Consider the following 70189-nt stretch of genomic DNA (forward strand, 5'->3'; position numbering starts at 1 on the left):
TCTCTCTCTCTCTCTCTCTCTCTCTCTCTCTCTCTCTCTCTCTCTCTCTCTCGACTGCTGAATCTATTCCACTATTACATTAATTAAAAGCTCCATAACTACACCAATTTTGCTTTCGTTTATAAATCTAACGATAGTCCTACGTTTTCAGTGTTGAACTTAACCTTGATCGACTTGCCGGGCCTGACGAAGGTGCCCATTGGCGACCAGCCAGCGGACATCGAGCAACAGATCAAGGCCATGATCTTCCAGTTCATCCGACGCGAGTCCTGCCTCATCCTAGCTGTGACGCCCGCTAACACCGACTTGGCGAACAGTGATGCCTTGAAACTTGCCAAAGAAGTTGACCCACAAGGTTGGTTTGTAGACACTTCTGTAAGTGCGTATGTGCTCGTTGAAAAACTTCTTACTTCATCGATCACAGTCCTTGGAGAGCATTTATTCATGGTTGTCAAATAAATAACTCACAATCCTAATTTAGTTTTTCAATTTTAGTTTCTAAATTACTACTTAGAATTTGGCAGCAAGGAATAAGTTTTTTAAATCGTAGTTTAATTAAGAACTGAATTAGAAAATGGTTTTAATAAGATATTGTCACGTTTCTGCTCATTATTGTAATTTGAACATTCTATTTTCGGTAAATTATGATTATGTCGTTATTCTAGCGGTATTGAAAATCGATAAAATATGTGAAAAATATGTATGTAATTAGCCACTTCCACGCGAGGAAGATAAAATACAATTCGCGATTTGTGACCTTGTTCATCGATTGAGCAGTAGTGGGCGTTATAAATTGACCTAGGCAATTATCTAATACCCAACGATGTAATTTAAACTTAAAACATACAATTTCAAAGAAATTCATATACATTTAAATTCTATTTGATTCAGAATGAATACCGCCACACGATCGTCACGTACGTCAGCCTATTACAGTCCAGTGTGCTGGACTTGCGCCTGTCCAAAAAAGGAGGAATCTCCACGCATACAAAAGAATGTCACTCCAATTAGGAGGGCATAATTCTGTAATAACAATAATCAAATTGTAATCAATAATAAACATCTATTTGAATTGGATAAAAATTAAGACCAGTATCCTACCTCCAGGTCTACGCACAATCGGCGTGATAACGAAGCTCGACTTGATGGACGAGGGTACTGACGCCCGCGATGTGCTGGAGAACAAGCTGCTGCCGTTGCGACGAGGGTACATCGGCGTTGTTAACCGCTCGCAGAAGGATATCGACGGTCGCAAGGACATCGCCGCTGCGCTCGCTGCTGAAAGGAAATTCTTTCTAAGGTACTGTAACAACAACTATTGTACTATCTTCCGATTGTGGCCGTTAAACCTATATTCTCCATTCGTTACCGGTGATTCGTGCAGTCTGCGATTCACCGGGCTAATCGACTACTCTTAATTTTCTTTCCCGAAGTGGCAGTTGTTAGGGATTGTTTAAAATGTTCCATTAAACAGTCGTTGCATGTTTTGTTTTGAATAAGATATTGTAAGTTTGGCATTTGTTAGCTGCGCGCCTTCTAATGGATCGAAGCAAAAATAAAAATGGCAGCGTTCTTTAGAAGTAGTAGAACTCCTTCTAAAAGAGTTCTTCCAGGGAAGTATAGCCAGCCACCTTACCTATTTCTGCTGACAAGCAATAATGTGAGCATTACTACTTTCCTGACTTGAAGGGCAAGGGAGCTGCTAGAATTACAGGGAAGGAGTAGCGCCCCTCTTTATGATGTAAAGCTCTGAGTGGCACTGCGATTGTTATGGACAGGCGTGGTGTTTATTCGTCCGGTAACTTGGAACAAAAAAAAAAGAAAAAATTGGGGGCCAAGATTCTCTCTAAATCGATTAGTCAAAAGTGTTAGCTACTTCTATTGATATTGTTTGGTTTTTCCCACAGTCACCCATCGTACAGACACATCGCTGACCGGCTGGGCACACCATATCTCCAGCGTGTGCTCAACCAACAACTGACCAATCACATTCGCGATACGTTGCCAGGCCTGCGCGACAAGCTGCAGAAGCAACTGCTTACCCTGGAGAAGGATGTCGACCAGTACAAACACTTTAGGCCTGACGATCCTTCCATCAAAACCAAGGCTATGTTGCAGTGAGTATTGATGTCACTATCGGCCACGATGAAAAATATAACGTGATGTATGTTGTAATTATTAATATGAATATAATAACTAACCAGCTCGACTGTCCGTACGTGAATTCTTTGATTCACATATGTAAAAAAAAATTGTAGTAGTGTAGTGTTTTTGTCCTCTCTGTCATTTTTATGTATGTACATGTACTAACATTAGTATTTAAGTGTAACTGTTACTAACACTAAATGGGTCCTTGTTACCTTAATAAACAAAATTTTTATTTCTTTATAATAATTAAAATATACCTGTGACCATGCTATACCGTAGCGTCGCTCTGCCAACTGAGCTACAGGTCGAGTCAACAGGTCGACGAAATTCGTCTATGTGTCTGTTTAGATAAATGTATCAACGTGGTAAAACATCATGAAATTTACATTAACTAAAATGACGGACAACTCGCATATTTAAGTCGAATTGTTGCTCGACATGTTTCGAACCAATTCGTGGTCCTTAATTATGAGATTTCGCGGCGGTGATACGACGGAAACTCGTTTGCTTCATTTTTATTAAACTCGTACGTCACGAGTAGTCAAGTTTTCAAGTTTGGTGTGTAAACAGGAAAACGACGAATGAGAAGACATTGGAACATGAAGCAAACGAATGACTTTTGCACGACGTGCTTAGTGTCTGCCTTATCGCTTCCGTTGTCACATTGTTTGCCTAAAAAAAATTAAGTCACTAAAATATAACATTTCAGAAATACAATTTGTATGACATAATTAGGGTATATTTGCAAGTTTCTATTTAGTACAGTATTTGTGTCTACATTTATTTACGTAAATAGCGGTAGGAAGTACAATTTAAAGTTATTTGAAATGCGGGCATCTATTACGACCTTATACCAAATTTCAAAACAGAAGGCGTAAAGAATAAGAAGAATATAGAGCTAATGGAATTTTGTTGTTACTAACATCATTCATTTAGTTTATGGCAATTTGTGATCTCGGTAGGATGATCCAGCAACTTCAGACGGACTTCGAACGTACAATCGAAGGCTCGGGCTCTGCACAGATCAACACCAACGAGTTGTCTGGAGGTGCCAAGATCAATCGGTTGTTCCATGAGCGATTTCCCTTCGAGATTGTTAAGATGGAATTCGACGAAAAGGAGCTGCGGAGGGAGATTGCCTTTGCTATTCGGAATATCCATGGTATTAGGGTAAGTGGACATCAGTATTAAGCATATATTGATTCTTAGAAACATTATTTAAATGTCTAAAAGGTAGATTTTTGTCGGAAATTGATTGTTGAATCTAATTTTTCTTATATAGGTGGGTCTATTCACTCCCGACATGGCGTTTGAGGCTATAGTAAAGAAACAAATCTCGCGACTGAAGGAGCCTTGCCTCAAGTGCGTCGATCTCGTCGTTCAGGAACTCTCCAACGTCGTGCGCTTCTGTACTGAACGAGTAAGTTTTAATTACAATAAGATACATATATGATCTGGCACTGGAACTGGATTTCGCCTGTACTTTAATGTTGTGTGATAGGATCCTTAGAGCATTGTAATAGCGTGCTATGTCAATGTTTACATAGCGTGCTATGTAATTCCACCAATACTTTGATATAGCACAAATCTATTTATTGAAAACTTGGATTATTAAGAATTACAACGGGCGGCCTTTCGCAATAGATAGGTAACCAACAATTGAAAAATAGTACTTTACGGTTACTGTATCAGCCCTGTTGTTCTGGTGGACATGGATGTCTTCCAAGAAAATTATGTGTTTTGATCTCTGAACACCTCAGGTTGAAGTAAGTTGACGTAAACGACAAGTCCCGTCACAAGTAAATAAATAAAAAGTGTACGATATAGACTTGAATGCTTATTTGTGGCCGATCCCTTGTGCAGCGAGTTGTCAACTGCAATTATGGCCATTTACGCGTACAATAGGTAGGGTGCTAAATTAACAAAAATGCTAGCCGGTGCAAAAACCGTACGTTTGTATGCAAACAAAAGAAACCTCATGTACACAACCATTTTTTTAAATATATTACGTGGTCACAGTGCTTCTAGTCGTAGAATAGCAAATTCATATTTTAAGTGTACAAAAACAAGTAAAATTGTAAAAAATATAAAATGTATTTGCTACCATGTGCATAATACACGCATACATACAATTACTAATTTGTTGTAATGTACCACTAGATGTCGCGCTACCCGCGCCTGCGTGAGGAGACGGAGCGCATCATCATGTCACACGTACGCTCGCGTGAACAGCAATGCAAGGAACAGCTCGTTCTGCTTATCGACTGTGAGCTCGCCTACATGAATACCAACCACGAGGATTTCATTGGATTTGCCAAGTAAGATACTTGGCAATACTACCGTGTTAAGCTTTCTGCTCATCAGGCGGCGCCTCTTGAAAATTATATTTTATTGAAAATCACGCAACGACGACTCGCACAAATCAATATGCATAAAATGTGGTGGAAAATTGCCATGTACAAATGTTAAAAAAAAAAAAGGATATGGATGCTGATGGGGATGCTGTTAAAACGTCCAGAGTTATAAAGAAACAAAAAGCACCTTCAACGTCAATACTGACGAAGAGATTCTTCGGAGATATCATCTTTCCAAGCAATCAATAAAACAAAGAAGTTTTCGTTTTCGAGTATTTTTAAGTAACATTTTTGATGTTATTTATCATTCTTTTTATATTTCAGTGCTCAGAACCAGTCGGAAAACGCAGTGAAATCAGGGCATCGAGCCGGGCTTGGAAACCAGGTCATCAGGAAAGGATACATGTGCATACACAATTTGGGCATTATGAAAGGTAATATATACACGTTCATTTTTAATTAGTAAAGAAAATTCAGTTGATAGTTCTTTGGGATGTATCAATATGATTAAACCAATGGGATTGTTTATTGTGAATTTAGTGCTACATTTCAAATTATATAAAATTATATGGTCAGTTTGTATATCTTACTGCATTCTCAAAGAATTCTTTCTTTTATTGATTTCATTCTTAAAAGGTTGATTTTATTTGTAGGTGGTTCTCGTGACTACTGGTTTGTGCTAACCTCTGAAAGCATCTCGTGGTACAAGGACGAGGAAGAACGTGAAAAGAAGTACATGCTGCCGCTGGATGGGCTCAAGCTGCGGGATCTTGAGCAAGGCTTCATGTCGCGCCGCCACATGTTCGCTCTCTTTAACCCTGATGGCAGGAATGTTTACAAGGTTCGTTCAACTCTAGATACAGGAGTGTACCATAGAATCATTGAAAATTTGCCATATAGAGACCGTCTGTTGTCTGTCCCTCACTATAATCAACTCGCGACGATGTGCCGAATAGAGGAAGATCTGAATTACATCACTTTTTTACATTTAAAAAATGTCGGAGCTGTGGTTTTACTTTACATCAAATGCTGGGATGATGGATACGTTTGAACACTGTAGAACTCCGTAAGTTGTCCTTCCACACGTCCTACTAAACGTAATTATTTGTTGAAGGTTCAAAATTATCAAGATATTTATTTTGTTTTATGATTGTCTGATAAATATCCCATGTATTTCCAATAATTATCAATGTTGAGTCACACTTTTGTCTCTTTAAATGACAAACAATTAGAAAATTAAATAAACACGAAGAAAAATCTTTAGGAAAACTATTTGGTTTGCGATTGTTTGTCACGTTTGGATTTGGATATATCTCAGATGCAAACACTTGACACGACAGTGCTAGCGGTAGCATTTTGTTTATCCAATTAATTTTATGAGTATCAAGATGATCAAGGAATATTTATCAACATAATTATAGCAATAATGATCACTTCGAATCCTGTATTTTTTACTAACAAATGTTATGAATGATAATTTTTTTAAATAAATGGTTATTATTATTAAACATACGTGAATTTTACATATCTAAAACAAAATAATCTTTCTGTTTATAGGACTACAAACAGCTAGAGTTATCGTGTGAGACACAAGACGACGTGGACTCGTGGAAGGCGTCGTTCCTTCGCGCCGGAGTCTACCCTGAAAAGACTTCTGAGGCAGCCAACGGAGATGAGGTACGTCATACGAACAGTACACAAATCGCACTCTGCTTGCTCTTACTTCCTAATTCTTATACCCCCTTTTTAATTCTATATATTTCTTTCTACATGTATCTTTACCGGCTTACAAGCGGTCCATGGCTTTACTAAAATATGTAATTGCGTTTATGAACATGCGTATCTGCATTTAAGTAATATAGTCATGTACTATATCAGTTTTATTTTATATAACATGTTATTTGTTATGCGATACAGAGTGAAGGATCTGAGGTTTGTCCTACGGCTTTACGAATCATTTACAACATGTAGTATTCATTTGTGTAATGTTGATTTAAACCAAGAGTGTTTCAAGAATGAATGACCTGGTTTTTACCCGTTTTTATTTTTGTGTAATTGTTTTGTGTTAAATATCTTTTTTATTAAACAAAAAATATAATTGGAAAGTATATTTACACAATATTATCTAAATTTATATTTTAGCATGAGGCATGTAGAGCTAATATGTAATAGTGAAGTGTGTGTAGAAGATTAAATTTTGATTGTTATTTCTTCTGTATGGTGGAAAAGGTTCTTCGACACAATTATGTTAGTTTCACTATGTAATTCATTATTATGAATTTTGTTCTCATTTGTAAACATTTCACATTCACGATATGATATAACTATCATTTATTGATAAGCTATACTTTGCTAAAGAGGTTTATGATCGTCAGATTCGTAGATATGAAATGAAATGTTTAGGTCTGCCATGCAAGCAAGGTACCATTTATTTTTCTATATTCCTAATCTAGTTTGTTTTAGCATGTTTATGTTTTTATTTTTTAGTTATTTCCGCCTACCCCAGGCTTGGGTCAGAAGAAAGTAAGTAGATTATATCTTCATAGCTTTGTTTGAAAGATTTTGGATTTTAGTACAGAGGTGAACTGCGGCATTTTTAGTGTTCGTCCGTCATTGATTTTTAGTTGCATGTCATTGTTTTCACGAGCTACGAATTCATTGTGAGCATTGGTGTACAAAGGAGTTTTCAGCTTAGGGCCCGATACATTTGGTTTTGGTTGTATCACTCGATTTTCCATTAATAGCACGATTCTGTATGTTGTTGAAGTTGTTGGTGTCTACTTTTGGTGAGTATCATAGTTTTTAACAGTGCAACACATCTTTTTATCAATAGACTTTTATGAATTCCTTATCTAATAACGTTCATACTAATATTTTCTCTAATAATTTAACTGCATTTAACTTATCCACTCATTTACGCTCCAGATTAGCTTGCAATTAGACGAAGGCATGAGTTCTTTCAGCAAGGAGTCTTTTATGCTAATGTAGAGCATGCTTCATTGAACCCTGTGAATAATGTAGGGCGCAACTTGCAATCCTGTACAAAAAGCGACATGAACATAAACTGCTTGTTTTATCAACATCGCAAGACAAACGAACAATACTTTAGATGACACCAAACTTTAGATGCCTTTAATTTTTATTTTAATTAAAAAGTTGTTTTTTTTTACAGAACTCCGAAAGTGCCGGCACAAGCAGCATGGATCCTCAGCTGGAAAGGCAGGTGGAAACCATCCGCAACCTTGTCGATTCATACATGCGCATCGTGACCAAGACGACACGGGATTTGGTACCTAAGACTATTATGATGCTGATCATCAACAACGCCAAAGATTTCATTAACGGGGAACTCCTTGCACATCTCTATGCTTCTGGTGATCAGGTACGCTTCCTGTGTAAATATCTAGGTTAATTTGTAAAATTCAAATGATATTTGATTACAGCGCGACGCGACGGTCTTCACGTACCAAATTAATAACATGAAAGATTTTTTTTATATTTCTTCTTTACTACTGACTTCTAATAATAATAGTTATTAAAAGTCAGTAGTAAAGAAGAAATATAAAAAAAAAATGTAAAAAAAATATAAAAAGAAAGATATTTTCTCAATACAAAGAAATATACACTTATTCTATAATAGACTAACAATTTCAAATGTTGTATCCCTTGTGAGAGACTGAAGACCATACTAGGCAATTAAACGTATATTACAGCTCACCAGGCCCTCTCCCTTTGAGAGAAGTCTTAAGTAAAGTCTGAATAGTTAGCGATTATAGAAAAAAATTCTTTGTAGTGTGAAATGGTGAACGTTGCGCCTCAGTTGTCAAGATTCTTGTATGTTAAGTTTTTTTTTGTAATTGTGCAATAAATCACTGACCGGTTGCTACATAACGTTCATTCAATTACAGTCTCAAATGATGGAGGAATCCCCCGAGGAAGCGCAGAAGCGTGAGGAGATGTTGCGTATGTACCACGCGTGCAAAGAGGCGCTGCATATAATCGGCGACGTGTCGATGGCGACCGTGAGCACGCCGGTGCCGCCGCCCGTCAAGAACGACTGGCTGGAGAGCCGCCTCGATTCCAACCCGCGCCTCAGCCCGCCCTCACCCGGGGGCCCGCGCCGCGCTGTGCCTGCGCAGCAAGGTAGGTGATCACATCGACTCAACTCAATTATCTCCACTAAGTAGTCAACACATCCGAACGAACTTTACTTTTAAATCAACAATCTGTATTTTTCAAGAACTAAACTTCGTTGTCATTTAATTTTTAATTTTTAGCCATTACTGCCCCACTGCAGGGCAAAGGCCTCCCCGCCCTTTTTCCACTTTTCGCGATTTAACGCCGCTACAGGCCAAGACCTCATACGCGTCCAATTCATCACGCCATCTCGTTCTGGGTTCTATCACGGCTTCGTCTTGCGTTTGGTGGGATCCACTCCGTAGTGGTCTTTGCCCACAGCTCGTTTGACATGCGGCAGACGTGTCCAGCCCAGTTCCATTTTAAGCTCGTGGCTTCGTTGTCATTTAGAAAGCATTTTTTTATTTAGTAGACATCTACACGCTGATGATGGTGACGAACTTACAAAACAATCATGATTGTGACGACATTGGTAGTCTAACGATTTACATTGTGGGCGCAGAATGCGGATTTCTGCTTAGAAATTAGTCCTACCGGGATGGAAGTCCCGGTGGGACTAATTTCGGAAATGAACTTTCTAAATTGTTTCTGATCTGGGTGTCCTGGGAAGTGCTCCAGAGCGAATTCCGTTGCTCTGGTACAGAATTATCTAGTTTGAGTCCAGGAAACGGTGTGGTAGCCTGGCACATATATTATTACAGGCTCTATGGGCCAAAGAGGCGCTCCGCCGCCGCCTGCTGGAACTGGCCGGCCGGCACCGCCGCTGCCGTCACGACCTGGTGGCGCTGCGCCACCCCCACCCGCGGGCCGTCCTACCCCTGGCGGAGGACTCCCTGCGCCGCTCATACCCACGTAAGTACCATTTAGCTATAATAGGCAAAACACTTTTACTTTGAAAGGTAAAACTAGTTGACTGAAGCTGAATTCTTATGTGATCCAGATCTGTATCAAAATGACTATGATACGCTGTACATTTGTAGTCACTAGCAAAAAGAACATTCTGTTAAATTTCTCAAGGTTAAAAAACTGAAGTTCAATGCCTCGGAAACAGTTTTGTTTATACACGGATCTGAGTACTTTGAATAAATATTTCAAAGTGCTATCAGAGAAGTCGAGTTGGTTTTATGTGTGTGTCCAAGATGGCCGAACTTGCGACTTAACTCCGTTGTGCTAAAGCTTCGCTTGACAGTTAAGCATTTGTGTGGGTGATGTAACAGCCATAATTTGCATACGATATCGAATTAACTATTTATTACATATGCCTCTTATATATTTAATATATATATATGTATAGAGTATTTGCTACTATTCATTTACAGGTTAACAATATTTGTATAAAGGTTTTGGCATAATACTCCTGTACCTGCTTGTGCTGATAAATGTTACTGGGGATTTGTTGAAGTCTACTTTTTTCTATTACTGTTCATTTTGTATTGTAATCCAATAGTTCAATGGTATAGACGTGCAGATATCGTCTGTGTTTTGTAGAAAGGGCGAAAGTGGCATTTTTTTTTAATTCAGGGGAGTTTGTTTTAGTTTTTCACGGCTATTAAAAAATATTTACGTTCTGTTTGAACTTCAATTTATAAAATTACAAACTTAAATTAAAACCAAAACTAAATTTTAAAACAGGACGTAAATATTTTAAAACAGTCGTTAAAACCTAAAACATGCTTCCCTAAAAACTTATCGAAATGACGCTTTCGTCCTTTCTACAAAACACCGATGATATGTGAGTTCTTTAGTACTAATATATCCAAATACCATATACAAGAGGACTTTTCGGTTTGTATATGTAGAGTGTTCGTTTTGGTTTTACTTAATTTTGGCTTGTGGTCCTAGTAATGAACAACAATGGCAAAAAAAAAATTTTTTTTGTTATAATAGTTCTATCATTTATTGCGTTATGTAATAACTTTACATTATCCTATATAAGCTCCGTAAGGGCACTGCAACCTACGTTACTAAGTGCATTATCTATTTTCGTTATAAATTATCATTATCATGCTCGTAAGGTAGTTCTAACTTTGTGAAAGTAGGCTAAAAGATATTTGTGTGCTCCAAGAGCGAAAGCATTTTTCCTTCTCATGACTAGAAAAATATTTAGAAACTACCACTGACGTGAGACATTGTTTATAATATATAGATTTTAAGACTTTCGTGATTATTCACTAAATGATTATCACTAGTATCGGGTTTCTTACCACGGTATGACTTTTTTTTGACGTACAGAGACTACCAGTTTTTCTGCCCTATGTACAAGGGGTGACAGATAAAATAGCCAGGTCGCTAAGGAAGTTTTCCATAAAAACTATTTTCACCCCCTTAACCAAAATGGGAAAAATGTTACGTTCACCAAAAGACCACCTTCCTTTACAAACACCGGGTGTCTATAAAGTGAACTGCAGTTGTGGGAGCTCGTATATCGGTCAGACTAAACGAACAATTGTCGATCGTATGAAGGAACACATCCGAGCAGTAAAAAACAATGATGCACAGAAGTCGGCTATAGCACAACATCTCACACAGACTGACACTAACCACTGGATCGAGTTGCATAGCCCCCAGGTACTCTCGACAGAACGTCACTACATACCACGGTTGGTACGAGAAGCCATCGAGATCACGAAGTACAAAACATTTAACCGTGATGATGGTTTTAAACTGTCCAGTGCATGGAATCCGGTCCTTAGTGCGTGCAGTAATAAAAACAAAAACACCTCGAGTTCAGTTTCGCGTGTGGATACAGTGAGTGTGGTTTGTGTGAAAAAAGTGAGTGACAATGGTAACGCCACAACAAATCGCGATGAAGGTAGTCGTCGACAGCGCAAGAGGGTAGACAGATATGTCTGCTCATAAAGCTGTCATCTGCCGCCGTCCAGTCAACCCGTGACCATGGAGCGTGCAACCGTTCCGAAATATCGGGAAAATAAAAAGAAGTCATACCGTGGTAAGAAACCCGATACTAGTGATAATCATTTATTGTTTATAATTCTGAAAAATTGTAAGCAATAAGACAATTAAAAAATACCTTAAATCGTTTGTCTTTATGTTCTTTATACAGTGACGATAAACAATATTACAATAACGCTAAAGTATTCCTTAGTAAATTTTTATTTAATATCCATTATTATTTCACTTCTCAGTAGAAATGAAAAGCAGTGTTATACTGTATTGTAAAATGCATTTATCACTCGAACTATAACTGCCTTCGCGGTGCTCGTGGGGTTAAATAAGCGGCGCTAATTACTATTAAGTGTTATGTGGTTCGTTTTACGCTCCTGTTGCAATCTGTTATTAAATTCACAAAAATAATTTTTAGAATTTCATAGTTTTTTTTCCAAGTTTTCCCTGAATATAAATTTTTTTTTGTTGAAGGTCAATACTATCATCATGCATATTTTAACCCAGCCGAAATTAGGTGAAATGAAAACAGAACAGCCTGTAGAATGTGTAACGTCCTTTTATCTTATACTTGTTGAAGCAAGATTATTTGGATGGTTTATGTAGACTGCGTTCTACAGAGAAAAGATCTGGCATAAAAAATGACAAAAAACGTGATATTTTAATCTGCTTCACATTGTCACAAGCAAAAGGATAACAATTTATGAAATGTAAAAAAATCAAATGCATAATTTTTTTATTTGTAATTTCAAACTATTTACTACTTTATTAGTAGGAATGCTTTATAACTTCCACTTACAAAAATAATGTATTATGAAATTGGCACAAGCAGGGCTGATAGCTGAGTGTGTGGTTATTTTCGCAGGCGGCGCTAAGCGTGCGGCTCGGCGCGCTAACTAACTAACCTAAGTTACGTACGAACTAAGGTACTAACGACCTGTTAACTTAGTACAGTTGACCTCCACAATTGCTATTTAACACTCAGTATTTCACCGTGGGTCCTTGCCTCCTAACCGTCCTATCATTTCGTAGTGAATAAAATGTTCATCACTTTATAACTTGTTCATAGCGAACTAATAATTAGAATTTTGTAGATGTGTAGGCAGTAGTTTTTATTGACCAGGCGAATCCTTAAGACGCTTAGGTGTAACGGTAGAATTTAACTTTAAACTCTGTTCAAGTTTTTCACTAAATTATTTGGCCTGTTTAACGTAACAAATGATGGAGGGCGAATCTCGATTGTAGTAAGTTAACAAAAGTAGACAAGTTTATAAATAATTATACATATGTTATATACAATATTATTAGTTATGTAAATTATCAATACTTATGATACGTCTTAAAAAAAAATTGTTGCTTCCAAAAATTAAATTTAATAGTAAAATTTATTATGTACTCGTAGAATACAAAACAAATATTTTGCTTAAATATTCTCCTGCGGGTAGCTTTCTTTGTACGAAATGTTATAGCTAATACGTAGGCTATATTATCATTAAGTTTTAATTACATTTCAAATCTTTACACTTGATTTAGATGACGTACTTTTGTAAAAACGTATACCTATAGAAGGTTGTGGACTCGTCGAATTCTTATGCTCCACTTTACAGTTGCCTGCAGTGAGAAGTGACGTTTATATAAAACAATAAATAATCCAGATAGGTGTCTATGCAAATTCTAGTTATACATTTCTATCTTATCGGTGCGAAGTAGCCAGCAGTATGAAGGCGATGAGCTCTTTATTTTTTTAACATAACAGCTATATTTTGTGACGTTGTGTTTTAACAAAGGGATCAAAAATAATCGATCATAGTTACAGGAGAGCACTGCATGTTTAGTTTACACTAATTTGTGTGTGGTCTTCAACTGTTTACAACGTGTTTGTTGTAGGCAATATATAATATGTCGTAGCTAAGGTCACGAACAGAGTGTAATTCGATTTAGCGCTCTCATAATTAATAAAGACGAATAAAAGAAATATTGTTTGATAGTTACAATAAGCGTTTCAAATTTCTTCTATCTTTGCGCCTTGAACTGGTTGACCCTGCCATAGCCTTATCTACGACATTGATTATATCACTCTTCTTTTCTCATTGAATATTTAGGGCTGCACAGATAATAGATATTTCACAATATTGTTGTGTTAAGTTCTTTATTTTAGTGGCATATAATATTGTATTCACAGTTCCACTGTAAGAATATAGTCGTGATTTCTTCGTTGTTGTTAATTATAAATTATGGCAGTTACATTGCTCTACAATGTCTTACAGAGAAACTGTGAGAGCTTTTGGAGTTGTTTCATTTTTTAAATAGTTTTACTGGCATTCCCTTGTGCTAGATAAAACTGGAATGATTATTATGTTAAATAGTACTTGCTATTACAAAAAAATGTATTCTGGATGAATTCTCACAAAATTACGAAATTTTTCCTCACATAGGTTTTTACCTATGTCTCGTTTGTAACGTAATTTGTAAACAAAAATATTAGGCGTCCTGGCGGCGGAAGCGCGGCGGGCGCGGCAGTGGGTGCCGTGAACCAGCTGCCACCACACATGCGGCAGCAGATCAACCAGGCTGTCGGCCAGGCCGTCACCAACGCCGCCATCAACGAGCTCAGCTCTGCATTCGCCAGATTCAAGTAAACATACTATTTGTCGACTCACGCGATATTTGTTAACACTACTTACGGCGATTTTGTGCTTAAGTGTATGGATGGTTTTATACTATTCGACGATAAAGGTCAATAACTTTTTATACATTCCACTAACGTAACGAGTACATTAATAAATGTATGTCCCATCTTAAAAATATCCAGAGAATATCATAGGATCAGAAAGCAATTGAACCATCCCTACACGCCTATTTTAATATGATATTTCTAAACGGGATGTCTCTAGCGTATTCGTTACGCTTTTTTTATGAGGGTTTATAAAGTTCGGTACCTATTTTTAAATCCTGTAGTTGATGACAGTTGTGTATTGGCCAGTTATACATTTTTTAAATGTTGGTCATTTGGGATTCTCTAAAATATTTGATATTATTATACATCATTCCTTCTTTGATCTTTTGCGTTGTTTTTCGGATATGCTGTTTCAATGGAACTAGTTCTATACCTGAATATAATAATGTTAAAGATATATTTGAATCTCAAAAATATAGATGCTAGTTTATCTTTGTTACTGTGTCGAAATGTAGGTGTGAAACTAACAGTTTCGTGTTTGCAAGCTTTGTAACACAAAAGCAATACTCGGACTGTGTATCTTGGTGTACCTAGGCTAACATTGTTTTGCTGTCATTCGATTTGAAGCTTTAGGCAGTATAAATTTAAAGTCGGTTCTTTTTAAACAGTTGATCGAATGACGGTGATTACCTTTATACGACCGGACATATCGCAATATCTTGACTTATTGGATTTGTCCGTTGAGTAATCTATAGTGTGAGTGTGCCTAATAAAAATACGTACTTAGTGATTTGTTGGAGCACAGCTTGTGATAATCAATGTTACCGTAGTGTAATATATCAATTGTCAACGTTTAATTGTTTTTGATTGTTGCTTAAAGCCGTTATATTTCAGCAATAGGCGGCTCGCTCAAAAAGCGAATAAAATACAGGAGCCAATGGTTTGAAGATCACACACACACATGTCATATAAAGCAGGTGCGACTATGGTCAAATATTTCTCTATTCTATTTAAAGCTATAAAGGAGGTAAAGTTATTTTTGGTATTTGTTAGAAAATGAAATATTTCGTATGGAATTCAGTATTAAATTTCAACTAAAATTATAGTTCAGAGTGCTTTAATTATAATGAAATATTAACCCAACTGTATGGGTTATGTATTTATTACTGTAACTACTATGGGAATATGTAAAATTACGGTTATGTTATGTAAATGTTGAATTGAGTGGCTTAAGATAGGTGTACATTGAATTATGTAGTTCTGTTTCGGCGGTTGGCACACCAGGCTCCGGGCCGTAGCGGCGGAGACCAAACAAGCATATCACGTTGTTTTAATGCTAGTTATACGTACACGTAATTGTAAAGCGATAAAGTTGTTCTGTTGATGTTTCTGCACTTGGACACTATGTCGCGTAGACCTAGATGCGTAGCCAGCAGTGTTTGCAACATGTTTTCACGTCAGTGTCTAGGTGTTCCGTAGCTTAGAAACTGGAAAGCGCTCGGGCTTGGCCCACATTCATCTCTGTAGGACGCAGCGGATCTTAATGTTAATGCATTTACTCACACATACCTTAATGTACCCCAGCTTACTTGGTATTGTATATTTACAAATAATCCAGTGTAATCTGTTTTAGCCGAATAATCATGTGACAGACGATTAAATATTTAACATGGTAGGAAATAAAAGTTGTATGTAAAATATTATTGTACTTATATTAATAATGGCTAAGACCAAAGCAGTTGTCTCTTATATTGTTGCTGTTAGCAATACCTTTGGTCAATTATTAGATCGATCGTTTCATAGACGGTGATACATAATGGATTCGTTATTAAAAATTTGAAATTTATGAACATTTGCATCTTTGGAATCATAATTATGTAGTGGCATGATCGCCGTACATACATTCATTCATTATGTGCTGACAGATGTGTGACTTAGAACAGTTTTTGTTCGATATTAATGAATTATTTAGTATTTTTTAAGAAGTGAGGTTTCATACTGATGCCCAAACGATCTATATGCGTGTGGCGTGAAACTGACAGCCAAGCATCAGTGAACCGAGTTCCTACAACAATTGTAACGCAGTAGCTGTCTCATTACTCTATCCATATTAGCGGAGTATAAAACGGACGTAATCAAATATTCATCTAACGTTTTTCTCTCTCTTCTCTTGTTAATAGCGTTAGTACCATCGAAAAAAAAAAAGGTATAGACAGTGGTTGTTGGATTTGATATAGTTTATGAATATTGTTAATCTTATGCTGTATAAATAGAGTAATTAAATGCTATATGTGTATTGAGGACGTTTAATTTATTCCAGTAGAATTTGCGAATAAACCATTGGCTTTGTATCCTACTAACTGTTTGGATATACATATACTACAGGAGTTTTAGGTAAGCTGAATTTAAATTATAGTAGAAAATATATTTCAATAAGAAACGTAGCCTTTTTTATCTTGTTTTACTTAACATGTAACCTTGTATATTATTATATAGTATATTATTTTATGTAACCTTGGAATTAACAGTTCTTATTGAAATAATGGTCAGTGCCTGCGTACAAGACGGGTTGGATCGTATTGGTTGCTGCATGAACATAGCAAAATATAGCTGAATAAATTTGTGGACTGAGAAACGCAGAAGTTATATTTCTAGTTAGAATTTTAAGTAGCCAGCAGCATGCCTTATTTTAGCTTGCGAACTCTTAACGAAGAGTGTACAATCAATTGTTGTATTTCTGATAAACATGCAAATGAAGGGGTCCAGGAGAAAGTCTGTTAAGTCTCATATAAATTTGTAAAAATACTATTTCTTTTACAATGTTTTAAAGTACAAAAATATATAATATTTAAAAATCATTGTTACCTAACAGAGTATTCTTCTTTACCCTTTATATGTAATTTTAAGGTAGGCGATACGTATTTAGATCTTCAGAGGGGCTGTAGTGACGTATAGTAATTGGTAGTATAATAATTGTATTCTATACTCACTAGCTTTAGCTTTGTCATGTTAAGTTACTCTTTCTCCACTCTCTGTCTACTATTCTACTTGTCCACTTAACAGTCGTGATTGACTTTTCTGTTAAGTTGTCAATATTTTGTAAATAATTCACTACATGTTTGCGTTCACTGTAAATAGCGGCGTTATTATTGCTTAAGTTAAGAATCTAACAGTGATCTTTGTCTGTCCAGCCGACCCTCCAACGTCCCTCCGAAGTTACCCGAGCGACCACAGAACGGACGGCCATTTTGAACGCCTCTTCGCCGCCATTTTGTGATAAACTGCACTGTAAATATTTTCGTTTATCTGTACCTAACTAGCTTATTTTCGCCGCATATGCGTTTGGTCCTATATAAATAATTATTCTTGATCAAAATTTTAAATTAGGGTATATTTATGGTTCGTAATTTTTCAGTGACATGCCATGAATGTGATGTAGGTAGAATGGATAATGTTTACGAAAACAATATAAATAAATTGTTGATATTTTTTTAACTTAATAAAATTACAATGTTAAAATTGTAAGGTACGTATATATCAATATACAAATGATGTAATGTGTTTAAAAACCTTGTAAAGCTGCTATCTTATAATTTTGCATTCCCACGCTGCGATTTATGTAGACGTTTAATAAAAGTATGTTGTGAAACGACAATGTTACTAATTCTTATGACAATATCTGATGAAATTAATTTGTTGTATCTGTTATTTAATGGATAAAAAAATATAAAAATGTAGGTCCAGATGGTGTCACTATTTCGATGTCTAGCAATGTTTAATATGTACTTCAGTGAATATTTACGAAGTACGGTATTAGGAGTAGCAATTTTTGAATGAGTTAGTCATTTTCGACTGGTACATTAATAGTTTGTTGGAATGGTGTGTTTGGGATAGACTGATTCAGAAAGAGTCTTTTTCAGATAAAAGATTCTAAATGATCCATTGTGTTACTGTGGCATTTAGTATTATTGTCTGGCGTCCGAACAAGGAGCGAACAACTGATTGCAACGAGATTATAGGTGTTAATTTAGAATGTACTTTGAATACATCGACTAGAATTAGTTATTCACAAATGTGTTTAGTTTATGAGTACAGGGGTTACTGCCAATATACAAATAAGTGTTATATTTATATGATCAGTTTGTTCTTATCAAATATTCTTAATTACTATTCACTGGCTTTACATTTATGTATCAAGTACTTATGATAATTTTATTAAATAGACTTTTATTCAATGAATTTTTAAATTTTCTTTTTCGGAAAATTAGTGAACAATTATTTATTCTGACTTATCATACATTCCCTTTGCCTATCTTGTTCGCACGTCAGAAATTATGTGTATATAGATGTAAAAACCATGTAATATGGACCTGTTTATACTTTGCGTATTGTTGTATGCAATTGTAATAAATGTGTATATATATAATATTTGTGTTTCGCTTTACCTACTCCATTTACGCAATAAATAAATTTTGTCGTACCGGCAAAAATTTTATGAACATTATTACTATGAGTAACTACGTGAAAGGGTTGTTAATAGTAGTAAATGGCGTAAGTTTAGTAATAAAACTCATCTCTACAGTACTTACGCGACTTTAGCAAGTAAATAAATTACTGCTTTTATATCTAAAGTGCCCTTTACGAAACAAGATAAAGGAGGGAGATGTAGAATTATGATCTAATGTATGATTCAATGTTATGAAATAGAAGTAATTATTCTAAAATACTCTCTCAGCATAACTACACACACAATTTAAATACTTATATATTATGCGGATGCAGAATAATTATACCATAACAAATAGTTTCCCAAAGTGGTTCCCTACCGCCGTTTGGTAGGGGCCCTCGGAAGCAATTGAGGGCGTTGATACTGTCCAAGGGTTGATACAAGTATTTGAAAAAAAAAGTGAATTATCTATATACACTACACTACATACATTTTTTTATGTGATTTTTTTGTGTTAATATAAAAAAATACGTGTTTTCAATTATTTTTGTGGTGTTGGGCGTAGAAATTTTTTTATCTTGCCTAAGTGGGCGGTGAGCCAAAAAGCTTGGGAACCTATGCTACATCATATGAAGAATAAATTGGTCTTTGTTTGAAAAAGCCCTGGTAGTATAATGATTTGATCTACTGCCTCTCAAGCAGAGGCCGCGGGTTCGAATCCGGGCTTGTACCTCTTGAGTTCCTCCGAATTTATGTAAATTTGAAATTTACCATGAGCTTTTCGGTAAAGGAAAACTCCGTGATGAAACCTACACGTCCCACACCTCTCGGAAAATGTATGAAGTCACCAATCCGCATAGGGCAAGCGTCGCGGACTATGGCCTAAACCTTCGCCTGAGAGGAGACCCTTGTCCAGCAATGGGACGTATAAATGAGTCGACGATGATGATTATGTTTGAAATGATTTCATAAATTAAGGTGTTACTTTGCCAAAATCCATATTAATAAAAATGAAAGTAAATTAATTTGCTACTCCGCGAACCCAGTGTTTGTTAAATCGTGCAAAATAGTTGCGCTTGAGTTGAATTTTTTTTCATGCAGTTAATTTTCCCACCCAAGTGCATCTACAGTCACAAACACCATTACCAAAAATATACTCGACAAGTGTTTCGCCTCTACGAGCGCTTATTAAATACAAGCGTATTTTGCACGATTTAATCTTCACTAGGTTCTGAGAGCAGCCAATTAATTTACTTCCATTTTAATTGAAATAATTTACTATGGTCTCGCGTTTCGTGATGGACATTGCCCCGTGATAGTCGGTACTATAAAAAGACTTATTAATTAAGAACAGTCAAAGTGGTCACTAAGCAATAAAAAACCATTGTAAATAAACAGTAAAAAAGTGAACACAATCACCATCTGAGTGGACAATTAAATTTTCGTGAGTGGAGTTAATTTCTATCGCCACGCCGGACTGGTGGTCGCTAATAGTCATATCGCATGACGGCCATCGTGTTTAACTACGTGAAAACGTTTCCGAAAACAAGCAGCTTTTTCATAACTAATTAGGTTCTTTGAATGAATGTCTAGGTGCCTAATTTTAAGGTAAGTTACGATGTGGTATTTACGTGCTAATTCGTGATTTGCCTAATTGCTTGCTTGCTTCACAATTTGAAACTAAAAAGAAATTGTAGCTTAATTTTTCCCGTTTCCGAGATATAAATTTAAGTCTACCTAAACTAAATATACATGTATACCTTATAATAATACGGGTAAAGTTTGAAATTGCCATTTTGTTTGGCATTTGTGTTCACTTGCAAACAGCACTATGTGACATTTTTAATTACTTTTAGTTAATGGTGTGAAATGGATAAGTATTTTAAATAATTTCAAATTATTCAATAATACAGTGCCAAAACTTTGTATATTCTGAACAAATCAATGTCAAATCTTTCTTAATTTTACATTTTCAAAAGTTACCATTTTGTACCTACCGTTACTTTTTTACCGATACCGTTTACTTGCAAACGCCACTCTATTGAGCATAAACTCGTGATGCGCCACAAAATGCGCCATTTTGTTGGATATTTATTATTTTCAGGATGGAAAAAAATGAAGGAATTATTTTGTCATCCGAGAGATCATTTATTAAAAACTTGCTCGTCAAACATTTCGGCGCAGATTGGTTTACATACGAAATTTGTGATTTTTATACTCGTATTATCGGACAAGTACCTACAATCAAATGTGACCGAGGAAGAAATTACAGATAATGAAGATACAATTGATGTTTGACGCAGTGGATATAAGAGTCTAAAGGAAAATTAAAATTAGATTTAATTTGAAGTTGTATTTTAGTATTATTATAACAAAACTAGTCATGTTATCATTGTGTTGTTGCAAAATAGCTACATTAATTCTGAACAATTACAAAACTAGTTATTTTAAGGTTAGTGTTGCAAAACTCTCTGTATTAAATTTTTTAAATAAAAAGCGCATGTCGACTCATCCGAAGAACAGAATCCGATGTGATTATGTAGCGAAAAGAGGATAAGTATGTTACGAGAATAATTTCGTTATTCACACTAAGGCTTATGTAAAGGTGTTTTGAGAATTTATATATCTTATTTCGTTTCGGAAATATAAAATCGAAGAACGGTCGATTTGACATTCACAGCGAAGAAGAACGAACGAAATGTACTATGGTCCTGAGAACAAGTACTCTTGCACATTGATCTTTGTTCTACGGATGAGTCGATATATCGCAGTTTGCTAGTGGATTACTCAATTCAAACATAAATATATTTATTTAATGAAAATAATATCTCGAACAATACACTTCTGCCATCTTGCCGGAAGCTCATTATTTTATTCCTTTGCGGTATATAAATAGAATAGTGTGGAACGAGAATCGACAAAGTCTTGGCACTCATTTTCGACTTCTTCACGACAAGTGAATGTTTTCTTTGTACGTATATAATTGTAGAAAAAATGCTTATCGGGAGGGGTCAGGATAGTGAGCCGAGTATGGGGGTAGTTGAAGAGTTTCATTGTGCAACTACTGTAAATCCAGCTATCATCGTCTCCATCTGTTGATAATAAATTTCTTTTTTGAACCTATTTTCGATTATCATAAAGAATTTTTTTTTTATCACAAGTAGTGGATATGGGCCACGACTCCTTCATCTTTTGACTTCAACAAGTGTTGTTAGCTGTAATTTGGAAAATTCATGAGGTCATTACTTTTTAACCGATTTCAAAAAACAAGGAGGTTCTCAATTCGACTGTGTTATTTTTATTATTTTTATGTATGTTACACGATAACTCATAACGACTCATCCGTAGAACAAAGATCTATGTGCAAGACTATTTAGTATAGAGTTGTTCTCAGGACATAGTACATTTCGTTCGTTCTTCTTCGCTATGGATGTCAGATCGACCGTTGTTTGATTCTATATTTCCGCAATGAAATAAGATATGTACGTGTGGCGCACTATAAGTTTCCGGAATGAAAAAGAAAAAAATACTATAAATAGTCAGAAATGAATTTATTGTTTCTCAAAATAATAGGGGTTAAAGTATGAAATTGCCGATTTGTACTGAAAATCTAAATTGTTTATTTTTTAAATTTTTAACAAATTTATTTAATCAAAATAGTTGCCATTATTATCTATACATTGCTGCCATCTAATGGGAAGGTTATTAATGCCTTTGCGATAGAACTCCGACGATCTAGACTGCACAAACTGTGTGAAAGCATTTTGTACTGCCTCCTGGGAAGAAAACTTCTTGTCACGTAGATAATTGTCCAAATCACGAAAAAAATGGTAGTCCGTTGGAGCAAGGTCTGGTGAATACGGAGGATGACGAATGGTTTCTAACTGCAGTTCCTGAAGGGTCAAAATGGTTTCTCGTGCTGTGTGAGGTCTCGCGTTGTCGTGGAGCAATAATGGTGAAGATCGATTCATGAGTCGGGGCTGTTTTACTGCTAGTTTTGTCAACATGGTTCGGAGTTCGGCACAATAGACATCTGCCGTTATTGCTTGACCAGATCGGAGAAAACTATAGTGAATAACACCATGCTGAGACCACCAAACAGTTACCATTACCTTTTTATTGGTAAGTTTTGCTTTAGGACACTGTTGTGGCATTTGACCTGGGGTCAGCCATTGCATTTTTCTTTTCCGGTTATCATAAAGAATCCACTTTTCATCACATGTTACAATTCGATCCAATATTCCTTGATTTCTGTACCGGTTCAACAAGGCAACACAAGTTTCAACACGCGTTTCTTTCTGCAGATCAGTCAAATCATGAGGCACCCATTTTTCGTATTTTTTTATTTTATTGATTTGACGCAAGTGAGTCAATATTGTGGGTAAGGTAACGTTAAACCATGCCGCTAATTCCTGGGTAGTTTGACTAGGATCGGCTTCCACTATCTCTCTTAATTCATCGTTATTCACCTGTGTGGGCGGTCTTCCTCGTGACTCGTTCTTTAAGTCGAAATTTCCATCACGAAAGCGTTTAAACCAAAATCGCACGGTGCGTTCATTAGTAGACCCCTCTCCAAACGCAGCATTGATATTGCGGGCTGTTTCTGCCGCGTTAGTTCCGCGTCGGAACTCGTATTCAAAAATCACTCGAATTTTCGCAGTATCCATCTTTCTTGTCTAAATTGAATAACAAAAACAATTGAAAGTCGATATTCAAATGTTTCAAATTTAAAAAAAAAAAATCACAGAAACCATTTGAAAAAAGTTTCATTCGAAAACCTCAAACCATGAAGATTCTATGAATATTCAAAGAACCTATTGCAATAAAACGGCAATTTCATACTTCAACCCCTAATATTCTCCTTTAATTTTGATAACATTTATACCACTCCTCCGTGACAATCTCTGAAACAAATTTTTCATACTCTTCGACAGCGTCTTCAGGTGATAAAAATCGTTGACCGCGTAATTGGTTCTTAATTTTTGGAAATAAATAAAAGTCAAGGTCCCAGGTCGGGACTGTACGCGTGATGGCATAAATAAAGTCAGCGTTGTTCACCTTCAAAAATTCATTTGTCTGTCTGGCCGTATGAGAACTGGCATTATCGTGGTGCAAGATGATACGGTGTTTACGGTTATTTTTACGGAGTACCAATCACCATTCGTGGTACAACGATTTTCCAAAGCAACAGTAGCCACGTGTCCAGTTTTATTAAAAAAAGAAGCAATCCGCTTAGAGGCACTTGCACGCGCGCCACTTTGGTTGGTTTCGGCTCATCTCGAAAGGTCCAAACGCTCGACTGCTGCTTTGTTTTGGGATCGTATCTATAAATCCATGTTTCGTCACCTGTTACTATATCCCACACCAAATTTGACGCCCCTTCGTTGAATCTGGTAAGCATGGCATTGCACCAAGTGACGCGATCCGTCTTTTGAGCCTCAGTCAAATTGTGTTGGATCCACCGAGAGCACAGCTTTTTCACACCCAAATGTTTGTGTAGTATTGATTGTATTTTTTTTATTTTTTTTTATGTTAACTAGTAGGCAAACGAGCAGACAAGCCACATGCCTATGCCTGAATCTCATGGTATGTGACATGCCTGTCTGTTTTGATCATACGGCGCACAGCATCGATGTTTTTGTTGTTCACAGCAGTGGACGGGCGACCATCACGAAATTCGTCACTGAGATTCACACGACCGCGTTTGAATTCTGCGAACCAGCTATAAATAGTCGTCTTGCGTGGTGCTTTATCGCCAAAAGCAGTTTGAAGCCGAGCGAAGCTCCGCTGAGCTGTTAAGTTACACTTAAAGTCGTAGAAAATCATACTACGAAAATTTTAACGAGTTAAATTCATGGTGATGTAGACAAACAATTTCTAAAATGTGGCGTCTATGTAAAAACAAGTGACAGTCAGATGAAACAAACTGTATCTACAGCCAAAGAGTTCCATTTTCAAATGTTGTAATTACTTTTTAAATATTGTTTATGTAAGTGGCCAGTTCCGGAAACTTACAGTGCGCTTTATGTAAATACTCCAAACACCTTTACATAGGCCTTAGTTTGAATAACGAAATTATTCTCGTAGCGTACTTATTCTCTTTCGCTATATAATCACATAGGACTTTGTTCTTCGGATGATTCCATATATATATATATACGTCATTTGCGAACTGATTTTGGTGATTTTTTGTCGGAAAGAAGGTGCCTCAGTAGTGGTCGCATTTAAATTTGAAGAAATCATTCCACCTCTAAGGGTGGAAAATTAGGATGTGAATAACTTTTGATGTTTGGGTGTTTTTTATTTTTTTCCATCCTCTAAGGTTTTTTGGTACTCTCTACTGAGATTATATTTATCCATCTTCTAAGGGTTATTATTAACTGCCTCCGTGGCCGAACGGTTACCATGCCGGACTGCCATGCAGAGGTCCCAGGTTCGATTCCCGGGCCGGGAGAAATATTTGTATGGCCTACATTTATTTCTCTCGTGAGTTTGGGTGTAATTTGTGGTTGTCTATGTGTGTGTCCATGGCACCCGCGACACAGGGTTTCCCTAGTGCGGGGCTATGTTGAGTGTGAGCGTTATTATTATTATTATTATTATTACTACTCCTCATATTTTCCTGATTCAACGGAAACGGGTCAGTAGCAATGAATCATTAATTTGCCAAAAATAAATTATTGTATTCGCTCTATTCGCAACTTGTATCTAAAGAATTACATGACTTTTAGTATACTTGCTTGACTTCTAAGCGAATGCAATAGGAACCGACACGAAAAGAAATGAATAACGCTAAAATTTTAAATTTAGAAGGTTTGAGATTTAATTTGAAAACGTTTCGAATTTTATTCTTACAGTAAAAACTCTTTTGTACTTTAACACCTTAACATTGTTTTTCTAAAGAATAGGTAACGATTTCATTACGCTGAGACATTGGAGCAATATTATAACTGTGTAGGTAGGTACACGAATATAATTATGGAAAAGGTAATACACAAGCCAATTCAAGAGCAATAAAGTTTTTAGGTATAGATGATGTTAAGCATTAAGTGACCACGCCCAGTCGGCGCAGAGACAAAAAGTATCCATTATTACAATTTAATGAAGAGAGAAACCCATTAGGCACGTGTTGATTAAATCGTCGGCTCACTTGTCAGGTCCTTGCCCTTATTCTTGTTGAATGTCATTCGCTATATAATATTTTCCGACTTAAATCAGTGCTATAAATCATTAGAAGAAATTATTGAAATAATGAAGATTGACATGGGAGAATAAAAGACGAGTGTACCCACTCTTCTAATTCACTGGCATGTAGAGTTAACTTTAATGTCTTATACTGAAAATGTATTATTTGGTAGAGCAGGTGCATTCTTCCATTATCTTAAATAATAATTACGAAAATTGTCCATTCATTATATAGCGTACGTGTAATACTAAAATAAACATTAAGAAAAGTGCCTAAAGCTCCAAGCAATACACGTGGGGGCATTGTGGATCGGTGACACTACAGATTAACTTCTTGATGCCCGCGCGGTCATCTTTGGGCCTTAGGCGCCTAATCGCACCGACACCATTCTGATTATGTGTGATTGTTGTATCAATCATTTCCCCTATCAAATTATTCAGTGGCCGGTAATTGTATCGCTTGTCCGCTCCGTTGTAATGGCGGCGGAAACATGCGGCCGCACTTAGTCTCGGTTTGTTACTCGATGGATTGTAATTCATATGCTATTACTGACGAAATTAGAGAGAAATTGTCTTCGTCATACATTTTGTGATGAGCTACATATGTACGTTGCACTGTAATGGGTGATGGTGTCCTCAGACGTTTGTGATTGTAATTGTGCCTATGAATTCTACAAAACCTGACTCCTACTCAGATGCTCAGAAGTAAGGAAATTCCCTTTTACAAAGAAAGGAAAAACTTTTTATTACAATATATTTTGCGGACACTAGTTCGATACACCAAGTACCAAGTATAGTATAGTTTAATAATTTTACCTGCTAAGTATTTGTAATAATAAGTTTATTGAATATCACTATGTTTTACTACCATGATACCCAATTATTTATTCTGAATTTACTCCACTAGTTTGTTATAATTATTAACACAAAGAACAAACACTAAAACAAAATTCCTACTATCCGGTTGGATTTATCAGTATTTTACAAATCAAATTAAATGTGTGCAATTCATAAGCACATTTTCAATATAAGAAACTTGGCAACATTCTAATAGTTCCGTAGTTTACTCAAACTCTGCTAAAATCACGTTAATATTGCAAGCACCATAAATTGACCCGTTTAGGTATAATAAACTTCTATGAGGCGGCTAGGTTGGCGGGAGATTGTAAATCATTAAACAGCATATTTCCCTTATCGCGGCGAGCCTTTAACCGCCTCCATTAACTATGCAAATCCGATGAATTTACGTGGATCGCTAAACGTTGACACAGTACAATGAGGTAACAGTAAGATACTTGATCGTAGACGAAGATAGATTGCAAATGTAAGGGTGTAGAGATTGGTAGTAAGTAAGTCAACTCTACATTTCAAAGCCGTTTTTTATTTTGATTAAATATCGTCAAGAGCACAAGTAAGAGGTGTAGAGTTGAATGTGTCAACCTTGACGTGTTCTTGGTCATGTACGAGTAAGCACTATACTGTAGTTAGGTATTGCAACTGTCACTTTTTAATTTCAAAATGTAACACCTGTAAAAACGACGTAAGGATTTACTATGGGGCCTAGCATCAGTAGAGCTATTTGTGAAAGAGTTGGCCCAAGGAAGTACTGCTACCTTAGCATTAACGTGTTCCAGTTATGATGGGCACGGGTATTGATAGAAATTACAGGCATATGGGAAATGCCAGCTTCTGTTTCAGGGTGACGAGTGCAGTGGCAGTGTTCCTCAGATCTTTGTGATTTCAAGCTGAGTTGCACTGCTGTTATTGTTATAGTAGTAAGTTCACAACTTGTTCGTCCCTTCACTTCGTATCATAAAAAAAATTATACGCATCCAATAACTGTGGCCCACCGTACTACAAGAGTTTTTCTGTTCAACACGGAAGTCTCTTTTCAAGAATTCACCACACCATATAACTTTTAATTACCAAAAATAAGCTCGTTCTCAATAACAAGACTTATTAAATCACTCCCCTTGTTCTTCATTACAGTCGAAAAAACGCGCTATAATTCATTGATAAACAGTGTTAATTAGAAACTAGTGCGAGACAGGTACAAGGGACTCGAATTAGCCGGGCAGAGAAATGGTTAGGTAGATGTAATTATACAGTTGTCTAATTTAATTGGCAATCGGTAGGTTCCCAGGGGGAGTAGAGAGTCGCCCCCAGTCGAATTTTCCCAGCTATTAGAGCTTGGTAATTGCAGGTGTGTGCTATAAGCGGCTCAATCACGCCACCAACGTGCAGCTGTACTTATACTATTGACTCGTGGTTTTAAAAATGACTTATTGGTTGTGAAATTTGTTATTCGCGTAGATTGATAAAGTAGATGTTATCTATTATCATATATGGAAAGCGATAGCAGATATCTTTTGTTTTATTGTTTAAAATGCAAATTTGCTGTCATCGTCAACATTATCAACCCAATTATGCGTCCCACAGCTGAGCGCTTTAGGCCATAGTCCGGTACGCTGGCCCAACCTTACACGTTTTCCGAGGATTGCGAAATTGGCAAACCTTCTTCAACGTGCAGGTATCATCATGATGGTTTCCTTCACTGCAAATAATAGTAAATACAGTTTCGATCGTTCGTCTGGTGGTAAGCGCTAAGGCTACTCATAACAGTTGCAGGGCCGTTCAAAGCTTTATATTGCGAAGATCTGAGGGCCACTGCCAATGCGCCAGTTACCCTGAGACATAAAGTTAACAAGTCTTATGTGCCTGTAATATCACCAGAGGTATTCAAAGCCGGAACGTAGTAATGCTCCCATAGAAATAGGTATGGATTTGATGGGTAAGTATTAGAGACTTTCGTATTCCATGAATAGGATGATGAATTTTCTTAATATATTCAATTGGAATTTGAATTTGGAAGGAAATTGTAGAAAACTTTCATTAATATCGCATTTGAAGCCATTATGATGACGATATGGGCTCCGTTGACGACGTCTAATTACAATGATTATGTTCTAAGTCGGGCATACTGGCCGGTAATTGAAAAACTTTTTCATCGATAGTCGGCAAACATTCGAAAATTACGCTCTCTCCCACATTTCGTCAGTCGACTGATTTCTATCGAGTTTGTTTAGCGGTTATTACGATTTCAACTTTTAATAATGAGTCGGTCGTGCCCTGTTTTCACATAATAACTCGCTGAAACTGTAATTTAAAACTTACAAAGTTTTTACTTGTATTTTTATTATTCGTAGAACCTAATTTCTTAGTTACTTTTCTACGTAACTGTTGTTTGAAATTAACCTCTAGTAGTAATTTACATACAGATAATGCTTCAATTACTTATACATTATAAATAATTCTATGACGTGTGTCTATATTTTAATAACCTTGACCACCGCCAAGAGTTACTGTTACATGCATAACAAAATAATTTGAAAGCATCAAACATAAAATTCGACCAAAGATTAGGAGCAAAAAGAATAGCCATTAAGCCAATACCAATAGCAATCAAGCACTTGAGTCGAGCGCGTTTTAACTTTTTGAAAGTGCAACACTTTCCCAGCGCAGGAGTGCCCTTGCGCGCGTTTAGACAAATGAACAGCGTTGCACCCTCCATGGCACACGCCATTCTACGTGGATATAGAGATATGGAATAACTGGGCGTACTTGAACTTTTATATAATTTTGGAGCATATCTGTTAAGTTACAGATAAATATTAACTGCCTCTGTGGCCGAAAGGCTGTGGCAGCCCGGTACGGTAACCTGCGGGTGCCACGCGTAGGTCCCGGGTTCGATTCCCAGGCCGGGAGAAATATTTGTATGTCCTACATTTACCTCTCTGGTTATAAATGGATAACTAAATATAATGTGTAAATAAAAACACATATTTGTGCAAATAAAAAACACACATTCGCAATAATGTCCATTCAAATTGTTTTTTCTCAATTCCACCAAATTTTGTTTTACGACAGTACTTATTTGGTTTCAAGTACTATATTGCGATTAATTTTCAGACTGCAGTTCAGTTGAATTTTATATTGCTATGTCGGGTGGGTGGGTGTCTTGGGTGTCATCAATGAAATAATTAATTTTAATATATTTTAACGTTCATTTGAGAAGATTAATAAGTCTCTCACAGGAGTCGCTTACGGTGATAGAAATCGAAAAAACTCGATACAAAAGGTCTGTGATATACAGAGAGAAATTCGTAAAGTCTGCTTACTTGATCAGTTGCACAGTTAGTAGAGCGGAGGCCCTAGTTTGTCATGACGCCGATTCGAGTCCTCTCAGATCGAAGGATTTTTTCTGTGTGTTCGATCTTTGAATAAATCATTATAACAGATTCGAATTAGCTCAAAAATAATTCGCACACTGTTGCTGTGCTGTTGCTCCGACTACCGAAACAACAAGAAACATTATTGGTCACTTTATTTAATGTGCACCCGAGTGTTGGTTTTGTTTATTTATTTAATGTTCCTTTAGTCAATTGTGTATTATTATAAATTTACTCCTTACGTCTAAGAGACAAAATTATCTCGAGAATTTATACAAGGTAACGTGCGTATCTAGCAAAACCTACCTCTACATAATAACAACCACAAGGCCTGCCGCAAAATGGCGGAACTAGTAGACACAATAAATCAATTGGAGTGGGTGGTTGACTTTTCACTCGAATGTGTGGTTAATTGTAACCGAAATGACTGTTGATCGAGCCGCACTTAATTTGAGTGGTGCTTATACTCGGCAGGGGTCGTTTTATAGGGTGGCATATAAACGTAATGGTACGCTGTTTTCGTGATTACTTTGATATTTGTTCTAATTTCTCTAACGGAACTGGTGAGGTTATAAGCCCTATTTTATTGCCAATTCGAAATTGTACGTGGGAATGAGTATAATATATAGGTTTAATTTTTCAATTAGGAATACATACAATAAAGCTTATGAGTGCGGATTTATAGTATCCATGGAGTTTACAAACACTTATACTGAGAAAAAATATCTATAAAAAATATATATAAAATATTTTTTTATAAGTCAAGGTATATACCCAGTGACGTATATTTTCAGTAAAAGAAATTCGAAACAAATGGTGCATATTATTATATAAGTTAAAGAGCCAATGAGACGATACATCCTAACAAGCGACTTCTAAAAATCAAACTAGAGCTATATACTTAGTTTCTAAGCCCTAACTTTTATAAAATAAACAAATGTCATTATAAATAACCACGTGTGTCTTCATTACATTTATTCTTCAATCCAGTAGTCCTTGACGATCTGAGCGAGGCGTTCATCAAGCTTGGCGCCCGGTGCTTGCGGCTGCTTGCCCAGCAGGAAGACGAAGTTCTCGTGACAGTCCATCATGGCCAAGTGTTCAGATACACTTTTCAGACGCATCGGATATCGATGGAAGATGCTTGGTTCTAGTTTAGCTGGAAAATGATAATACGAATGCGAGATATACAACTTCCTTGCATTATGACTCGATTATTAGGTTGAGTAAAGCCATGCTTTGGTGACTTGCCATAAGTGTAGAGATCTTATCGCTGAATAGTTATTCCTTCTAGGTAACCTTGGCATTAAGACGAACCTCTAATAGACTAGAAGTAAAAGTGACGGTCGTACTGTTTATTTATTGCGTCGGATTTCTATTATGTTGAAGAATTAGACACTGATTTGCATCGTCAACTTTTCAGCCGTTAGACGAATACCGTTGACCCTGACATAGGTGTAACCTAGCCTTAGTGAAATGAGAATGTAGAACGCTTGGTCCACAAGATTTATTGTAAGGGATGATAAAAGAGGAAAAGGGCCTATATAACTATGTAATTTTAAAAAGTTTATGGGCACGTCATCTTGTTTAAAGAATTTTGATGATAGTCACGGCGGGTAGAACCAACGTAAGAATAGTGAAGGAAATGCGAATTCCAGAACGATTCAAAATTTCAAAACTAAGTAGCCAGGAACCAGAAGACAGTATGAGGAAAAGGCGCGATGACGATAAAGGAGGTCAGTATCGTCACATAGGTCTCCCTCAAAGATTGCCACAACGACCGGCCTTCCGCTGCTTGCAACCATCGCCAGATCATCGGTCCACACTGCCCATGTTGCGTTTATCGGTACGCTGTTGCCAGTCGAAAACTTACTATATTGAGAAGTTTGTGAAAACTATATTAGCTACGTTCATACCAGTGGGTGAAGGCATATCCAAAGTTTTGTAAAATCCAACTCCGTCCTGTTTCTCGAGATAGTACAAGTGAGCTCTGTCTTGGGTGTTATTTGTGCATGGTATCTGCATCTTAAGTGTCACAGCATGCCACTTCATATCCGGAATGTATTTGCCGACGTTACTTTCCAGGTGTTTTTGCTCCTAGAATTAAGTGGCAATGGAAACAGACAATAATTTAATAATAATATATAATAATATAATATATAGATTGTACAAGAAGTGCATAAAAAGCGTCTTTGTACCCGAGACGAGTATATGGATACTTAAGTCAAGAGGAAAATGGGTTTTATGAACGAGTTATACGCTTACTCTTTTCACTTCGATTGCGAGGAAATTAAACAGCAATATTACAAATAAACGATTATTCCGAGAAAGTATTCACTTGTTTTTCGACCCTCCAACGCATGAAATTTTCATACATGTTAAGATAAAGTTGCTTAGATTTCGGCGGCAATATCTGCTCAATGACGTTTTTCGCATTCCTTTCCATTAAAGACTTGGTGTGAGTGTAATTTTCTCTTCACTTGACGATATTATTCGCGTAAATTGTAGAACAATTTTGAATTGCAACACAACTATTGCCAAGAAAAATAAGAACTTCCCGCCAGTGTTACTACTCTTTTTTTCTACACGTGACTCATAGGTCACGTGTAGAAAACGTGTGCTAGCTTTTATTTTTTATAACTTATTACAATTACTATTGCCTACTTTTTCAATTTTGTAATATAACACGGATTAAAAAAATAAAAGTAAAACTTTATTTTATAAAGTTCTATTGTGCGTGGCTGTTGGCGCAGGCGTCTTTGTCTCGGTCTTAAACGACGATTTTATTTTATGCCCTAGAGCATAAAATCCTATTCTATGCAGCCTACACCCAGCGAACTTTAAGAGCATGAGAAGTGAAAATTATATTTATTAATTATTTATTAATACAAAGATCGAACAGAAAGAAAAATTCATTCCATCTAACTGTATGCCAGTCTAGAGCAACAGCTCTACCTTCTATATCTACCAACTTTACTTTGTTGTTGCTCTTGGAAATCACGGTATTGTAGTTCGTGAGCTTAAGGATAAAAATGAAATACTTAGATTAATTTAAATTGTACTGATTTAAATTTCTACCGAACTATTTGCTGCTAATACGCGGAATTTTCGGATATAAACCACGTGGAATGAAATGTGCTCGAAATTATACTTTTTATAGTTTAGAAGTATAATTAATTATTGAATTTACCTTTTCGTCTACAGCAGAGAACTGCATGCACTTAGCGTCTTTGCTACCTTTACCGATTTCGGGTCCATGAAGGTGCCAAGTGCCGATTGCATCATGCTCTTTGAATTCTGCATTTTTGGAGAAATCGTTGCAGGTAGGTTTCTTCACCTTACCGGCAATGGTGCATGGTAGAGCAAATGCTGCAAATGATAAAAAGGAACTTACCTTATTTTTATTTGTTAAATCTTTTTCTGTCATATCTTTTGAAACAAATTGCGATTTAAATATTTGGTCGTATAAAAGTCATCGGGTTTTTGTTGCAACTAAAAGTACACTATCTATATGTAATTACAGTGGCAAATGCGTTGCAGTCGCAGGTATACATAGTCAAAGTCAAAGTCAAATAATGATTTATTCCATAGGTAAATTTTTACACTTGAAAACGTCATTTTTTAAGCTACTGCTTGCTCACTTCGCTGACCTCCCCGAGAAGAACGAGCAAGAAACTCTAGGGATTGCTCTTTTCAAATAAACTTAAATGCTATATAATTTTTTTGAGTCATATCTGTGTGAAATCTAGACTTATGTTTTCTTTCCATACATCTTTATCTAATACGTAGTCTACAATTTTGTAATATGACTTTTTAATAAAATACTTTAAGTAATGTAAGTTTTAAACTTAGGAAATGGTAATCTTAATATATATGTATGCTCCGGAATCTTATTGTAAAAAAGTATAAAAGAATCAAACGATTGTTAGTTAAACGAAATCGTGGCACTATGACTTAGTTCTACAGTTAATATTATGGATATCTTATTTCTTAACGCAATTATTTATATTTTACGGGCATACAAAATATTTGAGTAAATTTACTGTGATACCACAGTCATGATACCAGTCTCCTTAAACTTTTCTCTGAGAAAATCTGAACGCGTACCTTTAGTAGGCACTATCTTTAAAGACAATATCTCTAAAAAGCCAAGGAATATTGGTATATATGATTGTGGCATCTTTACGAGCGAAATGACATAATTAAATTGATGTTCAATGTATTAATACTATTTTGGTAGAAAGTGCTACTTTATAGTATTTATGTTTTAAATTAGTATCAAGTAAAGTTATGCATGAAAGTAAATATATTACGATGACGACATAATAAGATAATTATTAATGTTTTAATATAGGCCTTAAAATATGACGTCTTAGGTCGTAAGTATAGTAGTATAGCACATTTCTCAGTTTAAAAACTATGTTAGAAAGTTGTCGTTTTTAAAAATAAAAGTAAAAAGGAAGTAAATATTCAAATGAAAGCATTGTAAGTACCTAAAGTCAGAAGAATGATCGTCGGCGACATGTCTAGCGCGTTCCTGTTCACACACTGAATTGAGCTGATTGCTCCTTAAGGATAACGTGGCAGTTGAGGACAACATAGTCACAGTGTTGTAGAATAATATAGATGCGGTATCTTGTACATATTTTTATGGATTATGAGTTCACACATTGGTTATAGTACTAGGAAAGGTGCACCTGAAGAAACAAAATTTTTGCCTTGTGTACCTACTAATTAATTTGATTAATCTTCTTCTTCTTATCATATCGATGGTATATACTATACTATTTAACTCTTATCGTATCGATGGCATATACTATACTATTTAATTGTGGCCCAAAATACAACCACGCCGACCGCGTCACTAGCAGCCGTCGCTAAATTCTCACGCAAGCAGGTGGCACGCAGGGCAAGAGATGGTCCATCGCTTAAATCGTATCTCATCTAGATTAGAATTTCAGACAAACCAATTGTCCTAATTCCCGGCAAACCTGAATTCGATTCCTATTTAAAGGTTACCTACAGATGTGACGAATGCGCTGCAAATACGCCTGTGTACGAAAGTTACGTTGTGCGATCTGTTCGTGTGCCGTTCGCACGCCGCTTGCGCACCACATATATTAACATGTATTTAATAGCAGGCATGCAGCACGCGTACAGCGCGCGTGCAGTATGCCAGCAGCGCGTACGCGGCGCCCATGCAGCGCGTACGCGGCGCCCATGCAGCGCGTACGCGGCGCCTTCGCCAGATCTGTAGGTACGCATCCAAAGACTTTCAGATCTTCCATGGTAATTCGTGTCAAGGTTTTTATTTGAACTATTCAGAATTCAAGTGCATTTTATTTTATTATCACAACTACAGTTAATTTATATTCTGTCCTCACATTATAATGTTTATTATAATGCTTAAACTGCCTCCGTGGCCGAACGGTTACCATGCCGGACTGCCACGCGGAGGTTTGATTCCCGGGCCGAGAAATATTTGTACGGCTTACATTTATTTCTCTCGAGAGTTTCGGTGTTATTTGTGGTTGCTTATGTGTGTGTCCATGGCACCCGGACACAGGGTTTCCCTAGTGCGGGGCTATGTTGAGTGTGTACGTTATTTGTATATTATTAAAAAATAAAATGCTTAATCGCCATTAAAGAGCAGAACAAGTTTCCTGTTTTCGATTTTTTTAATTTTTTCAGCCAGGTCATAACAGTAAAACATAATTATAGTAAAATCTCTTTTCTCCAATGAAAAAAAATCAAAGTATTAGTAAGCTGAATTTTGTATTGCATGCAACCTCCTTGCTCGATGAAATGACCGAGAATTATATCAAAATTAGAAATTGCTTTACGGCTTGAGGTTAATGAAGTGATTAAGTTTTAATTAAAACGATACGTTGAAATAAAGAAAATTCAACGCAGATTTACTGCATAACTAGGAATGTTTTATCCGCTTCGTTTCGCAGCTCGGCAGAGTGTGTCAGTTAACAATAATGAAAATAAACGAGTATATCCTGTGTCCTCGCGAATTGACTTCTTTAGTATATTCGGTTGTACACGTCAACGAACAGCGAAATTACGTGTAATTCAATCTCTTTGTCTGGGTCAAGTTAGACAAGGTAAAGAAAAACAAGAACAAAATTTTAAAAGTTTACTAAAAGTATTTCAGTTACTTACGTTGTTAGCTTATTTAAGTGTAGGGTTTTGAAAACCAATAAATTATATATATATATATATATATATATAATATATATTGAATCTTATTTTATTTGGCTATGGTTTAAAATGTAAATATTTTCCTTTTTTCCGACACACATGTCTTTCATGTATTATAAATATATTACCGATGACCTGGTAAAAGTTGCAAGAATCCTTTGGATGCGAGAAGTTCATGACCGACAGTCAAGTCGTGCGCCTTGTGGTAAGCGACACTCCTGTCATTAACAATTGCAGTGCCACTCAGAGTTTTAAATCGCAAATATCTGAGGGGCCACTGCTCCCGTCGCCCTGAGACATAAGTTGACAAGTCCCAGGTGCCCGTAATTTCACTAGCATCCTTGCCCTTCAAAACCAGAACACAGTAATGCTCACATTACTGCTTGTTGGACTTCCCTGGACAAACTCTTTCACAACGAGCTCTACTGCTGCTAAGCTGTGGGTAAAACGAAGCGAAGTGGGTCGTAGATATCTTTATATAAAAATCCTTATACTTATCTACAGAAATTATCTTATCTAGAGAAGTAGGTAAATATCTTCTGTTTTATTTGGTACAAGTTAGTATCTACACATTTTCCTACTCATGTACACCCGTATTCACTGTTCCCATACATCAATAAAAATTTATAGACATATTACTTATATCAGTTCCAGGAAATGATGAAGAACAAACTGGATAAATACATTGCTTAACTTGATACTTATGACTGTTAATTTACAGTGAGTTTTGTTCATTCGTAAATTACTTTTTAAAGGCATCCTATTTCCTGTATTTCAATAAGATTTAAAAAAGTTTTCTTTGTTCTACAAAAGCCGTTTTACTAAGAAAATATCACATAACACCGTTGAACCGCAGTCTTCAAAACCCTTCTGTGTGGTTACAGGTTGCACGAAAAACAAGGAACGCGTATCTTTTGTCTTTTACTCATCGAATTTGTGCGATTTTTTGCACTGTTATTGAATGCAATATTATTCCCTTAGCTAAAGACTTTAAGAGCTAATTTGAAGTAAAGCTTAATGTAAAAAACACAGGTTGTGGTTAAGGCGCACGAGACTCCTTCAATCCACTTTCTTTGTTCTCAAGCTGAATCGGCACCTGTCGCACTTTGATATCCAAAGACTTATTTCCTTTCGATTTTCGGACGATCCAACTAAAATATATTTTAACTCCGCATTGAAAAAGTTAATTATTTCGACTTCGTCGTTTTCTCATTCACTTTTTGTCCGCTAATTCGAAAGAACGTTAAGGGTGTAATTACAATGTTAATTTAGAATTTAATTACGGATATATGTATAAGGACATTTGCCTACGTTTTGAAAACAATTACGATTTTCACAACCAATGTAACATTTAATTTTACATTTTGCATATCCATTTATGAGGAACGGTATTTCCTGTGGAACACTAAATCAGTGAAAGAACATTTGCTTGTACTGTGTGTAAATGATTCGACTTAAAGACTTAATCTTAAGAATTAGTTACAGTCATTATATGCTATATAGATTGTGCTGCAATCTTCTTTAGTCACAGAGCACAACATGAATGAGCAATTTTCAGTCAACGTTCTATTGTTAAATTCATTACGACACAATCACTGATTTATAGCCAACACGTAAGAAAGTACAACCTATTGTACTCTTAGATATTACACCGATTAATTGTATAATACGTATCTCCAGAGAGTGTTTGCAATTGAATATCTTTTCATGAAATTTGACTCATGAGACTTGACACTCTGGCCTGAATGGGGAAACTGAAAATGCTGCTGTAATACGTTTTCCCATTCATCATTTTCTTTAACATTTTGTGCACGGGTGTAATAAAAAGGCGCGACAGTGTTTCAGGTAGTAAATACAGTCAAGTTAAAAAGCTAGTCAAGCTAGACACTTTTGGCCGTTCTTGTTCTAAGCGGCGTTGAATTATAATCTGAAATGTCAAACTTAACGTGCTCTTGAATCTTGATTAAAACAAGTTTAATAAAAAGGATATTCGTAATAAAACAATTTGGTTACCTTTTAAAATGAGTGTGGCCAATCACAAATTTGTATATTTTCGCCAATCATTATACTTTTGTGCAGAAGTGCTTTTTTATCATTGGTGTAATCACCAACTGCAATGTAGTTAATACTTTTTATTAAATGTAGAATATTTTTAATATATGTATAATAATATATTGCTTTAAGGTAAAGTTTAAGGGCTTTCCAGGTACTGTCTGGAAATTCATCAGTACAATGTACTTACCTGATATTGGTGTCTCTAGTTTATGAGTTGGCAAGCATCGTATCACCAGATTAGATACGCCGGTATCACGCACACGACTCACGCCCACTGCGCTCAAGAACATGGAAATTGCCTCGCCATTTGTACAAAAACTTGCAAGATTGAACACAATTGAACTTATATCGCTTAGTCAAATAATATAAGCATTTTACTACTAACGAACCTATCCTTCCAATATCATTTTAAGCTTTTGTTTTTGATGACACTTTAGGTTTGTATACCTAGCAGTATCAAATTAGAAATTAACAGAAATATATCTCTAGCTCAAAACAACATTTCGGATTTGTGACCGTCGTTTTTTCAAATTTCCCTGCATTGCAATAGCACCTGCCTTGAATTAGCAAGAAAGAAATATGTATTATTGTTCACTATTAGCGATCAAAAATGAGTTGAGCCGTTTGATTCCAGTCTTTGTTCTTGGAGAGTTCCCGTCGTGTAGTGGTAACACCTATTAATGATGTTATGGTATTAATTACTGGGGGGAGAGTTAATGTAATCAAAGCTCGATGCATCACGCGCTATCTGGTGGGTTTGATTAATAAGTATAATGAGCGGCGGTGCCAAACGAGTTAATTAACCGTTCGTTTTTTACCGGAGCGGTGGCGGCCGGTAAACGGGCGCATCAATCACTGCTTTGTGCTTGCCGCCGAATTTCTTAATGATTGAAATGACGGCTCAGCCCTTGAACGATATACTGCGCTTTGAGTAGTTGTGGCGAGTGCATGAGGGAGAGTTCTATAAATTATTATATTAACACAGGGTCCAAAGTTGATTCAACAACCTAAGGATGAAATCAGTGTCTGTAGTAGAAATAGCGTCACTGTTCAGATGATGGAATCCCAAAAATATTATTCGATTTCATTTAAATTTATTAAAACAGAAATCATAATTTCCTGTGCCATTATATTACAAACCGACTTTTAGTTTAAAAAAAAAACTAACAGGCAAGGAGAATTCGAAATGTTCTCACAATTATTGGCTATCGACCCGTCGACACGGTTATCGATCAAAATAATTTCTAGATTACATATTTTTTGCGAAGCCTACATACAGCGGTGGGTTATTTATTACCGAAAACGTTCCAAATCTTCTCAAATTAAATCAGTAGCAACGCCTATAAGCTTGTAGTAGCCCGCGGCCAGCGGCAGCGTTGATGCTCGGCTACTGGTTAAACTGAATTTTGCGGTAAAAAACCCGTATGCCTTTTGTAATTTATTAATATCTCTCGACCAATGTGCCTGCGTAAATTTATACACATTAATGTTTATATGTAATATTATATACAGTTTATTATCTTACTGAATGTTGCTTTTTCGGTCAGATGTGTAAATTTCACATAACTATTCTACATATTTACTAAATCAATAAATAATGAAGAATAACAATTGTTGTAACAAATTATTAACGCGTGGCACGTTTATACGTAAATATTTAATATAGTACATAGGTGGTAACTTATTGTATTTTAATTGATGGGGTTTAATTATTTGATAATACTAAAGGTTGTTTAATAATTTATTAGATAATGTTACCGTACTTGTCTATTATGCACGAAATAAAATTATTTCAATGTTTAAAGTTTGAAATCAGGTGGCGAAACGTAATTATCGAAATTATTTATTCTAAAGATCCGAATGGTCTAAGAGACAAATTACCGGTATTAGTGTGAATCAAAACAGTTTATTCGGTGAAACCCGCGTCCTCGTCAAACATTATCAATCATTGGCGGCCGCAGGCTCTCCAACGTATTGCTTTAATTTGATAAAACGCAATTAGCTACCAAAGAAATCTAATCTGTGAAGCGGCTCAACTTTTTTGGCAGCCATACTTTTGAGGCGCGTTCCGTTTAACGATTAATATTTGAAGTGTAATTTGAATATTTTTTGGACAATCTTAAGTTACATTAACTTAGGTTTAGTAAGATTCTTATTTATGAAACTTCAACTATTTCTATGGTCCATGCCATTTTAATTATATTCTTATTAAGCCCGTAATCACAAATTAAATAGTTATGAAAAAGTATTATGATTAGTTGGTCCTTGTTTACGTCTACGTCTGTAACTTTCGTAGCTATTTGACTTCTCTACCAATTAATTTAGCAATTAAAGTCGTTTTTTCGCCTTTTGTACTATTTCGATAAAGGACATGCACCCGAAGGACCTTTTTTGAAGCAAGTCACTCCGGTGGCCGCTCGGGTATCAAGTGGAACGCAGCGGGGTTCGCCGCCTAATTCACCGCGCTACCAACAGGTGGCAGCAGCGAGGCCTCTACAATCTGACAGACGCCATTGCCTTCACGTCAGAGAGCCGCGAATAAAATTAATGATGTTCGCGCCTTAATGACGTTTCACGACGCCGCTCCATTGTGTCCGTAATACAACAATTATTGAGATCATTTATTAAGTTTATTGATCTTTTAACTTAATCTTTTATTTCGTAATTTAGGTCCGTGCGAGCGCGCGAACTCTGAAAAAAATATCTCATATGCGGAGGTATTTTTTGGATTATTTTTGTCATTATACGGCGTGATGTGAGCGGGTCTTTGAATGTGGAGGCAATTACTGCCCCGCATGTGGTTTGATTATGTATGAGTTCCATTCCATCTAGCGGCGGCCGCAGCTACAGCACACTAATAAAAACATTACTAAACCTTTGTCGATGTTTTTGAGCTTCCGTTGCTAAATTGGCGTTGATATTCGGAACCATTGTTACAGTTTTAGTTGTATATGTGTGGCTTCGAAATTATACCAAAAGTAGATTAAGAGGACGAAGATTTCGGGATTTTTCCAATTTAACTGGCGAGACTGATGTAGCCTTAATTGGATTTTGTGGTTTATAAATCTTAAAGTAATTTAAGTTTTGAGTGTGTGACAGTTTGGAGCTGCGAGTAGCTAGCTCGTTAGACTGTTAGTAGTTGTGGGAGTTTGTAGCGAACGTAATTACCAGTTAGTTGACAGTTAACTCCCTTTGACGTTGGATACTCTGAAGCTTTAGTTTTAGCCTCCTACTGCAACCAGAGACTCCGCCTGCATCCTAATTGCTAGTTAGCAGCGTGGAGGTTCTACCCATTAATGGGGCTGACTCTTATTATACGTCAATGAAGACGCGGAAAACACGTCCTGGAAAATCACAAGTAACAACCCGAACTAAGACTGCCGACGTGATATAATTTTCTTGGCATCGGCCGATTTCTCAATGATAGCGAACTATTGTATTTAATACCTAGGGTTTCATGCGCAATCGTTAATCGATTCTATGTTGGCTGGTCTGTCGAGCATGGAGTTACAGACTTTATAGCGATGGAAATATTATCTACAGTTCCGTACGCGATGGCTCAAGAGTTGTGGCATCTAGAGTGTCTCTACATAGATACGTCGTCCGGTAATTCCTGTTGTTGAAGCACGATCGTCGGAAACCGGCGCAATTAGATGCAATCGTGTCGGAATTATTGTAATAACCAAAAAGAATCGATGGTCTAACGATGTTCGATCGGGCGCGGCGGTCAGCGATTGGCGCAGCGCGGCCCAATGCGCGCGCGCACGATCGCCGGTCGTTAGCCGATCTGCAGACGATAAGCTAATTACACCACTCGAGACAGACGTTCATTGTTAAAGTATTACTTATTCTCCTCTATTTTTCAGATGTTAAGCTAATGTAAGAAAATGTAATCGGTGTGTATCAGAGAAACTGTAAATTGTTATTCAGAATTCGAAAATAATTACATAACATTCCCATAAAATTAAAATATCTAATTAATTCGTATTATGGCTTCATTAGTTTATATAATGGTTTCGTGGACCACCAACAAAAGCTATTACCTATTACTATTTATTGCATTTAAAACAAACAGCTATGATAATTAAATAATTTATATTTACGTATTCAAACTACCTGATTCTTTATGTGTTGCTTTATGCTATAAAGTGTATGGAATTTTAACTCCATATTACACTTTTTCACTAAACAACTGCATTTCTCTTTGCCCTTACATATTATGGTATAATATTAGATTACATCTTGTACATGAAAAACGAGTATTAAAGGTATCGGGATCACGTTCGGGCAATCTTGGCGTTTTCTTTTCGTTTGCGCAAAACGTGCCCTGACGTAAACACCATCGAGGGTGTGTATTAGCAGTGCCATGTATATTTAATAAGTTATTATCATAGGACTTTCATTTTTCTAATTATATTCTATTGAGAATTATTATTAGCATTATAAACTTAGGAAAAACGTTTTGCTTTTTCGTAAAATTTTTCATTTTATTTTCATGATATCTACTAAATATTTTATTGAATTGTTATATACAGTAAGTAGGTAGGTATTATGACTTTTCTCGACGTTCTATGAATTATCTAACAAATAATAATTTAAGTAGATGTATAATAGAAATTATTGGATTGCAAAAGGTATATCGAATATATTTATTTATTGAACATATCATGATATTTTATTTCTTATTTTATTTAAACACTTTATTGTACCATAAAGTAAATTACAAATTTTCAGAAACAATTTAAATATTTGTGTTCAAAGGCGAGCTTATCTCATAAAGTGATTTCTTCCAACTAACATTTGAAAATCTGAGAGGAAAGTTGGTTTTTGTGGTGGCATTAAAAATAGATAAAGAAATGGAATATACTACACTCAATAAACACACAGATAAATTTATTATATCAAATGTACATACGAATTCATATAAATTAAGTAATGTTGATACATTAATACATACAAAGTCTATAATAAAATGAATGCATAAAATAAAACTATAAATAAATATATCAAATGTAAATGAATATTTCATAAGCTCTAACATGTGGAGTCTGAACAATCCCTAAACTTCAAAAGAGCACCCTTGAAAATCCGAACCGAAGGCGACTGTCTGATCTCGACCGGGAGAAGGTTCCACATACGGGCAGCATTTACTGTGAACGAGTCCGAATATTTTTGGGACACAGTTTCCAAAAATATTTGTAAAAATAGTTGTGGAAGGACGAGGGACAAATTGGTGCCAGAACGCAGGCGGTCACCCATAGCCTGACGGTATTGAAAACGCTCACGTAGATAGCTAGGTGAAGTGGGATGGAACAGGATTTTATAGAAGAAGCATAAAAAGTGAGCATTTCTACGTAAACGAATAGGCAACAACTTCAACTCATCTCTCAACTTGGAAATGTGGTCGTACTTTTTCAATCCAAACACAAATCTGATACATTGATTTTGCAGCCGCTCCAATTTATTAAGAAGGTCCTCCGAAAGATCAAGATAGGCGATGTCACCATAGTCCAGAAGAGGAAAAAGAAGAGTGCGTATAAGCATACATTTGGTAGACAGAGGTCTTCCTCTTACTGCAGTACTTTCTTAAGTACTGCAGCCGCTTGAGGGAATGAAGTGATGCAAAGATTTTACGACTCACATCGGCGACATGCTCCGACCAAGAAAGTGTCTGATCCATTATGATGCCCAAATTTTTAACTGAAGTGGAGAAAGGAATTATGGTGTCATTCAAAACTAAATGGGTATCACCATAGACTCTAACTTAGAGATGGAATGGCGACTGTCAATAATTATGGGACATTTGTGCATTTAAAAGAAGTCCGTAGTTCTTTGCCCTTACCGAAACCGTTTATAGGTCGGAATTCAATGTGCCGATAGCAGTAACTACATGTTCAAGACGGACTGCAGTATAGATTTGAAGGTCATCGGCATAGAGATGGAAAGAAGACGTGAGTGATGATGTAACTCCACCGATAAAGACGGAAAAAGTATAGGAAATAAAACCCCTCCCTGCGGAACGCCAGCCGTAAGGCTACACCAGTCCGAATGCATGTCACCGGTCTTTACGAGCTGGGAACGACCAAACAAATACGAGCGAAACCAGGATTCAGCTAAGGGAGGTAGATTTAAAGTTCTGAGCACAGCAAGACTTTTTAAACTGCCTCCGTGGCCGAACGGTTACCATGCCGGACTGCCACGCAGAGGTCCCAGGTTCGATTCCCGGGCCGAGAGAAATAGTTGTATGGCCTACAATTATTTATCTCGTGAGTTTGGGTGTAATTTGTGGTTGTCTATGTGTGTGTCCATGGCACCCGCGACACAGGGTTTCCCTAGTGCGGGGCTATGTTGAGTGTGTGCGTTATATATTATATATTATAAGAAGCAAATCAAAATCAACAGTACTGAATGCACTTCTGAAATCCAAATAAGTGAGGACAGTAACTTTTTTATTTTCTATATTGAGATGAATATCGTCAGTGACTTTCACCAGAGCAGAAACCGTGCTATGACCCGCTCGAAAACCAGACTGCAGATGGTTGAAAATATCGTAACGTAGTAGGTGGTTAGTGAATCGATTATTGACATAGTGCTCAAGAATTTCGGACAATACAGGAAATATGGAGATAGGTAATAGGCGAATTCTTCTTTCGATTTGATTTTTTAGGGAGAGGAATTACGAGAGAGTTGGCTTATTTCCATTCAGTGGGAAAAACACCACTGGAAAGGGAAACATTAAGGATATGAGCTAGGATAGGAGCTACTAGGTCCCGTATTGGAGTGATCACAGACTTAAGTATTTTCAATATATCTGCCGTCGTAACCTTCCCAAAATCAAAAGAGTCTGAAGCAAGACAAGGTGCACTGGCCAGGACAGATAAAGTTTTAGATTTTATGACAGAATCTAAACATTTTAATACTATGATATTAATTTTTTTTGTGAAATATTGTAAATATATGAAATAAAAATAAAATATATAAAAAGAAAATTTCATATGTTTGTCACAGGTGGCGTTGACGGCAAAAAAAACCGTTTATACCCATTACAAAGATATGTAACTATGTTTTACTACTATTATATTTTTTTTTGTGAAATTGAAAATGAAATTTTTATTGTAAACATATGAATATCATTATATTAAAACAATGATATTCAACAAAATAAATATTGCAATTAATACAGCAATATCTCCCGTCAGCTACTCGTACCTGTAAAGGAACCTACATGATAAAAAGGAACTTTCAAATGTTTATCACTGGTGGCACTGATGGTAAAAAAGTCGTTTAAACCATGAGAAAATCGTAAGACGTTTTGGTTCGGTCGGCTCTGTTGGTAAGAGCGGTTGCCCCGACATGGCAACAGATGCTAGTTCGAATTAGTCAGATCGAAGGAATTTTTGTTTGCGTTGTTCAATCTTTGTATCAATTCTTCCAAGCACTATTAACTTGATTCTTATTTGCGGCAAGCATTGTATATAACAAAACTGTTATACTGAAAACATAAAATAATTGAAATAATGACGGAGTTTTTATGTTTACAAAATACAAATAAACATTCCAAGTCACGGATACTATAATTGCTTATATTATTGTGGTAATGTTTTTTGCTGTACTTACAACAACGTGAACGGTCGCGCCAAATGTCATTTCGTGTAAGCATTTATGTTATTATTGTAATGTAACACATGTAACAATTGGTATACGTAGAGCAATGTCAAAGCATAAAATCAGTTTATGCCACACATTAAGCTACACAAAACGACACTTCTTTTAATTGCAAATATGTACGCGTTAGGTTTAAGTTTCAATAAAGATTTTTTTCAGTTTATTTAGCAGTGCCTCGCAGTTACATATTGTATCATCATCATCAAACTCAAGAGTTATACTCTTGTCGGTGGAGCATCTTCCAATCATCATAAAGGAAAAGGCCGGTGTCGTGTCATATAAGGAAATCAAGGAGCTGGCTTATAGGAAGATGCTACACATATTGTGTACATTATAATAATATATGTAATTATTTATCAACTCGTATTATGTATATCCCATATTTTAGTAGCAGTAGAGCCCTTGTGAAAGAGTTTGAACAAGGAAGTATTGCCACCTTTCCTATTTCTGCTGCCAAGCGGTAATGTAAGCAGTTTTGAAGGGTAAGGGTGCTGGTGAAATCACTAGCACATGGGATTTGTCAACTTATGTCTCAGGGTGCCGGGTGCAGCGGCAGTGCCCTTCAGATCTTGTAACTGATAGCAGTAATGTCCATAGTCCCGTCTAGTAAGACTCGTATGTACACATTTTTCATTTTTATTATAATAAAAAACGAAAAATCCACCCCCGGGCACATAATTCGGATCACCTTGCATTTTGAGTATTAGATGCCCCAAGCTTCAATAATCATCGTCAGCCTTATCATAGTCTATTGCTGGATCGGTCTCTCCCAATTAGCGTCATTTCGCCCGGTCCGCGGCTAGACGCATTGATCTGCTGCCAGCAGCCTTTCGCGGATCACCACTACATCTGGTGGTCTACTCTGTCCACTGTCCGAAACGATTACTGTCAAATAAGTAATACTCGATCAAACTAAAAGACACATGATGCGAATAAAACTTCATATAGCATACATATATGTAGCATACTTGACATTGTCTTGTTTAACTGCCTCCGTGGCCAAACGGTAACCATGCCGGACTGCCACGCTGAGGTTCCAGGTTCGATTCCAGGTTCGATTCCCAGGAGAAATATTTGTATGGCCTACATTTATTTCTCTCGTGAGTCTGGGTGTAATTTGTATGTGTCCATGGCAACCACGACACAGGGCTTCCGTAGTGCGGGGCTATGTTGAGTGTGTGCGTTATTATTATTATTAGTAATATTATTATTATTTACTGTAGTCTTCTCAGCTTGTTAGCTGGTTGGAACCACATTTACGGACCTAAGTCAAGTAAATGCAGTATGGCGTGTATCTACGAGTATGCGGTGGGTGTGTAACAAGATCAATAATTGTGTGTAATTATTATTATTATTGTCTTTTAATTTGGTCGAGTATTTCTTATTTAACAGTAATTGTTCCGGACGGGTATCGTACGAAGAGCGAGAGTAAACCCCCTGTCCAGAAAGACACTACTATAGATATAGGAATTTTCTTATTTATTTTCTTTGTACACTACGTTTGCCAACAATGTTTAAAAGTAAGCTTAAACTGGAATATTTTCAGTCACTCATAAGTAGCAATTTAAGCAATGTATTTATCCAGTTAGTTCTTCATCAATTCCTGGAATTGATATAATATGTTTATAAATTTGTTATTGAATTATGGGAACAGTGAATACGGGTATACATGAGTAGGAAAATGTGTAGATACTAACTTGTACCAAATAAAACAGAAGACATTTACCTACATCTCTAGATAAGTATAATTTCTGTAGATAAGTATAAGGATTTTTATATAAAGATATATTTATCTACTTCGCTTCGTTTTACTTACAGTTTAGTAGCAGTAGAGCTTCTTGTGAAAGAGTACGTCCAGGGAAGTCCACCAAGCAGTAATGTCAGCATTACTTTGTTCCGGTTTTGAAGGGTAAGGGTGCTGGTGAAATTACGGGCACATGAGACTTGTCAACTTATGTCTCAAGGTGACGGACGCAGTGGTAGTGTCCCTTAGATCTTTGCAATTTAAAGCTCTGAGTGTCACTGTAACTGTTATGGACAGGCGTGTAGCTTACCATCAGGTGCGTGACTTGGTCATCCCGTCCTTTGATGATATAAAAAAAAAATCCATAAGTTAAAAATTCGAATTACAAAACAGGTTACAAAACGGTTCGAATTGTGTGCTCGGGAGTGTATATCTTATATATACATTTACATACTGCATTACTATTATGCATATATGTACGGAATATATCCTTAAAATAACTTGTATGAAATGAATTCCTGGTTCTAGGTATAGTTGAATCGCTGTTGGGATATGGTATCTAGTTAACACTAGTTTTGTGTGTTGTAAAACTGTGTCAACATTCTGTTAAGATTTATATGTACTCAAGTTTATTAAAATAGATTCTTATTATTATTATTTTTATTATATCAAGTGACGAGACGAACGAGTCATGGGCCATAACAGTTGCAGTGTCACTCAGAGCTTTTAATCACAAAGGTCTGAGTCGGGACTACCACTGCGCCTGTCACCCTAAACCATAGGTTGAAGCCTTCGAAACCGAAACGAAATAATGCTCATATTACTGCTTGATGGTAGAAATAGGTTAAGGCGGCAGTAATTCTCTGCACGAACTCTTTCACAACGAGCTCTACTGCCACTAAAATTAGAATACGACTTTCAGAAAAATGAAAAATTTCAATCTGGTCTAAGGGAAAATTATTAGCACAAACAATCGAATGACGCTCATTTTAATAAACTGTATATTCCGGAATACTATTTAAGAGTATAAACACGACTGATGTCGATTTACTAATAGCAGTTTAATGATAGAATTTCACGCCAAATGTTGCAGGCTGTTTCCTGCGAGTTCACCGCATGTCATTTTAATGTTCTTTCCCTATAATAAGCAGTAATTGGTTGCGGTTGACCAGTACTTAAATGCTTAAGCAAAACGCGCAGCTATTTTGGCACTAGTTGCCCCGTACAAAGGCACAAACAAGCTTTCGCTGTAGGCAATTTATTAAATTATCGTCTTTAACTTCTGCTTTCTATTAGCCTGTGGTCTAGTTATGCCTGAGGCTTCATACTTTGTATACCTATGTATTTAAAACACCTAAACATAATATAAAATATTTTAAAAAGTGCTAGGCTGCTGTCAGACGGACTGCATGTGAGCAATCATGATCAACTGTATGCAGTCGTGATCAACTGCGTGCAGTCGGACGTAACTGCAAACGGTCGGTTGTCGAGTAATTGGTAAACTAAACTTTAGACCGAGAATCAAAAGCTTGATTCTGGGGTAGGTATAGTATATTATCAAAATTGCTGTAAAAATCATAATATTTCGTACTTTTTTCTTAACTTAATTTTTGTAATTATACTAAAAATCAAACTTTAATTAATTATAAATATAATAATAATAATAATGATTTCTTCGTTAATGTTAAATATTTAATTCTAATTTAATATTATTGTAATTCTATGGATTTGTTATGTCTGAAATAAATGATTATTATTGTTATTTATTACACACAAAACCTCACATACTATAAATGACAAAACATAAATTGACGGTGTGACACGTATACCATACCAATAAAATGGTTAGGCATAGGCTCCACCATTTGTTACTAAACATTTTCAGTATTCTCTTAGAGCTTTTCCTCTACAATAAAGTCGTCTGCAATAAGGATACTGTCTTCTTCCTAATCATTGCATACAAATCGTCTGTTTGCATACAAATCTGATGCACAGAAGAAATGAGAAAAGCACAACATTGCCCTGCATCCTTTGTTATATTTAACACGGAGAAATTCAGCGATATTTTAGCGTAAGCGCACGTGTAAAATGATTAACTATAGTGAATGAAATAAGGGTTAATTCCACTTTTACTTAATAATAATTAATTAGTCATCTTAATCATCAACCCATTTATACGTCCCACTGTTGGGCACGGGTCTTCTCTCAGGTGAGGGTTTTTAGGCCATAGTCCGCCACACTGGCTCAATGCGGGTCGGGAATTCATACGTTTTTCGAGTCTTGTGAACCTTCTTCGACATACGCGATGTTTTCCTTTACCTAGCTCATGGTAAATTTCAAATTAAATTCAAATTAAAGTATTTACAGAAATCTAAGTACTACACTCGAATATTAAATAATACACTTCATGATAGTATTCTAGAACAATTAAATATTGAAAATTGACACCGAAATGAGGTAGAGAAAACTAAAAATTGCCCAAATTATCAATTAATCAATATAATTGACTCTTTAATATTTTGTTAAAAATGTTTAAGATTGAAAACCGTAATAATCGCTATAAAATATAAACTAAATAAACAATGTAAATTTAAATACAATATAAATTATAAAAAACTGACCTCTAAAGTTCGTGGAATTACATCTATTTGCCAAGTTTTATTAAAATTGGTTATCGGAAAGTGCGCGAAACCGGATACATCCCACATAGTTTGCCACCCTAAAAAGTGGAATATTTTCTAAAATTTAAATGGGATTAATACTGAGATAGACTCTTTCTACCAAAAAAGAAAATACAGAAGAATTGAGAACCACCTTCTTTTTTGAAGTCGGTTAACAACAACGCCCTAATAAAAAGTTTGTGGTGACAATTTAAATTTTTAAACAATTTTCGAAATCTCTATAGTAACATATTTTATTACGATTAAATTAACAAATATACAGAGTGACTTCTCTCTGGCGTCGCCGATCGATGGCGCAGGCGCATCGAGGTCGCGTGGGCGGCTACATGTACAACCCATTTGTACCGATGACGATCTCGCTTTATTATAATTCACTTATCGTGTTTACATAAACTTAATTGCCCAGTGACGCCATCGCCATGCAAGAATTCACTGGGACCCTAATTCTTGTTCACTTTTTAAAGTTTGCTTGTTTAAATGTAGAGCTAATTATTTTAATACACCATGGTGAACTAATACATAAACAAATAAATTTTTGATTTATTTTTAGTTTCACCTCTTATCGTAACTCAGTAAATAAGAGGTGATAGTGGTAAACCAGTGGGTGAACAGTTGAAATTCCTGTGGCAGCAAATACTTAGAGTAAACTAGAATACAATTTTCTAAAATATTTATTTGTCACTATGAATAATGCACACACTATAACGCATACACTCAGCATAGCCCCGCACTAGAGAAACACACAGACAACCACAAATACACCCAAACTCACGAGAGAAATAAATGTAGCCCATACAAATATTTCTCCCGGCCCGGGAATCGAACCTGGGACCTCTGCGTGGCAGTTGGCATGGTAACAGTTCGGCCACGGAGGCAGTTACACACGGCGACTTTAGCAGCATCATGCAATCGCACGTTTATATCGATGCAGTCGCGCGCTTGCATCGCGTTTACATCGCCGTTTAACATCGCCCGCGTGTGTAAAAGTTGACGATTAGCGACTGCATGTTTACTGCATCGCGTTTGCATCGTTGCTAAAGGTTGCCGTGTGCCGCTCTAACAACACATAAGAAAACAGTAGAAATAAAATAAATACCAAATTTTAGGGGGCAGGGAATAAAATTAAAAACTTAACATAAAAGATGAAGAAACTAATAACAATGATGTGACAACCATACCAACAGTCTGGTTTCAAAGTAGGGAGTTCCTTGTACTATGAGAGCCAGAGCAACGGAATTCACTCTAGGGCACTTCCAGACTTTTAGAACGGAATAAATGGGACTAAAGTGTTGCTACGATGCTAACAATGACTTTAAAATGTTAAGTAATACTACCTCTTAGGAAAACATCGTGATGGTGCCAGCACATCAAAGAAGGAATATAATCCTTGGTGAACGTTGGAGGTCTCCAGCCAGCATTGAATGTGGCGGACCATGGCCAAAACCTTCTGCTCAGAGAAGACCCATGCCCAACGGTGGGGGTGTAATGGTGTGGTGATAATATCTTAATTAGCGCGAGTAATTTTAAAAGTCTCTGTGAAAGAGGAGATTTGTGTGGAATCCTATCGAAAGTGTTCACAAACTCTTCAAATTCAAATTCTTCTCGTGCCATAGGATCTACAACATGGGTTAAACAAGAAAATAAAAGAGAATAAAATCGTAATAGAACTGAGTCTGTATTTTTAATATTTTATAGTAAAATTCTGGGCTACCTACCGAAGATACGCTACTAAATCTAAAACATCAGGTTTTAGAATTTTTGTCAGTTTGTCCGTGCATTTGTGCATGCTAATCTATCTCCACAGGGACTAAAGCAATTTGGATGTAATTTTAAATAATTATTAAAATAAGCTTGTGGTAATATTTAGTGTACGTTTCGTTACTCCTGTTCAGTACTTCTGCGCATTAACAACTCACGCCAGCTGATGCAAACCATCAAGAAGCGCATATCTCAAGTAGCAGAGCTCCTTAAGAGTTAAGAGTAGAGCTCCTGGTGAAAGAGTTCGTCCAGGGTAGTACTGCCACCTTATCTATTTCTGCCGCCAAGCAGTAATGTTAACATTACTGCGTTTCGGTTTTGGAGGGAACTGTTGAAATTACAGGCACATGGGACTTCACAACTTGCGTCTCAAGGTGACGAGTGCAGTGGCAGTGCCCCTCAGATCTTTGAGATTACGGCTCTGAACGGCACTGCGGCTGCTATGGACAGGCGCATCACTTGATACCAGGGACACGACTTGTTCGCCCCGTCACTTGGTATCATAAAAAAATTGTAACCAGTAGTTCTACGATCTACCTAGTAAGATACATAATGATGTTTGCGCTTATGAAATCGAGGCACAGTTACTCGTAAATGAAATTCTCCTAGGAATATTACTCTCATCAATGAAATGTTTTTATTCGAAATAAAACTTAAGAACATTTTGTGAAATCATTTCAGTGTTTGAGATTACGTACCTGGACAATAAGCGGCGTCATAAAGTTAAGTGGATTTGAATCGCACGAAAAACTTTGTTGTCTTCGGCTGTTCAACCAGGGGAAATAATTGGCATATGAAAAAATACAGGAAATCATTAGTGGCGAAGCGAGCGGCATCTATTCCACGAGAACACTCGCTCTATTATTGTTACACCGTCATACAATGTTATTTAGGTAGCTACAATTGCAATAGAAACGTAGTATAGTTACAATTACCATATTATATTTCTAGTGCAAGTACTAAATATAATATGGTAATAATAAATTGCGCATGTGCTTACGTCCTTACAATCAAAGGCTATACTTATATGCGATATTTACGATTAGGTACAGCATTTAAATTTAAATTAGTGGACAAAATTTGAATTTAGCACTGCACAGAAAAATCAACCTTTTTACCTACATTTTATAGATACTCAATGGAATCTTAGTCAAACATAAATTTCATAGGTTATCCAAGACTTAACACATTTGTAGTAAAACTGTATCTTTACTACTAAAACTATTAGAATGAGCGTTAACCCTGAGGACCGTGTGATAAGGCAACTTTAAAACATTTATAAATATTAGCTTCGTGATCATACTTGACATTATTATCTAATTTTAAAATTACTGGTTATGTATTGTATCGTCGTCCTCACAATTGGACATTTGAGACGTTTTAATTCACTTTTAATTCGCCATATGAATAGCGTGTTTACGCGGTTTGTACATCATTTTGTGTTCATTAATATAATATTAATGCGAGTTGTGGAGGGCGGTGGGAAGGTCGCCAGCGATTTGTGTCAACCGTGAAGCCATTGTTGCCTGATGTCGCGCTCGTATGCCGTTTGACTTCAATTTATTATTTGACTACTCGTAATTTGGTAACAGAAACTGTAACCTACCTAATTTGTTCTAATGTACTACATATAGAGCGTATGTCAATTTTAGTAGCATTACCCAGTATATATGACCGAAGATTAGCGTCTATCAATTTCTTGGTCCAGTATTAAGAGAGCGATCCGCTCTTGTCGTTTAAGTCTACACTGTGAACATTCCTCAAGAAAAATGTATATACTTCTTGTTATTATAAAGTAATAAAACGTCATTTACAGTTAATTATGAACGTTCTAGCCACTCCTTGTTTCACTCAACTTGTTTGCTAATGGCTGTTTTATTGGCAGTTTACGCAACAAATTTGAGTTTAGACGAAGACTCCAGTAATGTCATAAAGCGAGTATTCAGCAACGACACCCATAAAAGCTTTATGATTAGTCAAACCGCTATAGGACGATTCATTATGGGCCATTATGCGTCGTGTTTATCGACTAACTCTCTACAAGCCAATAAAATAACGAACGACCGAGATAAGAGCCGGACAGTCCTCTAATCTCCGGAACAAGGGACACTAATTCGATTGTGGTTTTGGTTGAGCCTTTTTTGGAGTTTACGGCACAAATTGAAGTGTTAAAAAAACTACAAATTGCCTTTTTCGAGGGTCATTCATTAGTTGGACACTGAATGGCGTTGCTTGTGTCGTTTTCGCTCAATTAGTTAAACGGAAATTCGAGCAGGTCGCACACAGCGGCGACGGCGGCGGCGCGCAACACACCTCTGTAATCTATGCCTGTGCAAGACCACGCTTAAAACACATATCAAATTATGTATGTATATCAATTTATGGGAAAACGCTTTCACGATAGTTCTAACAAATTCCCATGCAATTAATCCACCAATGTCTAATAACTCTTGGAAAATGACAAAAGCTTATGCCCCTTTGTATGGAGTTAAATGTAGAGTTAAATTCGAAATGTTTTTCGTCATAAATAATTCATGCAGATTCGTAATCTAAGTAGATTGCTTTAGATGATGGATGATATAGATAAATAAATGAAAACCGATGTAGTTGTCATTAAAAATGCATTTGTAAAATGAATTATAATAACTAAATTTAGCTACATTGTAATATAAATATAGTCGAATAAACAAAAATAGAGTTTGATGGAAACAAACAATTCAAGTTTATCGATTAATAAGTATCTTGAAGCGGTTATTATGGACTTGAACACTTTGGATACCACGATCGATGAACCATTGTTTGTGTCAAAGCTTAATATTAATAAAACTTTATAGTTAAAAACCTGTAAATACGCAGTTATAAAACCTTTTGTGTTCATCGACATACATCTACTATGAATCATTCTTAACGGGATTGTATAATCAATAAACATCGCTCAATATTTTCTACATTCTATATACAAACTTTGACGAAATATTGACGACACTTAATTATCTAGGTTTTTATGTATATAACTTACACATCAGTGTTAACGTTAAGCTACAAATCAAGTGATGCCTACGCAAGAGGCAGGTGTCACCTATCGCATTCTTTCTCGGCAAAAAGGGCCACAATAAGGTGATTTTAACACATTTAGCGTATCGGACGTATAGTTAAAAGCTGTATAATAGCGTTATCTGTGGTCCGGTACTAAATTGGGATGTCTCGGGGCTTATCAGCGTTTGTCGTGTTCATCTTGAGTTGTGTTAGGCTTTGGGGATATTTACGTGGCGTCCCACCCCAGCGCTCGGCGCGGCGCGGTCGGGCCTACGCGACAATGTCGGAAACTTATTGCCTGTGCAACTCAGTAACATTCTGCTGTTTTGATATTGTTGAGGATATTATTCTATAGTCGGATTAAAAGATAAGATAGAATTTTATGACTCCCAACAAGTTCTAAGCAGAAAGAATGCTTTACGTCTAGAGGTTTACTTATATTGTTTAGTAGAGTCTTAAAACATTATCAGATTGCTTTAAATGTGATATTTTGGACAAGACTACAAGCATTGGCAATATATATGAATATTTGAAACAAGTACTACGGTAGGTGCTTAAAAGGTTTTACGGCTAAACTCGTACGATCAATATGGTATGATAGGAGGAGACGGCAGACAGATAAACCCATTGAAGTGACAACGTTCGTAACATACGATCATCGGCGATAGTGCTAAGCGACAACCCTTGCCGGACGCAACATTTGATGAAGCGCTTTTTTCCTTTTCTCCTTTTTTCACCTCATTGTCCGTGCTCCATTGATAAACGGACAGGTATACGTACTCAGACAGGCGCCAACATTCCTCGCCCCGACCTCACACTTACTCGCAGCCTTATAAAAACGGGCACACTTTTTTATATTAGCACTTTTTGGACTATTTGCCTTCTTTTGTGTCCGTCGTCGTTGTTTGTTTTCGTTATTAGCCTGTAGGAAGTGGACGCGATAAACCTATAGGCCCTAAGCGTTTTATTGTAGCAATTTTGGATATCCGTTTTCGTTACACGTCGACATAATCGAAATTTTAAAGTGCCTAGTCCCATTAGCGCCTTTAAACTTTGAAACGTTTTACGGCGCAAAAAACTTGATTTCTTAATTGACTGTAATTATAGGTATATACATGCCTTACCCTTTTCATTGTTTTGCATTTAATTATCGACTACAGAAATTGATTCATCGATCAATCAGAGGGATTTAAGAAGCCGATTACATACGCTTAACGCCTTAGGTTAAATATTGATTTTAACGCACTGACACGTTTTCGTTGTTTTCATGCTACAAAATAATGAATATTTATATATAATTCACTTCTGTATAAAATATCATAATTGGTTTTTTACACATCGTTTCTTTTCAAATTTATTTTTGTAGTACAAGATTTGCGAGCATAATTGCGACTTAATTAGGTGTTTATAATAATAGAAAACGAGCTGTTTTATTAGGTACATTAATGGAACACACCCACACCTAGGTAGATATTTGCATCAAATTAGACATACACGTACACCTACATAATGTTTGACTATGGTCATTAACCCGATGATTTTGGCCGAAAACGGAACCAGTCGTACCAATTAGCATTCTATGAATGGATTGTACTCAACACAAGATTCAAAAGGAGTGATGTCACGGGTCAACATTGATCGGGCCGATAATTTTGTCCGCTGGTTATTTATCGCTGATCATCAGCTAACAGCAAAACGGTTTTTGGGAACTCAATGTCGCCTTTAAGTTTTTATAATGTTGCGAATAATAAAATTAACAGCCGATGTTTTTATCTTTTGGCAAGACACTATATCTGATATTTTAGATATATCTATATTTACACATGTCGGATTTTCTATCAATAAAAGATTTTTGAAAATTAAACAAGTGTATATTGGTATACATGTATTATAAGTATGTAGTTGCAGTGTCACTCTGTTCTTTAAATAATAAAGAGCTGAGGGTCTCAGGAGACATAACTTGACAAGTTTCATGTGACTGTAATTTCACCAGCGTTTTTAGAACCGAAACGAGGTAATGCTCACATTACTGCTTGGCGGCAGAAATAGGTGAGATATATAAGACTATATTTTATGTATTATTTATATATAAAACAAGTTTATTATAATTTATTTTTATATATATAAAACAAGTCATCTCCTTGCATTTATTTCATAACTTTCTTCATCGTCAATGAAATTTGTGTCCATGGTATGATATTGCTGTTAGCCCACTGTGAATGAACACGAATTTAGCCTCGGGTGATAATTTCCGGAAAAATACCCAATAGTTTACAACTAGCATCGCAGACAAACCGTCAAATTAGCCAAAATTTGTACTACCTGAACCTCGTCGTTTCGTCAAGCTAATGAGTGGCCGGTCGTCGGCTTCTTTGGACCTTTAGCATAATGCTGCATTTAGTCCTAGTGCAATTTTGATTTATTTGCCGAAGGGATCATTTCCGGTTTTAAACGTCAAATTAGCATTCATTCATGATTTTTTGTTTTGTGGGAGTTTCGAAAATGATGCGGTTTTTTAAAAAATGAAATCTGGACGGACGGATTTCATTAATTATAATAGCTTATTAATAAATGCATGAGATCATGTAAATATTGTACCTATCAGTGTTTTTTTCTACACTAAAATAAAATACATAAGATAAGTTGGGTGGCTTGGGACACTTTTTGCAGGTTTTTATGGGTATTAAAATTGACCAGTCGAAATAGGTTTTATAGATAACTTTCTTTCATACCCAAATTTAGAATAATTTCACTAAATCAACGAATTAAAAAAACTTTTTGAGAAAATGGCGCTTAAGGGATTTAGTTCAAAATTACCCTGAATTTGTGTATCTTTGAACCAAATTATTGTTGACAGCGAAATTTCGTCTTCGTTGCCAATTTCACTAACTTGGATGCGATTATACTCGTATTTTGGAAGAAAAAAACACAAATTTGTCAAACTAAATAAATTTGTCGTAGTGAATAATTTATCATTCACTTTACCAATTAGCAGTGGGTACAAGAAATAACTGAAGCACACTCATTTTTCACTCTTTGAACACCGCGAATGTGGCACATAGATAATTTTCAAAATTTCTTTGACAACTGTCAATGTTAAGTCACATCTCTAGAATATTTGGTATTTCCATTTAAAGCAATTATTAATGTAAAAAAAATCTTCAAACCAGTTTCATTCAACGTTACAAGGAATTTCAAAGTTACAACTGGACTGTATTTCAAATATATGTAGAATAATTAAGGAGCGGAATCAGTCCTGTGATATGTATACTTATCAATGTTTAGTAGCTGCTTCTTGCTAACTGTAAGATAAAATTGTAATGGCACTTGTAAGTCGAGGAAGGTTCATAATCCTTAGGAAACGAGTGAAGTCTCCAACCCATATTGAGCCTACGTGACCGATAAGTGTCTAAACCTTTTCTTTAGAGACGACCCGTGTTCAACAGTGTGTCCAGCCCGCATTGAGTGAGGCGGAATATGGCCTGAACCCTCTACTCAGAGAAGACGGCATGGTGAAATGACATGCACATGGGACTTGTCAACTTACGTCTCAGGGTGACCGGCGCAGTGGCAGTACGCCTCAGATCTTTGCGATTTAAAGCTCTGAGTGGCACTGCAACTGTTATGGACATGCGTGTAGCTTACCATCAAGTGTATGGCTTGTTCGTCCCGTCACTTGATATTGATAAGATGTATAACACTGTTCCCAACGTCTTGAACTTGCGTCCGACTTCAGATTTTGAATTTTATCGAGGAGTGTGATACCAAGCATGGCGCGTTCCATGGCGCTTTGTGCAAGTCATAATGTGTACAGTTTTCTTAGTATCTATACTATTAGGAGTAGCTTTTAAACATTGTAATACTTGCCACGAAACGAACCAACGTGGCTTTTAAATACCTTAAAAATTACCAATAATGGAGAAATATTATTAAAATCATCATTAGGTATAATTAAATATTTGAATAAATTCTGACCTTTCAAAAAGTCTTATGTATATATTTAGATGTCATTACTTAGATTATGTAAAATTTAAATTGTTTTTATGACATTAGGTGACGGGACGAACAAATCGTTCGCGTGGTGGTAAGTGACAAGCCTGTCCATAACAGTTGCAATGACACTCAGAGCTTTAAATGACAAAGATCTGAGAGGCACTGCCACTGCGCCCGTTACTCTGAGACATAAGTTGACAAGTCCCATGTGCCTATAAATTCAGCACTCTTATCCTTCAGAACCGGAACGCAGTAATGATTACATTACTGCTTGGCTGCACAAATAGGTAAGGTGGCAGTAGTTCCCTGGACGAAATCCGTTACAAGGAGCTCTACTGCAAATGGTGATTTCAAATTTGTCCATTTACAATTTTATACCTAAGTATTACAATTCCGACCGGATCGAAGGAATTTTTTCTGAGTGTTTTTTCTGAGTGTTCGATCTTTGTATTAATAAAAAAGTCGTTGAAAGACCAAGTACAAAGACACGACGCAAGCACATAGAGAAATTCGTGAGGTCCGTTGGTTCGTTTCGTGGCTTAGTTGGTATAGCGTCTGGCACGGTATGCAAGAAGACGTCGGTTCGAATCCGACCGGATCGAAGGAATTTTTTCTGAGTGTTCGATCTTTGTATTAATAATTATAACAAACTAAAGGAGTAATTTCACAAAAAATAATTGAATATCAATTCAATAAAAATTCAATTAAGTATTACAATGTTTTGTAGAGAAATCATTGGCAATAAATAATATCTTATGAGAATTGAATTGTAAGAATTATGCATAATCTCTATGATGGCGTAGTACCTAGAATCCTATAGGCAATTAGTTCCACATAGAAATATAGATAGATAGCTATTATGATAACAATTATTATAAATTGCGGTATAAATGCTCTTGGTATGATTTTCACGTTATTACACAGGCAATCGGCTCATTATTAGTTATTATGAATGTACTCAATCTATGGGAGGCCCGTGCGAAATAATTGACTACGCATTTGTTGGAATCGTGACTTCGAAATGTTTTATAATTTGAGTGATATGTTTTATCACATTTGTTTTCGCATATGAAAATTAAATTATAATTTAAAGGCATCACAAACTTTTAGTAGCAGTAGAGCTCCTGTTTCCTTACCTATTTCTGCCGCCAAGCAGTAATGTGAGCAGGTGCGTGGGACTTTTCAACTTATGTCTCAGAGTGATGGGCGCAGTGGCAGTAGCCCTCAGATCTTTTCGATTTAAAGCTCTGATTGGCACTGCACCTGCTATGGACAGGCGCGTCGTTTACTATCAGGCGCATGACTTGTTCGTCCCATTACTTGGTATAATAAATGTTTTTTATCGGAATTTATGCTTTTCAAATTTAATTTCGTACCCTTGGTAAATTATAACCAGAAGTTAATGTATGTCAAAAGTACTTTTATAAAATAAAAAAATAAAATCAGCTGTAATTGACATGCAGAAGACATGAATTTCAAACATTAAATAAAGAAACCTAAAAAAATTATAAAAATATATTCAACTTAAAAAAAATGTATTCAAATTAAAAAAAAACACGTCAAAAGGGTCCATGGCCTAGCATCTTATCACTTAAAACCATTACAAAGTCATAAAAATAATACGAACTACATGAAACAAATTATGGGTATGTAAAATTTTATAAATTTCGTCCACAAAACCTTTAAATCCCCTTTTCTGCAAAATTATAATTTTGCAAATGTGATCTTATTACACCATGTGTGCGAAATAGTATTTTAATTTATTTCTATTGGAATTCATGATTGTGAACTAGTGAATGATTTAATACGCGGGTTCAAAAAAGATGCCCAATTCGACTGCATATTTTTTGTGTGTATGTTACTCGATTACACCGACATTTGTGAACCGCTTTCGATGATTCTTTTTTTGTTGGATAGGGGTTACCTCAGTAGAGATCCCATTCAAATTTGAATAAAATATTACACTTTTGTAGGTGGCGAATTAGGGGATGAATTCGGTTTCTTGAATTTCACCCAATTCCCGTTAACCGATTTCAATAATTTTGGCAAATAAATGTAATTCTACAAACTTTTAAGGTTGGTTATTTAAATTAAAATTAAATTAAATCATAAAATTACATCACATTACGTCGCTAAAATGTCTTCTCCACCATCATCATCACCATCGTTTTACCGCTGGGCAACTATAAGGAGAGGGTTTGAGACTACCAACGCGGGTTGGAGACTACACGTTTTCGAAAAGGTTGTGAACCTTTTTCGACAAGCAAGTTTAAATCACGATATGTTGGTGAGAAGGGACGTGAGAGGTGGAGATATTACTTCTAAACATGCACAAATATACGTATAACTTGGAAATAAAAATCATAGGGATTCGAATCTTTGAGTTCTCAATTGAGAAAAAATCTTTTTTTATGATAGGGACGGGATGAACAAGTTTTGCGCCTGATGGTAAGCGACACGCGTGTCCATAGCAGTTACAGTGCCACTCAGAGCTTTAAATCGCAAAGATCCAAAGGGGCACTGACACTACACCTGTCACCCTGAGATATAAGTTGACAAGTGCCATGTGCCTATTATTTCACCAGCACCCTTACCCTTCAAAATCAGTGCTAGTTCTTCCCTGGGCGAATTCTTCCACAAGGAGCTCTGCTTTTACTTCTACCATTGCTATGACGAAGTTATGTTTTTGTTGTTTTATTATTACTATATAAACGTATGATGACATGTAAATTAAAGGTACTTTAAATCTTTTTTCATTTTATACTATAGTCAATTAAAAAACAACACAAAACAGAAATATATTTCTTATTTGAAAGTTATACTATTTACATAGGACAATGTCGTCGGGTGGGATCCAAATCAAATATTGTATGTGTTTTGTTTTGGTGTGAGCTGCCGATAAATCGGTAGGGGTTCCCTATTTGCATGGGATCGGTTTTCCACTTTGACACCCGATCGCAGTATTTCGGAACAAACTGCACATTTTTATGCTTTTAATGGATTCACAAATATTTCTTTAGGTGTATTTTGTTAAAAAGAAAATACAACTTTAATAAATAAGATTAAGGCTGTAAATTAGCAGGTTCAAAAATATTTAGGAGCATCTATCGATCATCGAGCGCCTCTTAATATTTTTTATTGTACATTTTAGTAGCAGTAGATCTCCTTATTAAAGAGTTTGTCTATGAAAGTACTGCTATTTTACCCATTTTTGGCGCCAAGTAATAATGAGAGCATTACTGCGTTCAGGATAAGGGTGCTGGTGAAATTACAGGCACATAGGATTTGTCCACCTATGTCTCAAGCCACGGGCGCAGTGGCAGTGTCCCTTAGATCTTTGCAAGTTAGACACTAAGGGTCGTTTTCTAGAACTGTAGTCAATGCTCAAGTCAGGATTTGAGTATGGTTTAAAGCATTCGAAATCATACTCAAGTCCCTGCCATTAGAGTCGTATTTCCAGTGCTTGTGTTTCAATTGCAATCCTGACTTGAGCATTGAGTAGAGTTCTAGAATACGACTCTAACTGGCACTGCAACTGCTCAACTGCTATGTACAGAAGCGCTTACCACCAAGCGAACGATTTGTTCGTTCCGTCACACTTATCATAAAAAAACGTTGTAAATTAGTAGTATTAAAAAAATTCAGTAGCATCTATGCCCCTCATAAATTTTTATTGTACATTTGGTTATAACAGTCCCAAAATAGTTAGTTTATTTACAAATAGAGTTTGTTAAAACATTTCGAGTATCCGAAGAACTAAAAAGCTACTTAGACAATTTTCTTAAACCTGTAACAAACATTGTTCCTGAGTGCCCCAAAGGTTATGTCACCAAATATCTCCGATATTGAATTATCCATATCTCTACATTTACATGCTGTGATGTCATTCTGTCTTCGAACAGGTATCAATAAGTGATTTTGCCTCGATTTAATACACTAATTTTGAAAATACGCAACTCTTATTGTAAGATTATAAAGTCTATAATAGTATGAAAGGTATTTTTCAATGTACATATGTAATTTTGTAAAGCTTATCTGGGACCCTTTCCTGAGTTAGCCCGGTTTGTGTTGGGATATATACGGGTTTTTTAAGTCTCGGTACTTGAACTTTCTAGTCGATGTACTTGTAAAGAATTTTCAATTAAATTCCATTTTTTCCTAAAACAAACACATTATCCACATACTAAAACAAAAAAAAGATTAAGTGTGTTTAATTGTGAGATCATAGAATAACAGAAATGTAACTGCCGTAATAAAAAAAACTGGGTACTATGTCTTTTGAGTACAATTTCTCAGCAGAAGAACAAGAATTAGTTCAAGTTTAAACAGACCATCGGGAAGCGATTAAAAAGAATGCCTACTTAAATAAATTATCGGTAAAATGTCGGAGTGTACGGCGTGCGTTTAGTATCAAGGCGCCAAACGGATTATGAGGTCTGATTAGTTTGTCACAGCATTAATAGAGTCGTTAATTTACCAATTAACATACCGGTCCGTACGTATTCGATACATCGATTTAAAGAATCGAAATCGAAAGTACTCAGATTTAGATATTTATAAAACGGGCTCAATTACGTGTTAACTTACCACTTATTTGAATGTGATTTAATTGAGAATTTTATAATTGGAACAATTAGTGATGGGCTATTAGAGCGGCACTTAAGACGATATCTTGGTACATTATAGTAAGCAGATAATAAAATATATATTTTGAGACCAAGTCCACTCGATTCAAGATACTTACGCATATTGCGGAAATGTAACATCTGTCCATCGAGAAATTAGAATGCTACATTCCCTTCCTTAATTGATAGTTGCAAGTACTAATTTCAAATCAATATAAACTTCCCGCTTGATAAAATCGCTCGCTATTAAACACAGCATTTGAAATAATTTTGCTATAAAAGTCAGACAACACATTCCATTGCGTATTTCAAATAAGAAATTCTCACAGAATCGAACATTTAATAATACGAATAGTCTTAATCACATACAATTCAAACGATTTATTTTCCATGTAAGCACGTCACGTACGATCTAAATGACCGGTGGAGAGCCGAAAAATAACCGAAATCGATCCTATTAGCCTACGATCGGATCATTCGAATACAACATCTATACAAATCGGTCGAAATCGATTGGTATCGAGTATAAACACTACAATTAGTCGGGTCGTTGCAGCTGTTAGATATGCGATCGGCGTCATCCACTAAAATAATATGACACAGCCATTTCTGAATCTCCTTCACGTACCCAAAAAGGAAAACTATCGATATAGCTGTATAATTATTGCTGTGTACTGTTCGCAAATACACATTAGTTAACATATTTAGTTTTATTCAGTTTAATGATCCAAAAGGAGTACTGAGGCTTCGTCTAGAAACAAAGATGAAATGAAAAGTATTTTTTTTTAAACCTGGGTATACATACCTACTCAGTATAGTGAAGAATACTTCAAGTTTTACATTTTGGGCTTATGTTCTTTCTTATTGGAAGAGGTGTAGGGTTGTATGTCAATTTAAGTAGGTATCCAAGCAGAGGCAACAGACGATGGTTCGAATCCAGTCCAATGGAAGAATTTTTTCTTTGTGTTTGTTCGATATTTGTATAAATAACAATAATATACTAGTGGAGTATTTTCACAAAAAATACATGAACGTCAATGTAGCAAAAACATTTTTTTTTATAATATTAAGCGACGGGATGAACAAGTCGTGCGTCTGATGGTTAGCTACACGCCTGTCCATAACAGTTGCAGTGCTATTCAGAGCTTTAAATTGTAAATATCTGAGGGGCACTGCCTTTGCGCTCGACACCCTAAGACATAAGTTGACAAGTCCCATGTGCCTGTAATTTCACCACCCAACACCCTTACCCTTCAAAACCGGAATTTGACGGCAGAAATAGGTAGGGTGGCAGCACTTCCCTGGACGAACTCTTTCACAAGGAGCTCTACTGCTACAATGACATAAATAAAACATCATTTTATATTCAATAAAAATAAAAATTAAATCTTAAGTGCGAAGCTTGAACTTACTTGTACAGTCGATGCTATAGGATAGATGAGAGCCTTCCTAAGCATTTAACAACAAAAAAATGTTAAAGAAATATGAGTTTTATGGTTAAAATTTTATTCTGCTGTAAGTAAGTATACGTTAAAGATCAAATTGACTAAAACAGTGTCAAAAAACGTCATTACTTTTACTCGATATTATAAAACAAATGACTAATAATGCAATTCGGAAGCCAACTAAAATGAATCTTATGGCACACAGGCTATGCAGTTTAAGTTGTTATTATAGTATTAACACTTTTCTTAAAACTGATCTACTCAGAACCAAATGGTCGGTTAACAGTACGTGACAATTACAATATAATAATATACAAGTACGTGAATAATTAACAAAGGCACAAAATTTAGTAGTATTATATGAAAACTCATGTAAGACAATACTTCCAATATATGTTCAGAAGATAATCTAAAACTTGTGCTGCCGACGCTGCCCACATGGATCAACGGAGAATACTGTAAGTGGTTACTCATGCTTTCAAAGCCTATAATTTGACAATATTTTGTGTCATTTGGGCTTTATTATTACTTATGGCATTACACGTCTGTGGATACAACGTTAATACCCGAAGACGCGGCCGCGCGGCCGATTAAGGGCGCATAACCACAGGTTCCCCTAATTCAACATTAAAAGCATCCTACGACGTGATCGGCAACTAATAATAGTCTAATTTGATAAAATGTCCCTGAGAAAATGTCGGAATGTCATCCTATTTCTTAGAACTTTTTTCTAATAAATGAAATTAAATGGCCCGATGAATTACTGTGTTTATGGATTTTATTTTTGTTTAATGTCAAATTTTGGAAATGACTTATATGGGGGATTGGGATACGTAATAGTCTCTGAACTCTGATATCGTTATTATTAAAATAATCTGATATGTTTATTATACATTGCCTTATCTTTCTTTCAAATTTTATGTTAACGCAGTGATGCAATGTAAATTTTCTACTTTCTTATATTTCACAATTTTTATTTATTTATTTATTGAATCGTTTATTTCACCGGAAAAACACCCAGAACTCATTAATAAATGGAAAACACAAACAAAAGGTTCTGCTTATCTCTAAAAGAAATTTCTTCCTGTATACTTAAACGCAGGACACAGTAACTAAAATACCAAAAAAAAGTAATATAGAAACAATATCAAAAATATTATATTTTTATAAACCATATAAATACACACACATATATATATATACATATATACATATATACATACATATACACATATATACATATGTCATAATATAGTACTAAGAAAAGTATGGAATAGTAGAAAAATAATGCTCCTTTTTGAAAATAGTTAACGGTTATTCAGGAAGTGCGTTTCAAAGTCTGACCGCATGAACAGTGAAGGAGTTTTAATAGTTATACAGACATCAGATTAAACCAAAATATTGTCTACGCTCTGCCAATCCTTAATTCGAATTCTGAATAAGGTCCGTCTGTATTCCGTTTGTTTTAAGTTTGAATATTCCACTCGGGTGGGGTGTAAATGGATCGCGTTTGCAGTTCATAATGCAGAGGGCTGAGGGCGGCCCAGCCCATGCATACTAACGCGGCAATAATAAGCTGATCCCATGCTTATTCCTTGGACCTTACCTCGTCTGATTGCATTTCCACTGTTGTAGAAAAGAAAATCGATAGTGTTTTATCTCGTTGTGATTCATTACGGCTTGCCATTTTTATGTAGTTTGTATTTTCTATGCATTTGATAAAACTGTGGTAAATAAATAATAAATGTTTTCATTCCTTTTCGTTTTGCAAATGTTTTACTTACATTTTTTAGTATTGTTTTAGTAGGTAGAGCTCTTTGTAAAAGAAATCGTCCAGGAAAGTACTGTAATCTTACCTATTTCTACCGCCAAGCGGTAATATGAGCATAACTGCGTTCTGATTTTGCAGGATAAGGGTGATAGTGAAATTATAGATACATGGGACCTGTCAATTTAGCGCTATGGCTCAGTGGCAGTGTCCTGCAGATCTTTGCTATTTAAAGCTCTAAATGGCACTGCACCTACCACGGATAGGCGCTTGTCGCTTACCACCAGGCGCATGAATTGTTCGTCCCATCACATAGTATCATAAAAAAAAAACATGTTACATATAGAAAATATTAATGTGACTGTTAAATAGGATTGAAACTATTTATCGTGTGCTACAGCTAGAAATACATAAACAAGTTATCAATTTACTGAAACTGGAACGTTATATTATTTGCAATGTGTTCCAATGTTTTACATAGAGGTACAATTGAGAATTTCTGTTTCTATAACCATATAGTGTGATGATGCAGTCGAATGAAAAGAATACAAATAATTGTAGATCTCGAGTTCTTAGGTTTTCGCGATTGTTATACATAGGAAATGAAACTATTTGTTTTCGGATGTAAATATTATTCGTATATTTGGTTTTCCAAACAAACCAACGTTTCCGGTCCTATAGTCACGGTTCCACTGTTGCGTCTCTCCAATCCACCATAGATCTGCCACCATTAGTACTTCTCGATTAACTTATATTTATATCAATAACAGTAAGGGTGCTGGCAGACTGACAGAATGCGTAAAGTTCTAATCAACTTCATGCAGCCTTAAGTGAAGTCGTTATCCGAGACCTCGATTGTATGAAGTTGATAACGACTTCACGCATTAACTGCATGCAGGCGAAACCTACTTCATACAGCCGAGATCGACTGCATGCGGTTTCGTTGTTGTCAATCTGTTAGCAGCATTAGAGCCGTGGCCAAATATATCCGCGTAGTAAACATTAATATATTTCAAATAGGTAGTTCCGTGTTTCATAATCCAACCGGAAACAAAGAACCAACGAGTATAAAATAACAATTACGCAAAACTTTTTAATAATACAACTTAATGTTATTAAACCAAACGCGGATGTTTATCACAGTAATGTCTAATGTAAAAATAAATATTGCCATTAAAAAACGTAACAAAACGCAAAGCTTTTTTACAGGTAAAATAAAATAACATTTAATGTTCATTTGATGCAGAATTAAAATCCTATTGTCGTTAGGGGCTATTATTTTATTAATAGCATAATAAATGGAGTTGGATTGTCATAGGAGCGGATAATGAGACGGTTTTTGTCATATGTCCTTTGCCATTACGTCATTACATGCGGTCCCCCGCACCCGCCGGGCCCTCCGCTCGGCTCCTACTAGTCGCCATGCTCCGCCGCCGCATACCCAATCACGAGATGCTATTTCGGAGACAATTTTAGAAAATAGTGTATTTGATAGCTTTTTATTAGGTAACGACCGTTCGTAAAAATGCCTGCGACCACTAACGAGCGATACGTACATTTTAATGGTGGTGAATTTGGAGGATGGTGCAAGGTATCGGATTTGATACAACCGCTGACTTTAAGTGTTTACTATTTTAATTGGTATTTAATTATGTACAGTTATGGTAGGCCATTAAATAATTGATAGTTATATGATACAATAGTCCAATTTACCGCTAAAGACGACAAATATTATGGGAGCAACGAGAGGCGCCTGAGTTGCAATACTGGCGCGCGCGCAGCGTTGCGTAAAAAGCACTAAGCCGAGACCTGGTGCTGCTTAATGCAGATAATGAGACCATCATCGTTTACAGAAGTAAGTTTAATTAACGTAAAAAAGCGCGTTTACTCTAACCGCCGGCTTATCGCCCATCTCGCCACTTATAATGACTTTTGTTCATTATTTTGTTGCTCGCTCTTCGTGTCTGTGTCGTTTCCGGCTGTGGTGCTTCTAAATACCAATTTTATGGTTATGTGACTGTTTGATTTTATATATTAATGCGTTTTTTGACGTTCTATTCGAAAATAAGTTTAATTAATTTAAACACGGATGCATAGTGTTTTAGATAAAATCGGGGTGGTGTAGAGAGTAGGATTGAGTATAATTAGTTTAATTACAAATCTGCCTCGTGAAATGCAAAACTATATATTGTAAGTGGATTGTGTATAATATGTGTAAAGACGCTACCTACATGTGTGTATATTTAGAACTTATGCAATAATCGCCATGTATGTAATCCGTTGCAAGAAGCGTTTGTTTTGTAACTGTAGACGCTAATCTTACGAAAAGTCTATTTTAGTGTAACGAAAACACTAATTGGATGACATACTAAGATAAGAAGAAATATAATAATAAGAAGCAAAAAGACCATTAGACGTCTTTTCGATGGCGCCAAAAATTACCTTTTCAATACAGTCGCTCCGAAAGTTGTACTTCCATTTTGTACAGCGACATGACTGTGCAAAGAGTGCTACTAAAACGTATTTTACAAGCTCAATTAAAAAGTTCACTAGCAATAATGAAAATGTATTTTTTCCACAAATAATAAACTCTATAATTGTGTAGAAAAATGGAGGCATTAAGAAAAATGGACAATGAATATGAGAAATTATTATTACAAATTTAAAATATTTTCGTTATCAAGAAATATCGTTAACCTGAATGTGTTCGAAGCACACCAAAATCAAGTGTTTATGTATCTCTTAGTTTTGTGGATAAGTACCAGTGTCCACTTGCACTAAACTTAAGTACCTACGTCTGAAACCAATGCTTGCAATGCAAAAGACACTCTTAATACATTGAGTTAAGAGTGTCTTATTAATTTAAACATTTTTTTTAAGATATACTTTAGTGAAAGTCACTCTTTTAATTTCGTTTCTATTATAAAAATTTTATCCGCAAGCCTAATTATTAAATCTGCTATTTTTTAAAATTGTTACGAAACATTATGAATTGTTTGGCGTGTTCGTAATACACATTAAAATGTAGTTCAAGTAATTAAAATAAATAACGCACACATAGCTCCGCAACAGGGAAACCCCGTATCGCGGGTGCCATGGCCACACACATAGACAACCACAAATTACACCTA

The 70189-nt window shown here is 36.0% G+C and overlaps 2 protein-coding genes across 9 annotated transcripts in view; one reads left to right on the top strand and one right to left on the bottom strand.

Annotated features, from left to right (window-relative positions):
* Positions 1–18538, top strand: part of LOC113233335 (dynamin) — a 36837-nt gene extending 18299 nt beyond the window's left edge. The window contains exons 4-19 of one of the 8 annotated variants that reach the window (XM_026468433.1): positions 152–355; positions 1108–1300; positions 1908–2117; positions 3111–3318; positions 3431–3568; positions 4309–4466; positions 4827–4936; positions 5156–5343; positions 6060–6179; positions 6420–6434; positions 6906–6923; positions 7675–7884; positions 8411–8645; positions 9341–9491; positions 14029–14178; positions 17412–18536. In XM_026468433.1, coding sequence (XP_026324218.1) covers positions 152–355; positions 1108–1300; positions 1908–2117; positions 3111–3318; positions 3431–3568; positions 4309–4466; positions 4827–4936; positions 5156–5343; positions 6060–6179; positions 6420–6434; positions 6906–6923; positions 7675–7884; positions 8411–8645; positions 9341–9491; positions 14029–14178; positions 17412–17472 — 2369 coding nt within the window. In that variant the 3' untranslated portion in view covers positions 17473–18536. Of the gene's footprint in view, positions 1–151; positions 356–1107; positions 1301–1907; positions 2118–3110; positions 3319–3430; positions 3569–4308; positions 4467–4826; positions 4937–5155; positions 5344–6059; positions 6180–6419; positions 6435–6905; positions 6924–6989; positions 7026–7674; positions 7885–8410; positions 8646–9340; positions 9492–12408; positions 12890–14028; positions 14179–17411 lie in introns of those variants that run through there. The other 7 variants (XR_003310687.1, XR_003310688.1, XM_026468434.1 and 4 more) reach the window with 7 other exon arrangements.
* A 12285-nt stretch (positions 18539–30823) lies between these two features.
* Positions 30824–34640, bottom strand: LOC113232844. Its single transcript, XM_026467694.1, has 4 exons — positions 34575–34640; positions 33272–33450; positions 31998–32178; positions 30824–31240 (listed from the first exon to the last, which is right to left on the bottom strand). The coding sequence occupies exons 1-4, from the start codon at positions 34603–34605 to the stop codon at positions 31056–31058; spliced, it is 576 nt and encodes a 191-aa protein (XP_026323479.1). The 5' UTR covers positions 34606–34640; the 3' UTR covers positions 30824–31055.
* Positions 34641–70189: the final 35549 nt, after the last annotated feature.

The sequence above is a fragment of the Hyposmocoma kahamanoa genome, unplaced genomic scaffold (genome assembly GCF_003589595.1).
Source record: "Hyposmocoma kahamanoa isolate Upper Pololo Valley unplaced genomic scaffold, ASM358959v1 78, whole genome shotgun sequence".
Classification (NCBI taxonomy): Eukaryota; Metazoa; Arthropoda; class Insecta; order Lepidoptera; family Cosmopterigidae; genus Hyposmocoma; species Hyposmocoma kahamanoa.

Bases quoted from the DNA above. Each gene is read 5' to 3' on its own strand.
- LOC113232844 (XM_026467694.1), bottom strand. From the start codon at position 34,605: ATGTCGCCGACGATCATTCTTCTGACTTTAG. The intron at 33,451-34,574 runs GTACTTACAATG...TATCATTTGCAG, and splicing joins GATCATTCTTCTGACTTTAG to CATTTGCTCTACCATGCACC. The intron at 31,241-31,997 runs GTATGAACGTAG...ATCATTTTCCAG, and splicing joins GGATATGCCTTCACCCACTG to CTAAACTAGAACCAAGCATC.